Below are 62,138 nucleotides of genomic sequence, written 5' to 3'. Positions count from 1 at the left end.
TTCAGTGCACCCAAAGGACCCAAGCCACCACAGCTTATAGACATGCCAATATTAATTAAACAAGCTTAATATTCATGCGTCTTATGAACATTACAACTAAAAATATTCTGCACAATGTAAACAGCTGTTGTGACATCTTAAAATCAATACTTTCTTTTAAAAGATATAGCAGCTGTACAGTAGTAACTGCTTTACTACAAAATAAAAGCTTCTCAGCACCATCATATGACAGACAATATGAAATAAAATCTATTTGATTTCTTTCCGTCCTCTGAAGCACAACTGACCCTTCCTATATTCAACATTATATGTCTGATCTTAAATGTGCGCAGCAAGATAACAGCCTCGCGTGATTTACCTGTATGGCACCTGTGATTTAAATGAATAAACTTTTCCTGTTTGTCAACAGTGGCATGTGTCTGACATGACTAAGCAACCTCTTATGCAAAGCAAGGGTGCTGAATGCCGGATTAACGGGCATCAACATCAAGCAAAGACTGTAATAGGATAAAGCCTGAGAGGAAAGAGCACAAATAGACTTGACTTGACGGCTACTGTCCACTCAGAGAGCACTTTGTTTACTTCTGCCACTGGAGAAGCACCTCCAGTAACCTCCTGGTAAGTGTCTTTGTTTTGATGTCGCTTTGTGCATTTTTATGGTCATTTTTGATTTGTCGCAACCTCAGATTTTGATTTAACCTTCATCCTAATTTTATGTTTTACTAGAATCATTATCTATATGTATTCTGGGATAGGATGTTATGATAGTGAACATCCTTTTAACAAATTCACATTTTGAAAAGTCATTATTGGAACTGTTTATGTTTATTATGTTTGCTTGCTACTTTAACACATTTTTTGTTACTGCGACATCAGTTTTAATCAATTTGTACCTCTTTATATTTATCTATAATTCATAATTATACATTTATAATAATTACAGATTATATAGCAGTTTGAAACAACAGTTAGATATGTAATGAGTAGGATATAATACAGCTGATGGTACCTGTGACTTAAACCCATAATGGAATAAGTCAAGAGAGTACATCCTCATTTACTGTAAATCCCTGATGGATGTGAACTTGTGTAACTCCTCTGAGCAAGGCCTCGCTAGGTGAGGCAGGTGACTTTATCTTGTTCCCAAATTAGCATGTAAACACATGTTATGATATCAGAAGCGTGTCAAGGTTTCTTGTATGCTTCTGTGACTTGACGGTGCCTGACCTCCTGCACACAGCAGATGGTTCAGACATAAACAAGTTCTCAAGCTGAGGTGAGCCCCATGTAGTATCTTATTAGGTGTCTCACACCCCCTACTGCTGACCTCTTAAAAGCCAGGCTGTTATCATTCAGTCTAATGAGAAACAGACTGCACACATGCTCACAGAAGTAAGGAAAAGAGAAATATCCTGCAGTGTTTGTGGAGTTCTAATTTTGCAGTCAAAGCAACACAAACTATAATATGAAGTACTCAGATTTAGCTGCACATGGAAGAAACTGTCAATTTGATTTCCTTCCAAAGCTCGGTCCTCGATAGACGCTAATGACTTAAACCTTTATACCTTTATTTACCCATATTCAGCAGGTTTCAGAGGCAAAATATCTTGAATTTCTATAAGATTTCCATCTAAAAGTGTGTTAAAATATACAATTATACTTATCAGAGATTGCTTTCCATTTAATGTAGCAAATAGTTTCATGCACTCTATGATCTTTTCACATTTAAGTAACCTCTTGTTCACAGGCAGCATCTATAACAACCGAGCATGTTATGATGAAAATCCTCGACAGGAAGCCAATAAGATCGCATTTATTTATTTATTTAATGTTTATTTAACATCGCTGCCAAGTTCTTAAGAAATAAAATGTCCAGTTTTGGTCATACTTTTAAACTCATCTATAAATGCTTACATAATCAGGCTCCTCAGGTGCTCAGAGACCTTGTGGCTCCACTGTACTCAGGGTCAGTAACACAAGGAGCATCCAACAGGAAGTGTTAGGTGCTGTTATGTAAATCCTCATTTGAAAAACAGCTTTTTCTCTTCGGGGGAATCAACATGTGGAATTCTGTACCTGCAGAACTCAAACTGGTCCTGACTGAGATCATTAAAACTGAAACAGTTTCTGAAGAGCGATCAGTCGTATTGCCATGAATGATCTGTTTTTTTCTATTTCTGTGTACATATATTTTGTTGCGTTTCTGCTTGTATTGTCTCTTGTGTATTTGGTGTTGAGTTTGATGTATTTTAAAGGCCCATCTAGGGACTGGCAGTGCACTTTATCTCAGGCTATAAATGCTGTGCTGCATCAGTTTATGCTACATACTCACACAAACTAAATAATCTGTGAGTAAATGCTTCAGCTGTCTACATTTTCCACTGGTGGAAAGTAGCTAAATACATTTACACGTGTATGGTATAATGATATCAGAATTATAATTACTAATAATAACTAATATTAATAATATTAATAAGACATACACATGTTTTGCATTAAACTATAGGTGATAACTTTAAATGTATTACCTTTATAAACAGAAATAGAGATGTAGGCTACGTGCTTGTATACGACACTATAAATCCAATGTAGATAACAAATAATACTTCTTCTGCCACTGACATCTTCACCTCAGACTCCCCTGACACCACAGGAACTTGTTTTAATCCTCTGATCTCTGAGCAGTTTCCTGGATTTTTTTTCTTCTTTTACTCACTGTGGACTCATTTTTCACAGCAGCATATAACATAAGTCCTGCACCTGTATGGAAACAGCACAATCGTGGCTAAAAGCAGGGAGAACTCAAAACTGTTTTTGTGCAGCGTCACACAGCTCACAGATCTTATATTATCTTCAGTATTATTGCACATACACTATTAAATGTCTTATTGAAACAGCTCTTTGTAGTTTAACTAACTAAAACTAACTGTCCCTGGTCCAGTTGCTGGTATGTGGGACAAACGGTGATAGTTTTATAGAGCCAGACAAATGTGTAGCACCACCTTGTGGCAGACCTACTTATGTCTGTGTACAGTATTGTTGATGTTTAATCATGCTCAAGCTCAAATCCTATTAGCTCTCTGGATCAGACTAGAAAGCACCTGTTCTGTTGTTTTAGTCTCCCTATTTAAAAACATTCAGTGTATGCGTGGACTCTGTATTGTATCGGTGCTTCAGTGTGATCATAAGGTAAATGTGTTCAATCCGACAGTGTGCGAATGGGATTCTGTACCGGTCATAACCACACTTGTCACATCCTTTCAGACTGAGTTTGGCCTTCCGAGACACACACTGAGCCTCAGAATGAAGCTCCTGCTCGGTTTGGCCATCCTGGTGGTGACGCTGGGGGTCCTTCATTCTGCCACTGAGGACCAGACCACAGAAATCCCAGAGGACACCCTGAAACGTGAGTCAGCATGTTGTTTTGTACCAGAGTTAGTTAAAATTTGGCCAGCCAATGTCTCTACAGTGCAATCAGTATCAACACCTGGCCTGGTCTTCTGATATATACATTAAATAAAGTGTCATACAATCACTAATTTTTTAGACTTGATACAGCTGTTGATTGTTTCATTTAAATAGTTGTAGATATTCTTAATTTAGTTCATTTCTGTTCAGTGCCACACAAATCACAGTGCAGTGTTTATGAGTGGATATCGTTGGCTACATTTCCTGTTTCGACTGTGAAAACTGTGTTAATCTAAGTGTTTATAAAACATCTCACCCAGCCAGTTCTCTCCTTCTCTCTCTCTCTCTCTCTCAGAGTTGTCTGAGAATGGCGAGAAACTGGTGGATGAGGAGGTGAGGAGAGCTCTGCACGGGGTGAAGCAGATGAAGGAGGTGATGTGGAGGAACGAGCAGAAGCATGAACACCTCATGAAGTCCCTCCAACGCAGCAGTGACAAGAAGAAGGTGAGACAAGACAATCATCAACAGTTCCTGTGGAGGAGAGAGAACAGAGCAGCCAAATGATAAATGTGTCCCTTTCTGCCACCAGGGGGCGGCCCAACTGGCGAAGGAGGTGACTGAGAAGCTGGAGGAGGCAGAGGAGCAGTGTAAAGACTCCCTGCAGTCTGAGTGGGAGGAGTGCAGGCCCTGTCTGGAGGATGCATGTAAGACCTTCTACACCTCCACCTGCCGCAGGGGATTTGCCACTTTCCACACCAAGGTATTAAAAACTGCAGCTCCAATCTCTGCCTTTCTTACTCTGACCTCCAAACTCTTAAAGCAGCACTGCCAACAATAACAAATTGTACCAATGCCAGCCGAAACCTTCGTTTGGACTCAGTTAGTTTCATGTTCTCCTGTTTATCCTGTCAAACACATATAACAACATATCAGATCGTCAAATGATCCGGTTACTATGACTCTGTGATTAGTTCGGTAACATTTTACAGGTCCAGAAATCTCATGGTCAGTAAGTGGTAGTTACAAAACAACATGTTTGAAATGCCTTTGAATTCCACCAGATGTTAGCTATAAACTAGTTGGAAATTAGACCGCAACAGCTCACTTCAATTCAGTGGCGTATTAAGTTAAACAGAAACCAGCTGCAAATGTCCTGGAAATGCATTAAAGGCAGAAGAAGAAGAAATTCAAACTCAGAATTTTAATATTTACAATAGTAATGAGGTAATTATACAATCCTCGGAAATATTCATTAATAAACAAGCTGTTCTCAGAGGAAAACAAGGTCCCCAGAACACTGTTTGAAGCTAGAAAGAAGGCAGGGTCCGCCACATATAAACAACCCTTAATGTGAAGCAATGTCTCATTAATATTTTTAATAATCTTGCGAGGCTCAGGTTAGTAACCACAGCCTTAGATCATAGTAAAATAAACGTCCCTCCATCATGTTTCATACTGTAGGTGGAGAACTTGTTCCGCAGAGTGTCCAGGCGCTTTGGCCCCCGAGAGCCTTCAATCGAGGCAGGGGACATCCTGGTGAACCAGGGCCCCGACAGCCCCGACACTGAGGTTGCGCGCATCGAGGATTCCTTCAACCGCCTCATCAGCAAGGTGGGCGCGCTGGTGGAGCGCAGCGTCACCCTGGTCTCCAGGATAAGCACCAGGCTCGACAAAGCCCTCCAGAAAGCCTTCCTGAACGACACTGACATCCTGATGGAGGAGAGCACCACTGATCCCTACAACCCCAGCCGAGACTCTGGCTTCCTGCAGGGTGTGGGGTTGGACGAGGTGCTGGACTCCTTCTTTGACTTTGGAAAGAGCGTGTTGGACGAGTTTGGAGCGGTGGTGACCCAGGTGTTTGATGACATCCATGAGGCAGTGGAGGAAGAGAAGAAGAAAGGTAGCAATACAATAACACTAAACATCTTAAAGCAATGCTAAACAATAAAAAAACACTGGACTAACTGTGAAACATTTTTCTGTTTGGTGCAGCGAGGGCAACTTTCCCCCGTTTCCTGCAGAACAGGAAGTTGTGCCGAGACCTTCGCAAACAGACCTCAGAGTGCTGGCAGCTGCAGAGCCAGTGTGAGGCCTGCCAGGGAACCTTGCTCACAGGTGAAGCGCCAGCACCCTCACAGCTTGTGTTTACTTCATCATTACACACATCTGACCGCTCCTCCTCCTGTCTCCAGAGTGCCCCAGTGTCCGAGATCTGCACGTGGAGCTGGATGAGGTATCCCAGCTGCTGGACGTGTCCAAAGAGCAGTACGATGAGATCTTGTCTATTGTCCAGCGCCACACTGATGAGACCGTCAACTGGCTGAGCAACATGGCGGCTGAATTCAGCTGGGTGGGTCAGGCTGTGAGCAACATCAGCGTCCCTGAGAACATCTTCCGTATCACGAAGGTGAGACAGAGTGAAGGAATTGAATGAAAAGAGGAAGTAATCCCTTGCATTGTGGGTAATGTAGCCACCGGGTTTTCAGTCACTTAGCCAGTGAGTGACATCACTGGAAGCAATTTATCAGATTACATTCAGTTTATTCAGGAGCCACGACAACCTTTATACTACTTTTTTCACATATGCAGTAGTACCCTCCCCCCAAGATCCGTTACCACACTTTAATGTGTAAAATTGGTGGACTTACCCTTTAATATTTGGCTTAAGACGTCTGAATTAGACAAATCAAGAGGAAATCTTCCATAGTTACTCTCTCTTTAGTACCGAGATCACTGTACTACCACAAAAAGGACATTTTCTCCTAAAAGAACACATTTTGGAAAGAAAGTATTACTTCTCATATTAACTTCAGATAACTAAAGAATGCATTTTATTAGGAATTAGAAAGTGATCTCATATGAAAAGAAGGAAATAATACAGCAAAGAAAACCTGTTTTGGTGTATATATGGGCACTGAACTATTGAAAAAAAATGTGAACTGGTCCTTTTATGTTATCATTTGGTCCCACTAATAGATTAAACTTGTGAACCTTCACAATTTCCAACTAATATACATATCAAACACCAACTGGAGAGAAATGTATCGTTGGGATTTTTTAGATATACTTTAATTACATTTTCCACCCTAATAATAAAAATGTATCAACAGTTGGTGTAAAACATAATGGCTCCTCTCACTCTCTAGGTGGCGCCACAGAGCCACGATGAACACAATTTCTCTGTGACTGAGACCAAGGTGGAGGTAAACATCCTGAACTCCCCCCCACTCATCCTCTCTGTTCCTGGGGAGCTGGAGCTGCAGGACCCAGCCTTCATCCAGTATGTGACCAAGGAGGCTCTGAATAAGTTCAAGGAGATAGTCAGGTGAGAGACACCAGTGGTATTTCACCAATTATCTGTCTCCATTCCCTTTTTTTGTCCTGCTACTTTCTATTTCTTTGATTGCAATGTTTTATTCTAATATATTACTTACTTCTCTCAAATTCTCACATAAACACACTCTTTCTTTACAGGTACGAGGAGGAGTGAAACTACAGTCTCCTTTCCTGAGCCTCAATCAGCCCTTTCTTTATGAACAGAACTAGATTGTGTTCCTGTGTAGTTGTCAAATCTTGTTGAACATGTAAATATACTAAAGTTGAACCATGTCAATCATTGCTATTTATTAAATATATAAAGAAAATGTACCTCATATCTCACCTGTTGTCAACTGGTGTAAATAAATAAAAAACAAATAAAACACAACGTGCGACTTCATTCACTGCAAAAACTCAAAATCTTATTATATTTTGTCTTATTTCGAGTTGTGATATCTCATTTATATAAGACACAATCACCTTTAAAGCAGCATTTAAGATTGATATAGGACACTAATAGACGATTTCCATTTGTTCGGGATCCTGCAGTCTTGGACTACCTTAAGAAGCTTTAAAAAGATTCTCAGACTCGTCTTATTAGAGGAATCTTGAATGATGTGTAATGTTTCACTAGTCGTCCACATTCGATTGTAACTTTGACGCTTTGAATCTGAACGAGCATCAGCGTTGTTTGTCAAGGACCAGAGTGAAAGCAAACATTTGAGTAAAACTTTTATTTTTTCTGTACAAAACCATATTAGTTACCATTATCAGTAATTTCATTATCATCTCCCCACTAGCTCAAGAACAATCACGTTAGGTTCTCGTGAGGGACAAACACAGAGATAGAAAAACAATGTTCACATCTTTGTCCAATCCTAAAGCTTACTTATTGAATGAGAAGATGCTTTTACATCTTTCCAAAGTTCCCATCACATACCGCAGGACAGTTGGAAGTACCACTAAGAACTTGTTATTGGACTAAAAGCACTAAAACCCCGGGGCCTCATTTATAAAAATGTGGTGCGCTAATGTCCCATTCATTAGAGCTGCTGAGCGTAAAAGACCTTACTGAAGCCAGGTTCCAAGAATCCCATTTGTAACTCAGGCACGTGATCTATAAATCCAGATCAAACTTACAAGGTCCACTTGATAAGAAAGTTGATTTTTGAGTCTCATTCCCAACTTGTCAAATACTCACGCTTTAGATTAGAGGATTAGAGGTCCGGAAGGTCACCATCCCAAAGCGTACTCAAAAAGAATCAACCTTCTCACAAAGATGACCTTTAAAATGACCAGTACCAGCTTTGAAATCTCTCCTTATATAACGCCAGCACAAGTGAGGGTTTCAGTCCAGAATAGCCACGGACCAAAACATAACAACAAAGTTTTTGGAAGACGAGATCACGTGATGGTAGAAGAGATAGAAGCCTGCCAACACATACTATTCAGTGGGTTGACAAACACGCAGCTCGGGAGTGCGTCGCCGCTGCACATTGTTCATATGGCTCATGCAAAGTTCACTGCAGACTGCTAAGGTCAAAATTGATCACAAGTCTGTTTCTATAAATGAGGCCCCTGATGTGACCATAGTGTGTGCAAGGTGTTCGTTTTGTCCAGGAGTCATCCATCATCTCTACAACTGGGAAATAAGAAAACAATAAGGGGAGCTTGACGCAGGCAAACACCATTTGAGACTTTTCATCCTATAAAACATCACCGGTTGACTTTGCATAGCTGCATTCACAAATCAAGAGATTCTTTTTGTGTTGTCGGCTTTGGATGAAACTTTCCCTCCAGCAGACACAGAACTGAGGACATTGAAGGCGCTTTTAGTCATTGGGATTTTACTGAGAAGAAAAGAAATACTACAGCGGCATGAATGACTTACATGATGATGTGAATTTAGTAGACTGAACAGTTTCCTGGTCCTTTTCTGCTGCAAAATCAAACTGTGTAGAGTCTTTTACAGCAATCAAGAGTTGTGCACCGAACAAAAGACAAGATGCTAATTTCTGACAAACTCAATCGTACTTAAATTTCACAGCTGAGAGTCCATTTCAAGACATTTATAAAATGTTAAACATGAAAAGTGTTTTTGTATATTATCAAAATACCTCTTTAAGATTTCAAGTCCCCGTTTAAATAAAGAAAGAAAGCATAATAAATCCACGTGATTTGCCATTCAGGTGACCGTGTTAAAAAGAATCATACAAATCGCTCCTCGTGCTCGCATTCATCCACCTGATCACACCTGCTAAAAAAACATCTCTTCGCACATACTGTATATGTACATCTGCTCTGATCTCTCGGTACATTCTCGCATCCTTTTCATTTACTCCACCTCGCCTTTACTTCTCCGTCAAAGCTTTACAGTCACAGCACATACTTGACAATTCAACCACAGTTGTTGGTCACTTAAAAAAAAAACGTACGCATCAACCTACATATTCAAACCAAACTCATGTACATGTAAAAGATTTTGCCTCTAATATCAAATTGTGAAAAAAAAAAAAAAAAAAGGGAGGATAGGGGGAAATTTATCATTTAAAAAAGTTTTTTTTTTTATTAAAAAAAGAAAGCATCTGCAAGTATTCTTAAATTTGAAATTAGGAAAAAAAATCCCTCTTTTTTTTGATCACAGTGTTGTGGCCCGTCCATATGGATTATTCTGATTAGCAGGGTTCCCAGAGCTTAACGTACCAGCACCAATCTGCACAGTTGGACATTTCCCCAAACACTTGGTCCCCGGGTACACAAGGGACAAACCTCTACTTCAGAAAACATTTTCCTCTTGCACTTGCAGATATACCACTGTGGTTGTGGACTAGTTTATAACATTATAACCTCTTTACTCCGCCGCCTCATCAAGGCTTCTCCCATTTTGTTGAAGTTCTTTGTCGTCCCGAGCTTTGATTTCCACTGATGTACCTCTGCGTGATGCCAGAGTTCTCGCCCTAAAACTCCCACACTAGAGGTTGTCCCCTGGCTGGTACTGTGGCTCTGTGGCTGTGAAGTAGTCCTCCAAGAAGGACTGGATGTATTCGAAGGTCGGTCTCTCATCTGGATCCTTCTTCCAGCACTGCCTCATCATCTCGTGTAGGGACTCGGGACAGCCCTGTGGGCAGGGCATGCGGTAACCTCGTTCTACCTGCTCAAGTACCTCTCGATTCACCATACCTGGCAGAAACACAAAGGAATATCATGTCATATCATGAGCGTCTCTAGTCAATACTGGCAACAAGTTAGGTTTAATACATTTTTGTGTTTGTAAGGATTTTGAGTGTATTTGTTTGTATTACATGAGCTAGCTAGCTTTGTGTTGCTATTAGCCAAGTAACACAATGGAGATACGACCAGACAAAGTTGAAACAATCAATTATTTTCCTGCCTTTGGTGGCAACTTATACTACCAAACATTTATTTTATTCAGTTATAGAAAAAATAAATATTTGTGTGTGTATTATTACCTCATTCATATTCTGAGACTGATTTTCTTCTCTAAAACTACATAGTGCCTTTTTAATGTAAGTCAGAAAGGAGCGGGGACAGAGATTTTGAGGAACATGGCTTTGAAATGCATTAAAATGAATACAAGCCCCCAAATGGTGAATTTCTTTTGCTATGTTGTCAAATCATGTCAATGCCACCGTTTCATCTGTGGGTGAACAAACCCATACCAAGTTTTCTGGTCAAGAAAAGGAAAACGGCAGGTTTTGATTAGGAAACAGCCCATTTGCAGCATGTAGCAGCAGAAAATGTTGGCACCATGTAGCTGACAGTAGGATACAAATGCCCACGCAAACCACTGTGCTAAAGAAAAAGGATGATGGTTCATTATTTCCAGTAACGCGTGTTGTCAACTTCAAGGTTAAATGATAGAAATTCAAATGAAACAGTTCTGCTCCATGTTTTGCTTCTTCCCGCCCTCGTAGAGCACCCGAGTCAGGGACTCCTTCCCAAGACAGGAAGACAGTGATCCTGAACCCTGTGACACGGCGCAGAAACAGCTCCATGGGGAGCTCAACTTCAGCTAAAAGAGGTTATGACACAGAGTCAGTGGCATGGTCGCAGCCGCATCCTCCTCCGCCCCCTCCCTCTCTCTCTCTCTGTGGGAGAGTGGGGATCAGGTTATCTCACACTGGGAGAGAGGAAAGGCCCAGAGCAACTGCTGAAACCAGGATATGGTGGCGGAGGCATGTCGGATACTGAGGTGTTAGCGTGATTTATGTCTTGGATCTGAAACCGTCAGCTCTAATAACATGCCTGCCGTATATCTGTGCGAGTACATGTATCTATATGTACGCGGACGGACTGAAATAGAAGAAAGATGATGCGTTCCGATGCAGACGCTTGGTATACCTGCCTCATACTGCTTCTATGAATAGAGCTGCAACCAAAAAGACTGCAGCACAGCAGGACAAGAGCCACAAATGTCCAGTGAGTCATACCACAGTTTGATGAAGGGAAAAGAGGAGGTTCAGCCCCCAGAATCTGCGGCTCTGAGGTGAGTTAATTAGACCAAACGGTTCGCGCTGGAACCAAAAAGGCCACAGGAGCCAGATGGCCCTCTACAAGAGACGGTGGTTAAGTCTGCCATATGGCCCGCTCTGTAATCAGTGCCAGTCGAACACCATCAACGGCAGAGGCACTGCTGCAGTACAGCTGTCAGGCAGCAGGGGTCAGAAACGAGGCAGCAGACGTCAGGAAGAGGGAGATGGTGCATCAGAGAGGAAGGGGTACTTTCCCATGTACTTATAAGTCATTAGACATCTGCGCTGACTCTGTTCTATATTCATCTGCATGTGTGAGAAAATACTATTAAAAGCTTCAGATGACTGAGTCTGAGAATAGCCTGTTTGAATCATCAAGAGGCAAAAATGAATGAATTTTTCCTGAAACTCGAAACTCATTCATGTTCTTTGGGAGGAAACGTATTCAATATAATGAGCACAAGGAGCAAATAAAGACATAAAGACAGTCTTGTCCCTACCTGGGTATGGTACTCTGCCCTTGGTGACCAGTTCCGTCAGTAGTATACCAAACGACCAGCCGTCTGATTTGATCGTGAAGCGGCCGTACAGAGCAGCTTCGGGGGCCGTCCACTTGATCGGAAATTTAGCACCTGGAATAAAGAATAAAAGGGTCAAACTCGAGGAATTGGTGATTACAGTTGCCACTAACTATTATTTTCATCATTGATTGATCTGCCGCCTTTATTTAAAATTAATTAATGCATAGTTTAGTCTTTAAAATAGTGAAAGAGCAGCAAACTTTTGTAATAAAGACCAAAATAAACAATTGATTATCAGAATAATCAGCAATTAACTTCCCTTGATAGAGTAATTGATTGGTCAATACATGAGTAAAACATATAAGATGAAGAAAATCTTTGTCAGAATGCTCTTGGCAATTAACAAACAACATTTATGTTTACATGCTTTTATTTTCAAAGAACACACAATATTTCTTATACTGTTGCTGCTGCACCTCTTATTTACCCTCTGTCTAAACGCTCAATTTCTACAATATGGGGTATTAAATGATTTGTTCCTCCCAAATGCAGAAACACGAACCCACTTGGTGTCTCTGTGCAACAACTCTACTGAATTCTTAACACACAAACCTTGTCTGGCGGTGTACTCGTTGTCCTCGATGAGCCGAGCCAGGCCAAAGTCAGCGATCTTGCACACCAAGTTATCAGCCACCAGAATGTTGGCGGCTCTCAGGTCCCTGTGGATATAGTTCATCCTCTCGATGAAGGCCATGCCGTCTGCGATCTGGGACGGGATCAGACAAGAGAAACAGATACATGTATATTAGGTTAATATTCCTGCCGGTGTCCTTGACCGAGACACCAGCCTGGAGTGAGTTGTCATTTCAGGAAATACACACTTCACTGATCTAGTATTTGACCCAGATATCAATGCAGGCTGAACAACGGGAATCAAAAAAGAGCTCATCTGCAACTGTGACAACAAATCTTTAACACAACTATCCAACATCCCCTCACTCCGGCTGTCAACTCCCTCGGAGGCGTCTCAAGGTTTCAACCTGGCTCGTTCTCATTCTCAAACACTTTTCCACTCCGCTGAGTGAGGAGAAGAGGGAGCCTGGGAGCGTGCAGAGTGGCGAATTAAGAGCAGATCACAGTAGGTGACTGAACCAGCGAGCTCAAGTGGTCTCTGATGAGCAGCGTTTAAGTGCTACAGGCAGTTAAGTGGCGGGGAACGAGGGGAGGCACATACAGTGTGGAGGAGGAGAGGGAGGGGAGGGGATGGGGAGAGATGTCAGGTAGGATATTAAATAATTATGACAGCCAGATGGAGAACAAACTGAAACGCTTATTCACAAGGACTGAACATATGACTCACACATGGCTGAGAACTTGCCCACACGCAGCTCCCTTAAGTTTTAACTGATGCATGAAAATCCCTGTCACACACAGAGTTAAAACAGCAGGTAAGAGGCAGAGGGAGCGTTTGTATTTTGATTCCTACCTGTGCAGCCATGTCCACCAGCTGGGGCAGCTTCAGATATCTACCATCTCCCTCCTTCAGGAAGTCCAGTAAACTACCTGTGGAGAGTTAAGAAGGCTGCAGTCAAGCAGAATCAATACGACTGTGTGAGCATCGTGTGAACACAATGTCAAAAGTAAATGAAGCATCATAAATCCGAATACAGCATGGATACCCAACACTCGGGGGCTAACAAGTTCGGGTCAGGTTTGGTCAGTAGGACTAACTTAAGAGGCTCATTTTCGACTAGTTAAGGACATTGATGCATAAATACATCTCCATCCATCTCCGTTCAAGCAGTGCTAGAACGTCCTTCAGTCAGCGTTGAGTTTGAAAGAGAGCGTGAAGTAAAAGATATCAGCGCTCGATTGGTACTCTGCATGTGCACGTCTCAACAGAGGTTACAAAGAAGCGAGATGGGTCACTCTTTTGCTAATTCCATCATCAGCTCTCCAATTCAGAATGTTTTTAATGAAGACTTTTTAAAAACAAGGTCTATGTCTTCTCCATGCAATCTGATGAGGAATATGATCTGCTGCTTTCTACTTTTTCCCCATCTTCTGCTGCGTTTGTGACGTCCAACATGACACAGCAGAAAAAATACAAAAAGCAAGACTCATTTATTGGCAATGAGAAAGGAGTCAATTTTAGCAGGTTTTACCCACTTTTAAAAAGCATGTATGCAACTACGATATGAGAGTTAAAATCCAGTTCAACACTCATACTAATGCACATTTCTGTATGAGTCCTGAACAACTGTATGTAAAAGCTTAGTATGAGGCTGGAAATATACTTCAAAATTAAATGTGATCGATTGTCAAAAGCGGATACAGTGCTGTGAGCAGGTGACATCATTTTGTTTTGAGGTCCGTTTCTTCAATGTGTTCAGATGTAGTTCAGCCTGGAGGCGGCCCTGAACGTGGGCATTTGGGTTGAATCTGCAGGTGAATAAACACTAATGTCCACCTGTCCTTACCTTTGCCCATGAACTCTGTCACGATGTAGATGGGCTCCTCGGACACCACGGCATAGAGAGGCACCAGTTTGTCATGTCGGAGTTTCTTCATGATCTGAGCCTCCTGTAGGAAAGCCTCTGGGGACATGGTGCCCGGCTTCAGGGTCTTAATAGCCACCTTCGTGGTGCCGTTCCATGTGCCTGAATAAAAACAAAAGCAAAATCATCACTCATGTTTGAAAGCAACAATAAACTTTTGAAGCATTTGTGCAGCTTGAAAGGCAATTTTTTCCAATTTATTAAGTGACACACTGCAGAACTGAAAGATGCAGAAGGTACATTAAGGACTTTTTGACCCCTTTTAAGTGATTGGAAAAGTCAATCCTAAAATCAGCCATCATGCCAGTGATCTCTGGCAGTGTTCCCATGTGTGAAGAGCAGCTCGGGGGAGAAAGAACACGACAGCTTAAATAATCAGCCACTTCCTGGTTGAGAGCCACTTACTCACGCCCTGCTTACATACAATGAGCTCCACTGCTTCCGTCATGAGGCTGACCTTCATGAATGAATCACTCTGAACAAACTGCGCGCACACACACACACACACACACACACACACACGCACACACACGCACGCACGCAGAAGGACAAAGTGGGGCAATGAGAACGTCAAATAATAATACGAGGTTGCGAGAACGCAATGGAGGACGTCTCGCACAGCATGATGCATTTCAAAAAGTAAATGTCGAGCATAAAGAGGAGAGGGAGCTTCAGTAACAATAAGTTGCAGCAGAGCAGAAAGAGCAAAGAGTTGCAGGAAGAGACGGAGAGGGATTCCTGGGATTGCACAGCGGAGGTTTGCAGGTCGAGGCTTGCTGCAGGCCAGGCTTAATGAAAGACTGAGTGATGAAAGAAGAGAGTCGTGCTCACTGAAAGGCCCCCGTCTCACATGCAGGCCCGGGAACTGAAGCGTAGGAGGTGACCTGTGATTACTGAGCTCTGTCTGTGTGTGTGCGCGCGCGTGTGTGTGTGCGTAAACCCACAGCAATCAGTAATCAGCGTTTACATCAGTATGTGGGCCAGTGCGGCAGCAAGACAAGCTCTTTACTGAGGTCAGTCCCACTCAGCTTCAGGCTAATATGAATCATTTCTTTAAACTAACTCTGTTTGTACGTGGCTGCTGCTTCTTCTGACTTTTACATTAAATTTACATCGGTTATAAATAATGTAGAGTTGTTGTCTTGTGTCCGTATGTAAGCCCTAATGGCTGTGTTAGTATATGTCCATGCGGTTGTTTATGTTCTTTACTAATTAATGATCAATGTCAGCATCAAAACATCAATACTACAGTGTTTATGCATCAGTGTGCTGTTGACAGGAAGAACATGCACTAATCTCAGCGTATCCTGGAACTAGTCAACCTTCAACAGCTTCTGAGTGACGTACGTGTTTCTAACTAAATCTGCAACATCTGGCAAGTTCTCTTGACAGATTTCACACAGATATTGTTTACAGTTTCATGCGCAGAGTAATTACCCGTATTGCATTTTCTTGTCTTATTGAATATTTAAATAAAAGATAAAGAATAAGAAAATAAAAATGATTCAACCTGCATCCTCTACATGCAAGTGAATTTCAATGCAAAATCTTCTCTCTTTCATTTCTTCTCATTTTATGCTTCCTTGGAATAAAAAAAAGAACTAAAAAAAACCTGTAAGTCAGGTCACATTAGCATGTGTATAAGCAAACATGTGAGTGAAATCAATTTATTTCAAATCAATCAGGAAATCCAGGAATGTGAGAGGGTGTTTATCACCAAAACGACACAAAATAAAGTCATGTTGTCTGCGTTTTTCTCCATTGTGCTGCTGCCGTGCTACGACGTGATGACGTACGTGATGATGTACAAGAGGTAGCCGTGCCAGCGAGGGACTGGGAAGGAGGGACAATCGTGCTTCGGCACGGTACAGAGCAACTGGGGCAAGTGTGAGTGCGCCCTTAGACATAAAGCCAAAGATGAATCCATTTCCATCTTCTCAAAACTAATATTTGTTGGCTTCCTTTGCTTTCTATGACATTAAACTGAAAATCTTGGGGCTTTGCAATTTTCAGCCCAACGTACAGTATATATCATATTACCAGTGTCCCACCTTCCAATTTAATCTAGTCCAGCTCTACTAGAATGCAAAAGGATCTATAACAAAGATGCAGCCTGGATCAACAAAGGTGCAGCCTAGTTTGCAGTCAGCCATTAGACACGAGAGAATGGTTCACATACCGTCCCATCCCCTCAGTTCACTGCACTGAAATATCCAGTTAGCTTCAGAGAGCACAAGTAGTCTTTATGCCACCAAGCTTACAGCACCACTTATTTCTAATTTCTTTTCAGGAGTAGGTTCGGTGGACTAAAGGTTCATTTGTAAATCACTTTACAACACAATATGCACAACAGATATACATCTATGTGTGTTTCTGTGTGCTCGCTCTACCACAACAGTAAAGTCTCACTCACCCATCCAAACTTCACCGAAGCAGCCCTGTCCCAGTTTGACCTCCAGTCGGAGAGACTCCCGTGGGATTTCCCAGGCATCCTTAGCTAGTCCCTGAGTCTGAGGCTTCACGGTGGGACACACGGTGGTCAGCCTGTAGCACAGACCATCTGAATGTTCTGGACACACAGGGAGGAAAAGAAACAGAAAAAGAACAAGCTTTAAGTTCGAGCTGGTTAGTGATCAGCTAATTCACAATCACTGAGGCCTCGTCCACAAGGGTATTTTTTGAAACCACAACGATCTCCATCCAGACGAGTGTTTTAGCACAATTTCAGATATAATCTCTGAATACACATATCACATGGCTGTCGTGTACACTGGGCATGTATCTGTGAGTGTAAACATGAGGCAGAATGTATACTCTGTGGCCGGTCGCTTAGTTACAGAAAAAAACATGAATAAGCAAGTAAACGTGTCTTAAATAAACATGATCCATACAGTGAAATGGCCCAATTAGGAAGCAAATGTAGGCGTCTGCGTCATGTTTCCAAAAATCTCTGTTTCTGCCCGCCCACATGTAAACACTGCATTTCTGAATATCTTAACCTTGGAAGACGTTTCCCAAAAGGTCAGTTTTCAGTGACCTAAAACGCTGTTTACTTGTGTATTAAAAGGCCAAAACTTATTGAAAAAGGCTATGTTTTAAGATTTACCTGTGTCTGTGTGGACTGGGCCTGATGAGTGTTAAGTACATACACAATCTTAGCAGTAAGCTGAGCCATGCTACAGTGAATAGACTGTCAATGTGTGATGACTAAAATATCACATTTGCTAAGTACAATCGCACCACAACGGAGCGAATGCACATTTCCTCGTCTTTCCCTTCCAGACATAATCAAATTTGATGGTACTTTCATCATAATGACTTGAACCGTGTTGACCTCAATTTAATTTCAATTTCAGTAAGAAAGCAAAAACATCAAGCGTCTGTTTTTGCCATACAGGCCTCTTAGACAGAGCAGCAGCGGCACTAACCACCATGTGAAATATCCCATTTGAATTCTGCACAGTGAAACATCATCTACATCATTACATTCAAGCCACTGAACAGGTAAGATGTTACAAACCGTTTCTGCATGACTTCTCACTTATTACTGACTTCCGTCTGGAGCTTAAAGGCTACACTTACAGGAATGTAAATGAGCGCCGAGCTTTGAGTTTACCAGTCATCCATTATAAAGAGAGCTGCAGTTAGCGGGGCAGGGTCAACAACACAAGACTTCAAATGTTAAGGACTCGCATCACAAACATCCTCTTTCACTGTATGCTTTCTAAGTTTTCGTGTGTGTGTACGTCATCCAGATGCTTTCTTGTTACCGTCCGATGGGGATTTTTAGGAACAACTGCTTATCAACGTTGTGCAGACTACAGCAGGCTTAAGACTGTTTTTTATATTCGGGACTCTTTTTGGCTTAAGTCTTGCATGGTTTTGCTTTATTGGGACTTTGTTGCGATTACTGATCCACAACTGTGTCAGTGAAAGCACCGCTGGAGAATCACCAAAAAAAGCCTCTGTAAAACATATTCAACACACATCCCAGCAGCAGAGCTGCAGCTGAATAATGCATTTTCTACAGCAAGCACTGAATTCTCAGGCTGAAATATCAAATGAAACAACAGCAGAGGCTACTTTCTACTGCAAAAACACTTTAAAAAGACAACCACCACGTGTATAAATGACTGCAATAAACACTGGAATGTTTGTTCAGATAACTCCCAACACGAGTGTGAAAGATGTCCAGTTGTAAACAACAATTTCTCTGCAGGCTGCATACCTGTGTAGTGTTTCACCAGCTTCTGTAGCGTCTCAAACTGGGCGCGGGTGGTGATGTAATAACCGCCGTTGTCCAGCTTACGGATCTTGTAATGTTTGACGTTGTCTCCCTTCATCTCATCCCAGTCGCGGATAGACAGAGAGTAGGCACCTTTAAAAACCACAGAAACTCAGTTAGCTTGTGGTAGCGGAAACTCTCACAAATCTGCTATGCATCTCTGGCTTTTAACATAGCAGACAAATGTAAAAACACATTTAAAAGGTCCCATAATGAAGAAAGTTAGATTTCCTTTCTTTTTTGATTATACAGCAAGTCTAGGTCTAGTGGAGAACTCATTGTTTAAAAGAGACAGGCGCTAAAACAGAGGATGAACAGAGGTGCTGAACGATGGACAGTATGAGAAAAATGACATGTGTTTTATTGTTGTTTTTTTTACATTAAAGCATGTCAATTATTTCAATTGGAGCAGAATATGGGACCTTTAAATTCAAACCCACATCAAAAAAATTTTTTTTTTCCCAGTATAGCTTCTGGCTGCAATAAAAGTCCACAGCTCGCACAAGCACGAATAAGAAAGCTAGGCTTTAATCACTGGCATTATATACTAAAACAGCAGCATTGTCGTGGCAGTCTTGCTTCTAAATCCTCGTACCTTTGGTCGTCTCGCTCTCTCGTGCCAAGAAAGTGCCCCGCTGGTTCCCTGGAAGCAATAAGAGACGCTCTGCGTCTTTGCGGCCCATTTTACCAAAGTACCATCTGCCAAAAATAGAGAAAGTCCGATAGTCAGGTCACAGGAAGAGCTCTCAATGTGGCATCTGCACAACAAGCAGTCGTAGTTTTCATTCATGCAATAAAAATATTGCACCAGCTTTGAGTAATTTAGAGGTGAAGAGATTTGGAAATTCTCTGGCTGTATATGAATACTGAACACTGTGATATGATCAAGTTAAACATCAAGAACACATGAACAGGAAAATGAAATACATGAGGTCGAAATCAGATATCCGGAATTGATTTGCGTTTCATTTGTAGTTACACGCACAGAGGCAACTGTGTAGCTTGAAATCTCATTTTAGTCAAAATAATTTCAACCATACTACTAAAATTCTAGCTTATTATTAACTTTGCTCCATCTATACATTGTTAGATATGAATACATAAGTAAAACGTTAGCTCACAGTTAACTTAAAAATCAACCTTTTTTTCCCTCTTCTTCTTTTACAGAGCACGCCGTCTATTTAAAGACATCATTACCAGTTCAGTCATGTTGAATTATCTCACCTCACAGGCATAGTTGTTTCCAGACTAAAATGAGAAGGAACTAAAAATCCTGAACGCTGTCAGTCACTTGTACTCAAAGGCGGATTTAACTGGCTGTTTTACCCAGAGGTGTTTTTTAATGAGTTGCCTAAACATCTAGTATTAGTTAAATGGCCGTCAGCCATGAGAAACCAGGCCAAAACTAAAAGCAGCAGAGTCACTCAATGTTTCTGTCACACCGGATGAACAGCAATGGGAATGCCACCGGCTCACAGCGACAATACAGGACTCCATTGTTTAGACTCTCTGCCATGTTGGTGCACAACGGGTGAGTCACAATGTGAGATCGCCCAGCCGCATTGCATCGTCTTAATCAGAGGAGAACTGAGAGAGCAAGGTGAGTTATATGAAAGGAAAGTGGAGCTGGAGAAAATAAAAATGAAAGAAAGAGACAGGATGGAAAAAGTGTTAGAAAAAGTAATAAGCTCTCACTCTTCAGCTTGTATGGAGTCGGCTGGAGCCACGTAGTTACTGGGGATGTAACCTTTCTGTCCGGTGTTGATGGAACGAGCCTCCCACCAGTCGCCTTCCCTGAAGAAAGAAGGAGATTAGAAATGAGAAACACACGATACAGACACAAAAGGCATGAAGAGAAAAATACACCTACTCTAAAAAAAAGAATGAAAAAAGACGACTGCAGGTATAAAAGTGAGCAAGGACAAGGTCGGACTGTGCGTCATTTCAAACACGTCAGCTATACAAGTCACCAGATTGTGGATCAGGTTATAAAATGTGATGGATGAAGTTTTTAGAGCCTTTACTCACGTAAAAGTAGCAATATTACAATGTAAAAACACTGTATGACTGCTGCAGTGCACTGGAATCATTTTGGACAATAAGGGTTATTAAATTGTAAAATAGCCCGCGTCCATTAAGATAATTATGTGTGATATATTTCCACTGCTTCAAACTTTCAAAAAACACTAGGCCTACATAAAAAAGCAAAACTTCATCAAAGGCTACAGAATATAACATACAGCCTTTATAGGATCCACACACGCAGCCAAAGCTCCTGGTATGTTGAACAGCAGCTTTGCTCGTTTAAATTCAAAGAGGAGGAACTGAGCTGTTGAGAAAATCTGCTGGCATTTTTGAAAAACTTAGCAAATCTGCCTTCCTCCGACCTCTTCTCTGAAAGCAGATGGCCGTCTCATCGCCGCAAACGCGACGCGCTCATGGACTGTGGTTGAAAACGCGTGTGATGAAAATGTGGAGCACTTGGAGCTCTGCCCATTTTTCACACCTGTGCACACCAGGGAAAAAGATGCTGCGGCAGTAGGTTCAGAGGAACGAGCGGAGAGGAATTTCTCTTTTCATTACGATTAGTTTTATTTCCTTTGATTTTATTATGATCTAGTTTTGAAATTTAGTTCTGGAATTAAAAGACATCAGTAACAAAAATCAAACATTAATGATATTTTTGATTTTTGCAATAACTTTTAAAATGCAATTTAATTTGTTATACGTGTATTTAATATCTAGTTAAATTAAGAGAATGAGAAATGGTGTAAAAACTGACTCCATAATATTCTAATAAGTTTGACCTTCAGGCAGATTTTCAGAGCATCTGTTGGTGTTATATTATATATTATATTCATATTAGTGCTATGAATGTTAGTGAAACATTTATCCATTTTATTATCTGCATTTCTTGTATTTTTCAAAATGAATGAAGAGTGGTGTGTTGTAGGCCAACACTGTAAAACCTTACACTGGAGGAATGATCTGAAAAGCGACGGGGAGTAAACAGATGGCCCATTAGAGGAACCCATTAACCCAGACAGATTTCAGCCTTAATATCAGACCTGAATACAATGAGGGATTAAACACACAGCCAACACACACTCGCATATCCACGCAGCAGGAGTTTTGTCAGAGTCAAAAGCAAATGCACTCACGTGTTGTTGATAATCTGGAAGCGATCCCCTTTTGTGAACGACAGATCATCCGACGTCCTCGCTTCATAGTCGTACAGCGCTACGAAAAACGTTACTCCACCTAAAAAACACATTTTTAAGTTTATTAAGTTTTTTTTTTTCTCAATGTCGAACAATAAATGAAAACTTCAACCTCTAACAATCACGCCAACACAATCTTTTTTCACAAAAAAATTTTAAACTCGGCAGCGTCACTCAAATTGATGTCTCTTAATCTCTTGTATATAATGAAAAGAGTTGATTCGTCTGTGGAGTGAAGTGACAGAGTGCAGTGAGACAACGGGACTCTGATGTGTTTATCTTGAGGAGGAAATTGAACGGGCAGGATTAGATCTCCAGCAGCAGCCCCTCAAGCCAGATTATCCTCCTCAAGAGAGCTAGACAGGGACAAAATGATGTGCGTGTGTGTGTAAGAGAGAATGTGTGTGTGTGCGTGTGTGTGTGTGTGTGTGTGTGTTTTAAGAGGAAACATTATTCTTGTTGTGTACATTTACTGCACAAGTTACCTTTACGGTCATTTTCCTATTACTTTTCCTGTCACGAAGAATCATTTCATTACCGACAACTTCTTAATCAAAAAGTTATTCAAAGTCAAACTCTTGTTGAAAATATAAACTTATAATGTGCATGACTAAAACTATTGAACTCAGTGCATGTAATTGTTTTCTTTGGCTCCGGAGAGGCCATGCCTGCTGCGCTGCTTCCCATATTACAGACCTATTTCGGGCTTCTCTTTGGCCTTGATGTTGTGCCTGACTCATTTTAAACGTCTCATTTGCATAACATCTGCTGCTCATACCGTCCTGTGCATGACAAACGTTCAGCAGGGTTTATTCTAAAGTTGTACACTGGTTAACAAAGTGATGACAACAGAATGCAAAGTTAGAAAATGGCAGAGGAAAATGTGGTTGTACTTCGTTTTTGCAAATTAGTAGAGTTCATTTATATCCTATTTTAAAGCTGCATAAATTTTACATTTCCATTTCTCCTCTGAAGGGGCTCCGGGACCCAAAGTTATATTAACTATTAATTAATTTGAATATTAAAGAACATTTCATTCATGTCGAGAAACGTCCAATGCCTTTTTTCCCCATGTTCCTGGTCCCATGTGTCTCCCTGTGAAACCTTAAATGGGACCTATTTTCAACCAGCTTTGTATCTTTGCAATGTTGGTAAGTATATGAAAATGAAGAATAGTAATGGCACCAATTTCAAAAATATTTGCTTTTTCTACCGCATAGACAACACAGTTTTATGCAAGCGCCATGTGTCCAGGCGTGAAAAACTTTTTACAATCATCTCCACAAACTGACCTGTGATGACACCGGGGAAGGGACTGCTCACAGCCACCGAGGTGAAGGAGGTGGAGGCCCCGCCGAAGGGCGTCATGATTGACGACGCCCCACCAAAGGGTGTGAGGGCAGCGGCGTGGCTGTTGTAGCTGTTGTTGTGTGTCTTCATAGCTGGCGAATGACCCATCAGGGTGGGGTCGGGCCCATAGTGACCCAGGTGAGCGGCGTTGACCGGCGTGGCATTTGGGTTATCGGGTCGGTACTTCAGGGCCGGGCCCTTGTCCTCTTTACTCCTGACGCAACCCATCGTCAAGCCTGCAGGGAGGAGAAGGAAAAGGAAGATTTCATTAAGGATGAGTTTGGCTGCATTTATGGAGGATTACATATTTGTAGCGTTTACATACATCTTAGCTTTTTGCTGCATTACATCTGCTGCTAATTACCTAAAGGGTAACTCCACCAATTTTAAACATTAAAGTGTGTTTACAGGTCTTGGGGAGTACTACTGCATATGTGAAAAAAGTAGTGTAAAGCGTTTTGTGGCATCAGAGGAAGCTGCATATAATTAATTTCTTGCAGTGATGTCATTGCAGTGATGGCACTCAGTAGCTCAAGTTGCATTGGGTAATGTAGGCACCAGGTTTTGAATAACCGCTGGTCTAGCATTGCACTCCTGACAAAATGGGACAAAACTGCATAAAACCAAACTGTAAAAGGAACCAAAGACATAACATTTATTCTCTGGAGGTGATTAGATGTACAGTCTCTATAAATGGAAAAATTGGTTTCCCATTTCCATGCAAGATTTAGTTATTAAATCAGCTAAGTGAGATTTAGGTACAAACCGAACATAAAATGCAAAAGATCCTATTGTACAGGTGGGAACAGAATATTAAAAACCTGGAACGTATAAACCTCCAACACCATGTCCACCAACATACACAGATTTCTTTAGTCTTTAACAATGACTTCAGCACACTGAACAACAGGTAGACCATGATTAGAGCTGTGTTACTGAGTAGCCTGCAAAATCCTGTAGGAACAGAAATTTTAGCGGTATCAGGTTTCTTTGTAACAGAAATTAAATTACTTGCCGACAGAAACTGATGATTTACTAATTTATTCTGAATGGAAAGGGCGGAGAAATGGAGGTAAAGTTTACATGAGATTTATGGAGATCCATGGGCAGTAAACTCTGCTAAGAGAGCTGGAGGTGCATGAACTGCACAAGAGTGACCACATCGTTTTACTGTTTGTTCTCCATATTGGTCCAGTTTTGTTTAAATCATTATTTCTCCTGCTACGTGACCAACCAACACCAACCGGCCCAGACTGGAATAGACACTGTCCAACTTCACTATAATCGTCCCAGAACACATAATGCAGGTCCCAGCCTTATAAGGTTGTCAACGACTCTTGAAATAAATAGGTGTCCAAAACTCAAAGAAGTGTTTTGGTGTGTAAATTAGCAACAGGACCTCAAAAGCTTGAGCTCATGCTTTGTCATGGGGCTGAAAAGTAATTATGATATTTAGCCTGGAGCTATTTGGGGGGTCTTGGCATGACTCTGCCACCCATAAAACAAAGACTGCAAGCCAACGAATGACCTCATATGACTTCACAAGTCCCAACAAAAGGCTGTCAGGCCAGCCCAGCTCGAAACTAGATCCTATTACAGCCTATGGCCATTTCAACTCTCCCCTGTGATCCCACTATCACTGACACAGATTTGTGAGGGGCAACAAGCCCCTCGGTGTTAAGAGTCACTGCTGAGCTTACTGATATATGAGAGCCTCTCTCTCTCTGTGTGTGTGTGTGTGTGTGTGTGTTTGCTGTACTTCAAGGACTAAGATAAATTACTTAACAGACAGAAAGATGAAGAGAAAATGCCTCTGAAGTAATATTTTTGCTCAGTTTGTGGGAAAGATGTTTAAAGTTTTGTTATTTTCTTATAAGAACAGAGAAATAAAGAAAGAAAGGGTATCTGATGATATATGAATGCATGTCAGTTTATGTGTATACGCTTGTGTGTTGTCATGAGTTGACAGCATTGTCTATAGGTCCTGCTCTGTTAACTCATTTTTCTGTCACCTTTGGCCTCTTTGTCAAGTTTGTCTGTGTGTTTTTCAAACTGTACACAATAAAACAAGCTGCCACTGTAAGACAGTTTACCACTCAACTCCTAGACTTATCTACTTGCAATGACTCATCCTGGCATCATAAAAATGTTACAGCATAGTCTCAAATGACCATTAGTGACTGGTCACTCTTGTATTTGTAACGGCATAACAGAGGTGTGCCCCAGCAGGTGATCGATCTGCCAATGCAGGTGAAGTCTTCGACTGACGAGCCAAGTTAATTCACAGCCTAGACAATACCAATTCTGTGCTTTCAAGGTGATGAGTTTAAAAACAACATGATGTGCTTCAAAGTTTAAAATGGTAGATTTGGATACTGCTCACTACTCTCCACTCAATCGAGTTAACAGCTAATCACTGAGCAGATTGAGCGTATCCTTTCTGTAGCTGAAGAGTCACACTATGGTCTTCATTTTTCTCTTCATTCATCAAAATCATAAACAATATTTCTAACTCAAGGAAATCATCCTTCTTGGTGAAGGTAAATGCTGCAGAAGGCTGAAAGGAGAAAGCATATTAACAAGACAACAGCCAAGCGTTTGCATTTTGCAGTTGGCCTGACTGTTTACCAGAATAGTAATCAGTTGTTTTTAAAGCCCTGAGCTGTTGCCACTTAAATAAATTTTTGAGTTTTCAACAGTTTTACACGACGTTAATGGTTGAAGTCATAATTAAAACTGCAGATCTTCATTCAGTCTCCATGTTGAGACTAAAGCGATTAATTCTTGAGCCCTCATTAGTTACAGCATTGTTGTGTCCATGGAAACACAATCAAATGCAACGACATGATTACTTACAGCTTCCACTGTTATCTTGTGCAGGGCATTGTTAGGTTTCTATTCCTATTTACATTGTTTGGGTTTCAATCCTCACTTCTGTGATAGTCCTGTCACTTCACTGTAATTTAACCCGTCTTCACCACAAACATTTGATCTGTGACTCCTCCACAAGTAGAATAAGGTCATGCTTCACCAGAAAAAAATTTAATTTGTAATAGATATAGCAAATTGGACGTTTGTTGTTCTATCAAAATGGATCCAAGACCAAATCCTCTGGTGAACAAATCATTTAGTCTCTTCTGAGAGCACAGGCTTGGTTTGTGAAGGGCTGTGCTACAACTAAACCTAATGAGGGTCAACAATCAATCTATGGATATACTTATTCGAGTAGATGGTGTATTGACTTCCTACAATGAAAAAATGGTATTGACCGAAAGCCAATGCTGAGGCAGGAAAAATACAGCGAGTGGGATGAATGATGGGGTAAGAAGGTCGGATGGAGGTGAATTTTTAATCAAGGAAACGGGGGAAATTTAAAGAGCATGATTTAAAGAGGTATGATTTAAGACGATTTGAGAGGCGGATTGGAGTCATAGTTTTATCGATAAAGAAAGAGGAGTGGATGACGATAAGATTATATTTTTAACAAATCAAAGTACAACAGTCCATTATATTAACATCATGGTGATTGGCCGGCTAACTGGTCCACTCAGACATATTATTGCCCTTCCGGAAACCAGACATCCTCCACAGGATTGTTATCACAGACAGGATATCCAGTAACAGCTGGTGATGACAGCATGCGATCTGTGAGAGCATGGCAGCACTACTTGTTCTGGCAATTTGTTCAATCTGGTTAATATGCAATGCAACAACAAACATGTCTCTAGTTTTGTAAGGCTCTGGCCGCTGAGAAGAGCAATGTAACCGGTGTTAATTATCATATCATTAGTTCGATTTCTCTCCTCATCTTAAGCACACATTATTTTTGGTTAGTAACATTTTTCAAGTATGAGAGATACAATTAGGAGGGTTTGTGTGTCAGTGAAGCCTGAAATACACATTTGCATGTTTGTATCTGCAAACATGCACACATGCTTTCCACGGATGACCCTACAAGCACGCAAGATTTATATAAGCTCTGCAGAAAAGTGTCACATCGAACGTTGAATGTTAAGGAAAGAAAGAATAAACACCAATGATGAATGTTCTTCTTTGCTCAAACCATTGGCTCTTGGTTCAAATTTAGTTAATTTTTATTTTAGTACAATACTTTTTTTTTTAAAAGAGGAAAAAAAAAACAAGGAAGGAAATATCTTCAAGGGGAAGCAGATGACAGTTAAGACTCTTTTTCCTTAAAAGAAATGTCAAAGTAGTTTACCAACTTCTAAAATGTGGACTGAATTGAGAAGACAAACAGAAAATCTATTTTTTGTTTTGAGTGATTTTTCAAGCTAAGAATACCAAAGATTCCTTAGTTGCAGCTACTCAGTGGAGATTTGTAGATTTCATCTGTTTTATGTGACAGTAAACAAAATATTTTGGGGGGTCTGAAATGCCGGTCAGACAAAACAAGTAATTTGAGGAAGCTACTTACAGAAATTGTCAAGGGCCCATTCTTCACTATTTTTGACATTTGACAGACCCAACACATAATCCAGAAAATACTCGTCTGAGAAATCGATCACAAAAATAATTCTTTGTTGTAACCCAGGTCAGGAGCTTTGAACTTCCTGGTGCTCGCTGTATTGTGTAATATCTTGAAGTGGGCCTAACTAAACCATAAATAACTGTTTTCCACAACCTCTGGGGCTCACAAAACCATAATAGAACTGACATCAGAGCAGACGCCAACATAAACATGAGCACCACCTTTGACCTTAACCTGTCGCACATGTCAACCATGACATGTTTCCAAATGTCCAAGATGCTTAGTGCTTCACCCTTCAGCGAACACTAAAGCAAACAAATGGTGACTTGAAAGAAGGCATACTGGAGGAGTGTCAGTGTTTCAAAGAGGGAACCAGTGGCTCAAATCCTCTGTTCTGTCATGGAATCAGATTCTTTAAGCTGGGGCTAATCCTGATGAAACCACAGATGATTATGACGAATGCAAACACACAGATTGGTAATACTATGTGGATTATCCGTTTTAAAATGAAGACAACTATCAGGTTTAATAGCTACAATGATGCGGCTCAAAGCGTCATTGTAGCTGTTAAACCTGACTTGATTTGGACCATATTAAAACTCTTCCTGTGTGGATGAGCAGAGGTACTTAACACCTTTCATCACTTACCATTAGTTTCACTTTCTTATTTCAAGAAGCTTTTGATTAACGTTCCCTAATTCTGTCATGTAATTAGAGGCTGAATGTTATGTTAAAAACTCCCCTTTCCTTAATGATGGGCAGTCTCTCCCAGTTTCACCATTACGCACCCAGAGGACTCGTTCCTAAAATGGCCATGAATAGATCACAAGCCTGAGCGAGCCCACAGGGTTGGCGCATGATCTGGCGTGTCAAACTGGTTCAACGCCCACAAGTTTCACTTTGGATCCCTTCCTTGTTGGCTCAAATACAAGACATGGCCTACAGTGAAATCCAGAATCAATCTAGGGATAGGATATTAAAATTGTGAATTATTAAAGATGCAAAACGGATGTAGTTAATAAAAGCAATAAGAAGGTCTTGTGGCTCTTGTTGCTACAGAGATTCTTGAGGGATAACTAGGGAGCATATAGGGGAGATTATTAGGAATAGTGAATTACATTGTGCTGCTTTCTATGCCTGATCCAAAAATTGGTCCATTTCCAATCTTTAAATAACCAAATTACCCAAAACCTACACCTAGAAGAAGTAATATCCTGATCTATTTAATCGCAATCATGATCCAATATTATTTCTGATATTTTTTCCTCAATTTTGAAATGCCTGACTTGAAATAGCATATAAACCTATCCATTTGATCCTTTAAAACTCAATGTTGCATTAAGGGTAGTTCTTCTCTTGGACAAGCCACCCATCAGCTAGCTATAAATCATTCTCCATTATTTACAACACGTCAAGTAAGGGCCAAAATGAACCAAACTGGCATCAAAGAAAAAGTGGCAATGAAGGGGGACTGCTGCGTCTCCTCAAGCTGCCTGTTTCTCAGCCAAAAAGCTGCACTTCAACACACCACAAAGGCTACAGCCAACGGCCAACTTGCTCATACAATCTGCACATACATTAGGGTGAAATACCTCTTGAATCCACAAGGCAGCAGTAGTCTGTATACCGTCATTCAAAAAGGCAAACTGCAAAGACTTAGGAAGACAGATATACAAACCGTTGTTATGATAAAGTAGCGTCTTATGACACCACTGCCACTTCAAAACGAGAATGTCTGATGGTGAAGAGAACTGAACAGCCAATCACAGTAATTCCCCTGTGATTGGCTCCACCCACCAATTCTACACGCTCAATCAGCAAAAGTCACTAGTGCCAACAACAAGGTCCACAGACGCTCACTGATGGTTGACCATCGGTGTGGTGCATCAAGGCCCTAAAAGCCAAGGGAAGTAATTCGTCCTATCAGAATAGACATCTTTTACGCCACATTTCTCTATTGTTATGTCATGAAGCAAAGCTCAGTTAATCAATGAGGCTAGTTGAAGTTTGGAAATAGGTGTAAAAGAGCATTAAATACAGTGATCTGTACCATTTGACTAAAAAAGTAGATTGTGGACGCCTTCAAGATCCATCAGGATCTTTAACCGTCAGATCACCCACCCCTGAATGTATCAAATAGCTTTTGAACCACCTACAGAGAATTAGGCTCTGAGAAGAACAGAAAAGACCACCTCTCCCTGTTTAGCACCCCAGAGAAAGGCTTTCAATGTATTCTTTTGTTAGTCCCATCTACCTTTTGTTATGTCCAGAGAAAGTACCTTGTGGTGCTCCCCCACCGAGCGCAGCACACTAACAATCCCATGGACCCATACACATGCTAACACTGAGCAGCACAAATGGTAATTGGGGCTCAGACACACTGTCCTTACAGTGGTGGAGCCAAATAGCTCAACAGCAATCAATCAAACTAACAGCTCCAATTAAATATTCAAAACAACCAGATGCTTCCACAGACAGGAACAGATTTACAACCATAGCTCTTATGGACAATTTTATTGTTGCAGCAAACATAATAAAATAATTGTAGGACCTAACATAGGCGGTTTTATAGATCATTTTATCCAAACACACATTTTTAGTATGGAATTTCTCAGTGGGTATCCTCCATCCCCCAGTCCTGGTCTACCCACTAAGGGATGGAGGATTTCATTTGAGTCCTGCTGGGGGGGAAAAAGAACGTCCATGAAAAACATTAAACTGGGAAATTAGAGTATTTGTGGTGAAGAGAATCACTATTCTTTTGTGACAAATTTACCAAAACTAATGACGACTTGAACAGACTTCACAGAAAATCTAATTACAGGCAGATCATTGTATCCTCTCTCAGATGGTTTCCTAAATGAGGCTGTTATATACACAATGAGATTAGCGGGAAGAAATGTGTCATTCTTTTGGTGGCTCAGAGGGAACACTGTAAATACCGCCTCAAGCCTCTCACTGAGATGTGGGTCATGGATCCCACTTAAATGAACAAATGTAAATAGCTTATTAGCATGTGTTAGCACTTAACATATTTACAAAAACAGAAATGTATCTCAACCCCCTTCGGATGCGTTCAAGCACCCACATTTACTTTACCACTCGAGACATAATGTATTCAGAAATTTCAAACAAGCCGCATTGAATATGACACAAGATGGAAGTAAATACATGCCCATGCTTCCACACACATTTGTGAAGAGCTTCACTCCCAGCCATACTGTACAAGAGCACACAAAAGGCAGCGGTATGTGTTTAAACAAATGCTGGAGCCAGACCCCATCCAAGGACATGTGACATGCGAGGCTGAGCTCCAGACTGCCAGTGATGCCGTGTCAGATTAAGGAGACACAGGCTGCTGCTTCCCACAAGGCTGAACACAACAATGCTGGAGAGCTGCAGGAGGGAAGCTTTTGCTGTAGCTGGCATGCAGGCAACATTCAGGAGAACAAAATCCCAGTGCTACACGTAACCAGGCCAAACTGTCAGCCTTAAGGGGCCAGTATACTCTGTCAAAACTGCATGCACGAAGGTCGAATATCTTTGGAAAGTCTCTCTCATTTCACCTTTCCAACATTGGATTTGTTGGGCTGTGTCCAATTTTAGCAGCCAGTGATCCTGAGGTAAATTTACACTAGTGCTGCACAATATATCGTTTCAGCATCGACATTGCAACCTGTGCAATAGTCACATTCCAGGATGAGCAATGTCAAGTAAGGCAAATTAATTCAAATAACTTTAACAAAACATTTTCATTGATCATACAGGTGCGCCTGACATTCAGAAGGTCAGATGAAAAACATTTAATAAAATATTTTTTAACAAACAAAATTACCAAAAACAAAGCAAATCCAAAAATGCTTCCACAAGTACTAGACCTTTAGCCAGTACCCCAGTAAGACAGGGGAAACACTACAGTTGTAAAACTAAACTTAAACTTTTGACTTTATTTCTTCGAGTTTGTAACACACTTTCAACATCAGCACTTGAAAATGACAACAAATGAGCTCATTGCGATTTATTGTTTGTGTGTGCTGTGATTTAAATGAAGAAAAACATTTATCTGCACCTTTATTCCCGTTTAAAATCATTTACACAATGTTTTAAGAAATTATTGGGTGCACATAAATGATGTGCCAGTGCACCAGCGCAATTTTTTTCGGCGTGATACAAAAGGAAAACTCACACGGGGCTCATTTTCCATAACTGATGCACAAGAGAAGCCTGTCTGATATTACATCATTTTGTCCAATTGAAGGGTTTTCGGATATACGAGATGTTGTTGCTTGTGAGTGACATGCAGAGCAGATCACCATTCACAATCATTCTTCTCTCTTAGAGTCAAGTTTATTTGTATAATCCGGTTATACAGTTACACTTAGTTACAGGTCTGCACTGCATGATTGACACTTCCCTCTTGAGAGAAAATGTGGGAAGAAATTGATTAAACTGCCATTCCAAGAGAAATAACGGGTGCAAAACAGGAAAAGGGTGACAGAATTAATGAAAAGTTTGAAAGATGTCATAGAATAGCATGGTATTAGCAAAGAAAATATATAAATACAAAAAAAAACCAAGATACACTTGGACTTTCATATTCGAAGTATAGCTCTGATAACAAAGGTATTCATACATGAGGTGTCTTTGTCCAGCATGAATTCTTTGTAACGCACACAACGAGAACGAGCATGTCACAGCTCTCAACTCTTGTTTCCGTTCTGACTAATCAGATAAGATGCAACTCTGGAGAGTTCTGGGAGAGGCCCTTCGACCTTTGAGCTCCTGTCTTGTGTAACCTCTACAGTCACTTGGGACAAAAATGACGCACTCGTCCAGGCTGTATATTCAGCTGTAACTAGAGTTCCTGAATTGAAAGATTCTTCTTGGTCCAGTTAGACTTAAGCAGAAATAAGACGTGCATCAAACTGCTTTCTTACCTTTTTGGTACAGACTATAACCAGACAGCAAGCATTTTCTTTAATAATTCTCTGATCAGATAGTTCTTGTTTCTATATCAACATTTTGCAGTGTTTAACAATTATATTAAGGCAAATTCTTTTGGTTGCATAGCTGCACTCGCCTCTTTGAATTGAATTTTAAGTGGGCGTCCAGACCGAAGGAGGCTGCTTTTGTGGGGGTGTTTTGTTGATACCTACGAGACATTAAATAGGATCCAGAAAGTTCAGTTTTAGAAATAGATGTGTGTTCAAATGATTGTCAGACTCACAAACACTGGACAATGGTTTGCAAAACTCACAGACAGTATTCTAATACCAAAGCAGCAACCGTTCGATGTTTTGTCGTGATAATCACAATGTCTAAAGTAGAAATATGGTGTTTGTGTTACAAAGTAATTCACCTGGAACGCACACCTGCAAGTATTTGTTTGACCATCGTCGCATCATCCGGGATGTTACATTGTGTTGCCAAGTTAAACTTTCATGCGGGAAGCCTGGCCAGACTTTTGCTGAAGTGCAATAAGACGTGTTTCACAAACGCACCTGACCAATCAGATATAGCAGCACACCACTTGTTTACGTCACAATCTGTCCAACAAAAAAAAAAAATCTAAAATGTGATATCTTTACAAACCTGTGAAATCATGTCTCATTGTTCCGTTTGTTTCAAATGCATTAACCTGTCTGTGCAACTGGATGTCCTGCACTATGTTCACTGCCTCACAGCTACCTGAAGCAACATGCCCCATCCATCCCAGTGCCTAAAATAAGTTAAACGCAGGGATATTTTCAGCCTCAATGCCCGCAGAGTCTGTTGAACATCTGACCAGACTGAGCATCACAGCTGGGAGATCTAGTTAAGCACCTTTTCGGCACATCATCGGTGTTGATACTCTGATCCTATATGAAAACTGGTATCCAAGCTTGTCTAATGATACAAAACCTTATTAATGAAATACACATAAATGCTATGGCTGTGAAGCGCAAGAAAATAATGAGAGCAAGTAGGATTTTAACATTTCTTGTGTTGTCAAACAGAGCAAACCAAAATCCAAAAGTTCCGGTCCAGGCAGATGGCCGCCCACAACTGAGTCTGGTTCTGCTCGAGGTTCCTGATTGGTAAAAGGTGTTTTTTACTTGCCACTGTTGCTGCGTGATTGCTTAACTAAGGGTATGGTGTAGACCTACTCAAGTTGGAAAGTGTCATGAGAAAACTTTTGTTGTGAATTATGGACAATTATCGGGGGATGAAATTCAACATTTTCCGATTATTGTGTCAGTGATTTTTGTCATATTGCCGATAAAATAAACCAATTTATGTGCTACTTTTTGCTACTTAGTGAGTCTCCTTGATTTCTAATGACCAGTATCAGTCCTGAAAAGGCCATATCATCAACCGCTAATTTGAACCGGTGAATCGCAGCAAATCCACACACGTGAGTAGATGAAACCGGTGAATGTTTGGCATTTTTGCTTGACAGATTACTTCAACGATTCACTGATCACCACCACGTTGTTGATTTGTTTTTCATTGATCATTTCCACACTACAAGACAGGCCATCAGGCTACTATTGAGCATCTGCATCACCATGTTTAAAACGGCAGCATGTGAAGCCTGCAACCCGAGTAGTCGCTTGTGCTGAGAAAGATGAATCAAGATCAGAAGCCTCGAGCGGGGCTGACCAACTTGCTCCGTAAACACTGGCCACAATCACAGCGAGATGAGAAGGTACCCGGGGCTGCAAACCATTACTGAAGCATAACTCTGTAATTTCCCTGGCACACTCTCTGAGGCACAGCTCGGCGTTATCTTCGGGGCAGCGTGCCACCTCTGCCAATCACAGTGAGTGGAGGGGGTCGGCGGGGGGCTGAGAGAGAGGAACTTCCTTCCGAATCCATTCATGCCACTGAGGCCACCTGCTGTGACTGTCAAAGGCTAGAGTGAGTCTGGGAGAAGCTACAAAATAGAAGAGCTTTTCTTGTTCTCGGTGCCCACATCGAAAATCTGAGGATTCTCCTTTTTCTCGCCAGGGATCCAAACATTTATTCAGTTTGCTGACATGCGAGCGTGTCCAATGTGAGTTTTTGACCTCGCCGCTGTGGCACAAGAGATTTCAAGCTTCTAATCTGCAAACTCTAGCGACTGTAGAGTCTCCTTCGTGTCGTGAGGACACTCGAGCGGTTTTGCGAGGATCCTTCATGTCTCCAGTTAAAACTTGAGTCCCTGAACCCCGGCCAACGCCACCTGTTAGCTCTCCTCACTCTTCTGCCAACAGCCCTCGCCATTCCAGCTGTGTGTGTGTCTGTGTGTGTGAGGCAGGGAGACACGACTGTCCAGCCAACTGGGTCTGTACTAACAGAGGGATTACCATGGAGGAGGATTACTGTGGCACCACAGTATATAAGCAACAGACACATGCAGCATCAGGGACAGTGAATATATGCGCACACACGCAGCAAACACAACATTAACAGCATTCCTGTGTGTGCTTTTTATCATCTTACACACATGAATTTTGTTGAGTGTGCAATTCTGTTGAGTATGGTAGCCCCGCCACAATAAAAGCATGCAAGAACAGAGTTGGAAACAACAGGAAAAGGCTCAAATTAAAGAGGTTTGGACATTTTTGGGAGTTCTGTGTGCTTTTGCAATACAGGCCTTTAACAGCTGAGGCCTTTAACAGCAGCTGATTGTGTGTGTGTGGAGGGAGACAGAGAGGTTGGGTGAGGCAGAGGGAAAAGGGTAGGTAGTTGGACTTCATGTGAAAGGAATTAACAGTGGGTATAAATTACAGATTTTGTTATTCTGTTTGTTTCATGACTAAAAGTGTGGAAAAAGCAGCAATATTAATCATCAAGCCTTAGTCCAGGATCATTTTGGGAGTCTTTCCTCATTGTTTTCTCTCCAAAATCGACTGATACAAGCAAACAATCCCACATCCTCGAGTCCTGGTTCAGGTTTAAACACGACACTGACTTTTTGTTAACAATGTAAACATCGAGGAAACTCTCCTGGATGCGTTTTCCCAACTTTCTCCAAGTGTCACAGCAGCACTACAAGGCCCCTGCTCACTCACTTCCGAGACAAAATGTGACTTTTCCAGCGAGCGTTTCTTACCTTAAAAGCGAGCTGTGCACTGTTGTTCTTCGGCTACATGCGTCCTGTGGTCTCCTCTTCCCCACGTTTTTCTTTTATTTCACGTCGACAGTCCCAAAGAAGTGGAAACACGGGCAGCCTCTGAACGTGGAATCTCAGTCTTCCGTCTGTCCCATACCGATTAACTACTTCACCAGCCCAAAGTCCTCCGCTGGGATCCTTTATATTCCGTAAAAAGCGAGGACACACCGGCAGCTGACAAAGACTGCTTAATATGGCGGGGTGAGAGCTAAGCAAAACAGTTAAAATATCCACAAATCACCGCCTGCTGATAGGTCAGAGCTGCCCTGAAAGACACACAACAATAGCCGGACTAGCACCGAGGAGCCGACGAGGCCAAAGAAGGAATAATGCCGCGTTCAGGGACTCAGATTAGACTCGTACATCCGGTCTTCGCGGTTTGAATTGGTCATAAAACACAAATCTCAACACTTTTGGGTTGTAAAAGACTTTGTGTTGAAAAGTTGTGGAGACACAAGGGCTCACATGATAACCTATGTTAGTCAACATTTCCTAGCTTAAGTTTTGTTTTTATATAGCACATGTGACTAATTATGCTTTTTTTTAAAAAGTCATGGGGACAAAATTCCCATTTTCAAAGTGGTGGGGTCATGTGTGAATGACACCTCAACTGTAAGCCCTTAAAACACAGTAACGTCAATTTATGAAACCAGTTCAACCAAAACACTGATTTATTATAATTAAGTTTAAAACCATCCTGCTGTGCTTCACAATAAGCAAAGATTGCAAGTAGGGGTTGAAATTAATTAACATAGTTCTGTGTAGCAGAAAACAATTTGCTTCTCATTGCTTTCTTATTTTATTAATAATCTCTTGACCCCCTTAGATTTAATTTCCAGAAACCACAACATAACATGTAGGCCTGTCATCCTAACTACCTTTTATTGATGCTGAAAAAATTGAGCTGCGAATAACGTTTTAGTCTATCAGCTGATTCCCTTTTCAATTAATAATTTCATCTATAAAATGTGAAAGAAAAACTGAAAAAATAGATATTAAAAGATAAGAGAAAAACAGCAAATGATCACATTTGTAGAGGATATGTGAAGGAATGGATAGCAGTCCTACATGCTTTAACTGATGTTTTGAAACGAATGATGATTTACCACAATATTTCAGCAACACTTCACAAACAACATCATCAGAGCTCTGATGTCTGAGGATGTCGATCTTCCTGCTCCACTGCTTCGTTTTAGGTTCACGCCGGTGAGTTCTACTATTTCCGATGACACTTGAACGTCACATCATCTCCCATTGAATGGTTTTCCCTTGTGCCCAATATGGCCGACATCACAGGCTGAGGCTGAGGAGAAAACACACCATCTGGCTCAGCACCAGCTGGATAAAGCTGCTCTCGTTTTTATCACTCAATCAAGTCTTGTGAAAAATATATTTTTAAATTTAACGATTTAGACACAAATAGCGACTTTGCATCGTGCAGCTTAACCTTTGAACCTCACACACAATGAGAAGGAATCTGGCGCCCTCTATATAAAACATGCATGAGTCTGTATATTGACTTGTATTACCTGCTGTTTATACATGGTGCATGAAAGCCTATTTGACTTCCTGTGGTATCAGTCTTGTAACATTTCTAAGAGGGAATAATGGGTCATATATGTAATAAATGGACAGTTAATGATTAATAAAAATGTCTGTTTTTAAGAGAGTAGGGTCAGGCAGAGGAGGCATCCTACATGTTGTTTTTTGATTAAAAAAATAATTAAATTAAAAACAAACAAACAAACAAAAAAAGACCAACAACTTTAACTACAATGTTATTACACTGCAGGTTCAATATGTATAAGACCTTGCACTGAGATTTCTTTACAGTGATTTGCTGACCCCTACTGACATTGATTGCACTGTGCTGCAAGTTTCCCCTGGGGGACATCTCTCTCTCTCTCTCTCTCTCACACACACACACACACACACACACACACACACACACACACACACACACACACGCACACACACTGAGAGAGAGAGAGAGAGAGAGAGAGAGAGAGAGAGAGAAATGTAATACCTTTTTAGTGATGATATCAATATAATTTCCATTTATTTGCCATAAACGGCTGCTGTTGTGTTTCCATATCTTTCTGAAGCTTTATACAGTACATCTGTGATAAAATACTCTAGACTCAATGTTTTTCCACAGGTTATGACTGCATTTCAGTGAATTGTATATTTCTTTATCATAGATCTGTATTTGTATTAGATTAAGAACAAACATGAATGCTCAAATATAACATTGTGTGTGCCTGTAGTTCATAGGAAATAAAACATAAACAGACTACAGTTGGTTGAGAGTTTATTATGAGAGTATTTGAAATCCTTTGAGGGGTACTGAAGCGAGTACAGCTGTAGCCTGCCTCAGGTTTATCCTTCACAAGATCAATCTGAGGGGTCACAGGTTTATGGAAGATTTAAAATGCTAAAAATAAAAAAACAAATAAATAATAAATTCAAATACAATACACATTGTTATCAGAATCTTCTTGCTATGTGTGCCATTTCTGTGACATAACATTGTAAATACACGTGTCTAAAAAACAAGTTTACATTTAAAATCACATTCATTCAAATCGTTTTCTATCATTTAGGCATCTCAAATCTCCCATACAGGATGATAAGTGGGACTAGAAAGAATAAAATAAACAATTATTGCTTTTTTCTTGTGAAGTACTCATAGTGTTCCCACTCTATGAAACAATCTGAGATATTAAGAGAGGGAAAATCCCTCTGGCCTTTTGTGGCCCCAGAGGAAGCTGCATTTTATTGATGACTTGCCAGCAGTGATGTCACTCAGTGGCTAAGTTGCATTGTGGGTAATGTAGGCACCATTTTTGCTTGTTACATCCTTTTTTCACAAATTGCCTGCTACATTTCTTTCATTATATTCTTTTCAGTAATCTTGCTTTAGATTATTTATAATTATCAAGTCGATCTTTGTGCTGCACGTTGGTTCTGACATTTTCTTGTCTAGTGTGGTTTTCTTTGGGTTTTTTTATCAATCAATGCTGTTTTATTTCACTTTTTATTGAAAAAAACAAAGCAAACACCCACATGTATCTGGACAATTATATATATTTTGTTCTAAGTTCTTAAGTTTATGGTTTAAACATCGTTATTTGAGGTCATAATCTTTATGGATTTTAAGATTTGTTTGTGCAGTTTCCCAGAAGTAAGATGCTTAGCATTTCACAGAGTCATGCAGTGACTGAATCATCCTTCAGCTCTCCATGGGTTTTTGTTTTAGTCCACCAGGCTCTTGGCTGAGAATACTGATGGCATCTCTTTTAAAAGTAGAGCACGTCTACAGTTTTACCCATTGAAAGACATGGCTGTAAACTTAACCATTCACAATCAGCTTATTTATCCAACTAATAAATGTTTCAGATTTTTAGAAATTCCTGATCAAAGCAAATGATGTGACCCTATAGCGTCAGTATCACTGCTTATATGAAATAAAGTGCAAAATGTGAATATACAGAGGAAGAAACTTTATTTTTACAGCAGAACCAGAGATATCACTTTTTTATATTTCATGCATTCTTCTTCTCTCTCAAAACCTGGTGCCCACATCACCCACATACAACTTAGATACTGAGTGACATCACTGGAGGCAAAAATCAGATTACATGCATCTTCCTCTGGAGCCACAAAGTGAGCTTTGTGCTACTTTTTAGTACTCCACAAGACCTGTAAACACACTATAATGTGTCAAATCGGTGGAGTTACCCTTTAAATAAACGTTAAACTAAAATTGTGTAGTATTTGCAAAGCAATCCAATTAATATATCTTGTTGTCTGGATGACAGCGGTACACAGAAAGCATTTATTAGTCCTGCTGTGAAAGGTCTGCTGGTCGTGGTTGTCAGCCTCAGTATGTACTCATCTCTTCTCTCCTGTAGCTCTGCTGCTGCTGCTGCTGCTGCTGATGATGATGACGATGATGAATGATCCGCATGTTCCTCCTCTTGCCTCATGATGGCGCCCTTCGCCCAGGCTACTGTGCTGCGTCTATACCTGCCGTAAGAGGCCTAACTCCAGCAGCCTGCTCCAGCTGACACATATGGGCTTTAAGTTGTAGCCTTCACAGGAATCACGCCCCGCCTGGGAGAAGTTGTGGATAGGCCCCCTCTCCCGGTGACTGGCTCTGTTCGTCACATTGCGTCAGAGTAAACAAAACGCTGACGTGAGTCTGTCTCCTCCTTGGCAAAGTTTTCAATTGGTCGGTGAGCTATAGATCTGATTCAGTGGTGGTACAGTGCGGAATCAAGAAGGTGCGCTGACCTCGAGCTGGTGATGAGAGCGGGAGGACAGAATTAGATCTGTGGGCCTGCGCAGCCCTCCAAATTAAAAGTCTCATTACTCTGAGGCAGCTGATCCAACAATGTTATACATCATGGATATTAAGTTGATTTTATGTAACTGCATTATTAGAGAGAGTGCACAGAGGTCGCCAATAATCATTAAAGAACAGTAAAGATGTTCAATTAAAGCCAAATTAAAGCTCATCAGCCGGTCAGAATTAGGCCTCATTGCTCTTTGGTTCATTTCCATATTTAGAACAACGAGGCTACGAGCATTTCCTTTTTTTTCTTTTTTTCGTTTAATCGTATTAATCCGCGCATTATAGCGACATAGACAGTTTCAGAACTATGATGGGGGAAACGGGCGGATCGTTCATAAAGCCACGTAGGCTGACGGCTCTCTGAAGCGGCATCCTGCGTCACCAGCCGGCGTGCTGAAATCACATTACGTGTCTCGTTTATTCCAACAATCAAACGGTCAGGCCGAGGCCTTCAGTGGGAGCGCTGTCATCGCTAACCATTAAGACGCCGGCCCCCCCCCTCCGTATACAGACGGTAATGATTGGAAATGATTAAGAAAAATGAAAAAAATAAAAAGTTACTGTAAATACAGAAAGCCGCAATCTGAGATGAGTCGTTTCAGCACCGGACAGCTCCGGACTCCCCAGAGGCCTTGAACTTGGTCAGCGGAAGCCTGATCCTCCTCCTCCTCCTCCTCTTTCCATCAAGTCATGCGAAACCACCACCACCACCATCATCACCGCCATCACCACCACCAGAGATCACTTCCCAGCTCAGTCATAATCATAAAAGCCTAATTTGACTTATTGATGACGCGTGGGGGAGAAATCCGTCGCGGTCGGGGTGAAATTGATTCCTACCGGTCGTCACATGGTCCGGCGAGAAAGTTCATGAATTCGTGTGTGCATTCACAACATTTCTTTCTTTTCTCTTTTTTTTTTTTTAAAAAAGAAGAAAGTTTGGAAGTAAACTTCCATCTTAGGGGGGAGGTGGGGGAGGGGGGGGTGAGTCTGACGGATGCATCGATGAGGAAGGAACTGTACTTTTATATTCCGGGAGGCAGACTTGATGACGTCTATAGCATCCTTAATGTGACTTATTGGAGGGAGGAGGGAGCGAGAGAGAGAGGGAGGAGGGGAGGAGGGGGGGGCAAGGCTTACGATACATGGATAAAAATCCAAGGCAATCACAGCACAGGACAAAAGTTTAGAGCAGCGATATGTAGACGAACAGACAGCGCACTTTTCCCACCGAGTTTTTTGTTTGGCCGTGCGACCCGTCGAGTCCTTTTAATTGTGCATAAAAGTGAGATAGGCTGTTCTGAGGGGAACATAAGGAGGCGACGGAGGCGCTTCAGCCAGGAAAGAAGTGCCGTGAGAAAGAAACCGTCTCTCTCTCTCTCTCTCTCTCTCTCTCCCTCACACACACACACGACCACAGCCGCGCCCGGATCACATCCTACAGCACAGCGCTCTCCCTGCTTCCCTGCTATAGGTATGTGCTTTATCTGCGGATTGTGAGAGATTCATTGATGGAGAGCGAGATAAAGTAATGGAAACTATTCTTTTTTTTCTTTTTCTGCACTGCATGGAGACCTGCTGTTTTTAATGACTTTGCAGAGGATTCGGCGCGAATGCCACAGTTAAACTTTTACGGAATGGGATGAATTAAAACAGACAGGGATGTTTTTCTTTTTCTTTTTTTTTTTCTCTTTTTGTTGCTTTGAGCAAAGTGGACTCTTTGTTTATTCCAGTTAATGCAAACAGGCTTGTGCTCGATCCGGCGGTGTAGTTTGTGTTGAGAGAAGTAGAACCGCATGTGAAGCTGAGAGAACAAAGAGGAGCATGTTTGTTTCTATATAGTGACTAACCTGTCTCATGTTCCGTGTGTGTGTGTGTGTGTGTGTGTGTGTGTGTGTGTGTGTGTGTGTGTGTGTGTGTGTGTGTGTGTGTGTTTCTTTTTCTAACAGCATGGCCAGTTCGAGTAAAGCGACTTTAATCTTGCTCATCTACGGAATCTTAATGCACTACAGCGTCTTCTGCACACATATCGGACTAAATTACCCTAAGATTAGGTAGGTATGCGCTTCATGCACCTTCACAACCTTTCTATTATAATGGTATTTGTTAAATTCATCCATGTGAAATGCTCCAGATCACTATTTTTTGTTCAATGTCTTCAAGTCTTATTTGCGTATTTGGATTTGGGCACTTCCGTTGTGCGTAATTGCGCACAAACTCATCCTGAATCACTGGAAAACAAAAGGAAATGCAGTGATTTCTGTCACACACAAATGCAAGTCCTGAGTGGAAAATTGCAATGGAAATTGCGTAGAGGTATCTGTCCGGTGGGACGGTTCACAGAACTCCCCTTATTAAAAATGAGAGTGCAGTCAATGCGATGGAGAGCCCTGCGGGATGACGGTGGACTGGCGTCACCAAGGAGACGCGAGGCGAAACGAATAGGAGAGCTTCATCCGTTTAAGATTTATTCTTTTTTTTTTCCTGTGAAAAGCATATCCATAATTTTGGGCGTGGTTCGTATTGATTCTAAATTCCTCGCTAATTTCAGCGTTGTTTGAATAAGAAAATTTGGCCGCACGCCTACAAACAAACGCGAGCATCTTCACACCCATTGTTTCGATTTTTTTCTTTCTTTTTTTTTTTTAATAATTAACGAGGCTGGAGCATCTGTTAAGAGCAGCAGCATCAAGTTGGAATTAAAAACACATCATTTCCCGATGGAGAGAAAAAAAAAACCCATTTAAAGGCAGAAAAACATAATTAAAACATTTTTAAACACATTATTTCTTTTTGGATCACATTTAAATAATTCGTTTTCTGGTTTTTATTTTAAACACCTTCAGACACTTTCCTGCGCATCTCTCGCGCATTTAAACCTCCCACTGCTTTGAGGAGCGCATGCAGACATTTTGGCATTCTTTCACTCCACGCGTCCCACTTGTGCACGGATCAAATTTGTGATGAATGCCCCCCTCTCTCTCCCTCCCTCTCACCCTCCCTCTCCCTCTCTCTCTCTCCCCTTTCCTCAGACTTGACAACGACGCCTTCGATGAGGAAGGGAATTCTTTATCCGACATGGGTTTTGATAGCGAACAGATTGCTATACGAAGCCCACCATCCTTAAACGACGACGCGTACGCCCTCTTCTTCCCACCAGAGAAGAGGTAAACGTGCTCTCACACCGCAGCTTTATGAAGGAGCCTCGGGGCTGGAGTCCATTTTTAATGACTTTTTTTTTTTGTTGCTGTTTGCGATAATGTTTGCTTGCTTTGTTTTACTCTCAGAGTTTCTCATATTATTTGTTCATATGTTCATACCAAGTGGCCTAAAATGTTGCTTCCAAATACTGTTAATCAATAATAATAAAACATGATGGTTGATCATTTTGTCTGCGCTTTTTATTAGTCACTGATGATCTATGTGTTTTGGCGTTTCATCATCTCAGAACAGAAAGGCCTGCTGAGGAGGAATTAGACAGAGCCTTGAGGGAGATCCTGGGTCAGTTAACAGCGAGACATTATCTGCATTCTCTGATGACAACTCGTGCAAGGTAAGGGCATTTCTTATACCTGCAGTCATCACCCTCTCTGTGTGTCCGCGCTGCTGCATCCCTGTTTACCATTTTATGTGTTACATTCATTATTATTGATTCTAATTTCACGTTATCTCTCTCTCTATATAAAAACAAAATAAAACACCTAGACATGTTCAAGACATCCTTTTCGTTTCTGTTGTATCGCGGCGTGGCACTGCGCTCACGCTCGGTCCCCCTCCCTTCAGACTGGAGGGCCAGTGTGTTGTTGAATGTGAGCTACGCTCCGATTTTATGTGCGATCAATCCATAGATTGATTTTTTTGTTTGCCCCTAATGAAAAAAAAAAAAACAACATGCGTCAGAATATGCAATGGGCTGCAGATGAATAATTTATAACGCCTGTAAAACGCTTAAATCGCCATTTCTTTCACACTGTCTTGCTTGCCGCCTTTTATTTTCAAACGATAAAGAAAAAAAAACAGGATAAAAGGCCCGTGAATGCATTATTAATGGTTGTAGGATAAGTTTGCATCGTGGTGACGTAAAAAAAAAAGATTTTTTAAATTTAAATACACAGCAGGAGGCGAGACTCTGCAGCTTTAACTCATATTTTTGCGTCTTGTCGTTGCTGTTTCTCTCTTTTTACAGTGAAGACGACAGCATGGAGGAAGAGTCAGAGCCCCTATCCAAAAGACATTCAGATGGGATCTTCACCGACAGCTACAGTCGCTATAGAAAGCAGAAGGCCGTGAAGAAATACCTGGCAGCGGTCCTGGGAAGAAGGTACAGAGTTAGGAACAAAGGACGTCGAGTTGCCAATTTGTAGCGTTGTTGAAGCGCCCAAGCTGCCCTCCTGTGTATATACATCCAGTCGTTAAATCAAAGTCATTCAGATATATCTGACCAACCAGTGGATTGCGCCTGTGTTCTTTCAACATGTATTTATGTATGAAGTAAAGCCATTAAAATGAATATTTTAATAATAATATCGTTTTTTTTTTCTTTTTGTACAAAAGCACTTGATACCGCACAGTTATACTTTGTGGACCAATATTTTATTTTCATGTTGAGATGTTGAAAACGAAAGAAAATGACTCAAAAAAAAAAAAAAAGAAGAAGAAGAAGAAGAAATCAGAAAAAAAAAGATAATTGTGCACCTTCAACGTTATGCGCTTGAAATCTTTAAAGGTCATCTACATATGCAGAAAATAAATAGATTTTAAAAAGACAATCAAAGTATTGAATGTTATACTTATTTTTGTAACCAACGTTCTATTTTTTTAGTGTTGTTTGTTTTCCAAACAGGCCCAAAGAAGCAGTGAGCATGCTATGTGAGGCATATCCGGCTTATCCTAAATGATAGACGTTGCCCTTGTCCACCCTCCTCCTCGCCCCCTTAACGGGAGCTCTGTGGGTTTGTACAGCTTGCTGCCCCCTCCAGGGGCATTCAGATGGCTTCTGTCTTACAGCCTCTCATTTGATGGATACCTGATTGACTCACACAGTCATTCATGGAACTGGTGGTAAAAAAAAGAAAAAAAGAAAAGGAAAAAAAAAAAAATCCAACCCTCTTTTAAACAAACAAACAAACAAAATAATTGCAGGCTTTTGCAAGGGCATTACTGCCTTTACTAAGGATAAAGGAAGCACTCAACAGTATGCGGCAAACACTGCTTGCTCACTTGCCTCAAAGTCATTTACTGCAGGAGATAAATCATGCTCCATAGGACTGTGTAAAGAATGTCCCACATGTGTGTTATTATGTACAGTATAGAAATGACGCAGTGCACATACTCATCTCAATGTTGTCAGTCAACAGAGTGACTTTGGAGGAATGCGCTTCAGCTGTTGATTGTATTTGGTACGGCGCTGCAAACATCCTGAGAGGACCCAGAACATGTAGGATGCAGGACATGAAGCACAGGTGGAGAGGGGAAGGTAGCACCTGAGTTACAGTTGGGAATATTTATCTCGTCTCTTATTTATTGGTGCATGCGGAAACGGACACCTTGCTAATTATGCTCAGAGAAAACTGCATGCCATCGTGCTTTTTTTTTTTTTTTGGGATTGTGCTATTTGGGAGGTGGGCTGTGCTTAGAGCCCATTTCAGCACCACTCCCCCTCTCAGATGTGTTGGGAATGTGAACAAGGAGGGCTAGAGGTGGTGGAAACTGGTACTGCACTGACTTGTTGATTGCCTTTTTATTTTATTTTTTATTTTTTTGTTACCTCCCCTGCTGCTGTCATTGTGGATATCATAAGTCAAGACACTGGACCCCCCCCCTCTTTTGGCTGATAGTCTTTTTGTCCTGGTAGAGATTTTATAGAGATTATTTTACTTCTAGATCGTGCTGAATAGTTGATATGACAGTGCTGTGGTTCATCGTTGAGCTGATCTGTGTTCATGTGCAGTGAGGGTGTGCTTAGATATAGAGATGAGGAGAGTGTGCAGGAGCTGGAGACAAAGACAGATCGTGTGTGCGTGCGTGTGTGTGTGTGTGAGAGAGAGAGAGAGAGAGTGTGTGTGTGTGAGAGAGAGAGAGAGAGAGGAAAGTTACGTAAGAGACAGGTTACAGCACCTACGAGCTGAGACAGGTTGTCGCACCTGGATGTTGAAACAAAACAAGCCTGCCAGAGTGAGATCAGGGTCAATGAGTCTGATAGAGAATATCAGATGTTGAATTCCCTCCGCTTTGGTATCAGCAGACGGATTAAGAGTGAGCAAAGCCGGACGAGGCCGCTCTGAGTTCCCCCTCCTCCAGCAGGGGGATCTTCCCACTGACTTTTATCAGAGAGATATCCTGCGTATTTATTCAATCTTATGCAAATGCAGCTTTATGCGCCCCTGCAATCCAATCAGTGGCCTGCGTCCCCCCCCCCAACCACCACCATGCACCCGTCATAGAAAAACACTCTTTCTTCAATTCGGCTTCATCCTACAGGCTTTGTGTGAATGCGTGCGGGTGCAGATGTTTGCATATCAGTGTGCAGTTGTGTTTATGCACTAGTGTGTGTGTGTGTGTGTGTATGCGTGTGTGTTTTGATGAGAGGCTGAGTGAACGCGCGTGTGGAGGTGGAAACAGCTTTTGGCTTTGGTGCCTTGCTTCGACGTGAGAAAAAAAACAAACATTTAAATATATGAAAATTCGCCACAAGTGACAGATGGCAATTTTAGTGGCCCTACAATGCTGCAGTCCATTAGCTTACACTGAAACTTCCTTTTACTCTGTTTTAATCGCTCGGCTATAGTCTGCCCCAAGAGTAGTAGAATTAGGCTTTCTTTTTAAAGCATGGCCAATGATCCATTGAGTGGAAAACATTATAAATACTAAAAAAAAAAAAAAAAAAAAAAAAAGAATAGATTGTATATGTTGATGGAGCAGGCAATGTGTGTGTGTATGTGTGCGTGTGCATGAGTTTTGGGGTGTTCAGTGTCTGTGAGAGTTGTGAACAATGACCAGTGTTTGTTACTGTTGATTATGAGGTGTTGTTGATTATTTTGATATTGGTCAGTAGTTTATTAACCAGAAAAAAGAGCCCCGACATCTTATTTACGACTATGTGCATCACTATCTAGACTAAAAGGGTTTCAGAACATGACAGAGATGTTGTTCAGATCATAGAAACTTGCCTGTTGTTGATATTTCTGAAAGCGCCAAACGCCTTACTTCAATGTTTAATCTCTTATCTATCTGAAGACATTGTGTTTTAAAAGTGAACCTTAGTACAAGTGACATCATTATACACACAGGAGTCCTTATATGGGGTTTTACGTTTCTCAATGTTATGGAAGTGTTGTAAGATTTGTATGAATAAATTTTTGTAAACAACATTTTCTAATCAATGTCTAATCTTTGAAACACACTATTTCCTCTAAGATGATTCACGAACCAAGAAAGAGGAGAGCTATAGTATGAGCCTTGTCGCACATTTTTGACTACAGTCTTCTGTTTGCAACTTACATTACAATCTACTTTTGAAAACTTAGTTGACATGGTCACCAAGGGCCACACATTTGTCTGAGACAAACACATTACACACGGCAAAGCGAAACATCCTCCAACAAACATGGCATTGACCACCGGGTTCTGTCAATTTATCTTTCCAAAGCCAGATCAACAGAGATGAAACACAAAATCTGAGAATCTCAAAGCCTTGGTGCACGGTGCAGAGCTGCTCTAACCGATCAGCAAGAGGAATAAACATCGCATGATGCCGCAGAAAGTGTCTTTTATTGATCAACCTTCACCACATAATGACATTCAAGGTGGTTTTCAGACTTTCAAGCTCCAGTTTATAAAATGAAAATGGGGGTTGCACACATCAGCAATGAGTAAATGCGCCCGTGGTTCAGAGAATCTGAAGAAGCATCCAGCATCTCCAAGGAGATCATCGAGATAAGCTCCGACCCTGGACTGAGCAGCCTCCCTCCTCCAGGAACAACAACAACCTCGTCTTTCTCCTCACTCCATCCTCGGCCTTGGAAGTGCAGCTGTGTCCTGTGGGAGAAGGAGGATGGGTGTGGCAAAGGAGTGTGTGTGTGATCTGATCCTCATCAGCCAGCAGTGTGTGTGTGTGTGTGTGTGTGTGTGTGAGTACACAAGCACCAGAGCTCAACTAACCCAATCAGAGAAATGTTGCATGGCAACGGTCCACAAAGGGACACGGTTATGTATACGCATGTGTCAAGTGTGGTTGTATGTGCGGAGAGGGAGTGAGATACGGAGATTGTGTGTGTGTGTGTTTGTGTGTCTGAGTGTGTTTTGCGTGCTATACACTGGCAGACCTTCAGCAGGCTCTGCATTATGTTTGTGAGAGCAGAGAAAGCACAGACACACTGTATGTCTCCCACTGACCAACAGTCGCTGGCACAGGTGGTGAATCTGATGAATGAAATTTAACTAAATATTAAAGGGGCACTATGTAGTTTTGGGATAAGAAATTCAAACCCAGAATTTCAATATTTACAATATTAATAAGATAATATTGCAAACACAGAAATGTGTTTTTCCAAAACTGAATAAACAAGCTGTTCTCAGAGGAAAATGAGCTAGAAAAGTGGCAGGGTCCGCCAAATATAAACAAAACAGTATGAAATTGTCTTTTGAGGTCAGTTTGTTTATTCAGTTTATTCAGTCATGAAAACAAAGATCTTTCTCTCTCATTATCATGTCTTTTCCCCAAACTACGTAGTGCACCTTTAACCACAAGAAACTGCCACACACACACTCTGAGACACGTCTTTATTCCCTCGAGGACCTTGAATCGTGGGAGTTGCCCCGTTGCTATGAAAAAGTTGACAGATTGTCGATTGTCGGAGGTTTGAGGTACCTGTGTGATATATACGTCTTCATTCTTTATTTACCCCCCTACTCCTCCCCGTCTTCCTCTTCAGCTGTCAGGAAGAAAAGCAGGCTTAGTCCTCTTGACAAGCGCAGAGTCTCAGATTTCTCCTGTGACATTTACTTTAAAAGAAAAAAAAAAAAAAAAAGATGGAGCAAGTGAGCCGGAAGAAATGAAAAAAAAAAAATGTATTCATAAATAAATTGAATTTGATATTCACGCCCTGATATGTGGGTATTGAGACAAATTCTCCAATGTGTTTGCCTCACACGAGGAGCCACCCTCCACCAATTTGTACAGAATGTACAGTAATGCCTGAATCAATAAAAAGATCCTTCCTCCCTCCTGGCCTCGCATCATTGCTGCTCTGTGGCATGAATCGCTCCACCTCTTATCTTCCCATTACGTGTCTACAGCTGATCCTAATTTTTCAACTGGCTTGTTTTTGTTGGCTGGTTCCTGGGGGGAAAAATGGGAAGATCTCCCAAAATTACATCCTGGCTCACACTGAGTTTGGACTCATACGCAGCTTTTAATAATCCTCCCTCTGCCCTCCAATGCCTCTAGACACGTCTTAATTATGTATAAGGTGTTCGAGGGGGAAGGGGAGGTTGTGTTCAGGGCTTTTCCACTGGGGATACCCATGCTGCAACCCCCCCAAAGCGTCACAGCCACACCCAGCTTTCTTTGTCATGTAATACTGATTCATTGCTTGTATGATTAACATTTCTGCCTTTCCTCCAGTCATGTGTGTGTGTGCTTATTTACCTGCCCCCTCCCTCTCCCCCGTCATCTCTCTTGCGTGTCAGGGTTAAGAATACAGCACTCACCAGAGAGGCCCAGACACAGCAATGATGCAATCAAACACACCTCATCCCCAGCTCCCTCCACTTGCACTTCACCTCATGAATCATTCAGTGGTCAGGTTTGGGGGGGGACGGTCCGGTCATGCCTGCAATGAAACCCGTGACTCCGGCAGCCCTTAAGCCCCCTCTCCCTTAAATCCCATCTTGTGGTGGGTTCTGTCACATCTACCATTAAGCGGGAGGCACTCTGCGGTGAACAGCAGCCCCTCTGGGAGCTGCGAGAGGGCTAGAGAGGCGACAGGGAGGGAGAAAATAGGAGATGTGTGTGCGAGGGCTTGCAGACATGGACCACTGATCAAGAGTTGCTCATGGCATAGAGGGAAACACTTTACCTGTGCTGCTTGAGTAATCATGGGTAACCACAACGATCCATCATTTATCATGAGGTTATATGGCCATGAAGGAAAATGACCATCTCAAGTGTCATTTTCTCAGCTACTGTACTTGTGTGTCTCCAAGCTGAGCTGGAGTATGATGGGTACCTTGGAATAAAACCCCGACACTTTGCCTGTACAAAAGATGCTCAAGATATCACGTGTTCTTTCATTCGTTCTTCACAAAGGACATTTTGTGCCAATAATGCTCGGTACACTTAGTTAATCAAGTGTATACTTACACAGTAAATGAAAATGTTCATATATATAGTAAAGTTGGAATAGCACCAATGGCGCCAAGGCTCAACAGTCCCTTTTTGTACTCACTCATAGATACCAGCCCCCTAAATACTCTTGGTTCTTTTCTTTAAGATCCATGCATTATTCCCTGAGAAATTAAAAAAAGTCCTGGATCTGGATCCAAAACAAAAGGTAATGGGGCCTATTCTGAGCCCAGACCCATCCTCCATCCCCAAGGTTCGGGGAAATCCGTTCTGCAGTTTTTGTGTAATCCTGCTCACGAACCAACAAACAAACAGACGCAGGTGAAAACATAACCTCCCTGGCAGAGTTAATACAGTACAGTTAACAGTAAAAACAGCATTTGCTAAAAATTAAGATAAAATGCTTCAGAGAGGGTTCGTCAAGTCACGACCCAACAAGTCACTGCAGTCTTACCTGCAGTATCGGATCTTTAGAAAGTACAACTACAGTGACGTTAATATATAAATAGCGTCACTGTAGTTGAAGTCTTTCCTCTCTGCTTCGTCTGTCATGCAGTGACGTTACATACTTGGGTTAAATTGAGTAGGTGCAGGCTTGCTTCTCAAGACAATAACATTTCTATTTAAATAAATGTCAATGACAGCTCTGTCACCATGTCCGAGGTGAATCCTACGCATCTACATGCAAGTATTAAGTGCGACGTTTTACAAAAATACAGTGAAGACCCAAATGCAGAAACACTCTCAGGAGGCAGGCAGGATGAGGAGCAAAACACAAGCTTTAATCCCAGAAATCCAGAAAGTAAAATCCAAAAACCAAGAAGTGTGAATACCAAAATTAGCAAAACAACAGCTAAACAAAGTACAACAAAAAACAAAGTACCAACTAGTAAAAACTCAAGGAACAAAAAAACAGAAACATACCACAGAGGGACACAAGGTGACACGAGGAGACACTGGAAGACACAGGAACAGGCTCAGGGAACACAACAGGTGGATCACACAGGTGACTGACACATGATTACACAGGAGAGTAACACAATACGAACTGACAAGGACATGAGGGAGCACACAGACTGTACACACACACACACACACACACACACACACACAAGGACTGATTGCAGACAAGACGCAGGTGGACACAGAAAAAGGGCAGGAAGTCAAACAATAAGAGAAAATGAAAAGTAAAAACATGACACATGACGGTAAAACTTCAAAATAAAACAGGAAACCACAGAAGCACAAACAGAATCATGTCAATTAAGAGTAGTTTGCAGATATGATAATAGTATTTGAAGGACTTCCCTCCTCTAACCCTAACCCCATGTAAGTCAGTTATGACTGCAGATGCCGGTTCAAGCTCTAATTTGTCAGCATACATTTTTAACATGCTTATCCTCAGAACTCTCGTTCCCAGTAGTCAGTGCTACTTAACTGAAAAACATTCCCAGAGCTTGTGGCTCTGTGTTTTTTAACATCAAACAAATTTCTTTAAAGCTTTCTTCTCCCAGTGTGGTTCTCCAAAAGACACGAACGGAGAACTGTTGTGTCCCATGTGCTTTCTCGAAATGTCTGTCGATAACAATGTCAGTGGGGGTGTGCCGCAGCAGGTGGGCTCGCCGGCTTTTGAACTTACTCGAGTGTGGTGACTCGACGTCAATAGAAGTTATGTTTGTTGCAGGAACCTCCATAAGTCTTCTTTGGCTCCTCAATGCAATGTTTCCTTAAAAATGCGGTCATGCACGACAGCATCCAAACCCTCACACATGCTGACCTTCAGAGTTCAGTGTGAGGTGAACAAACAGACACCTTGAAGCTTCTTTGTGTCTGTTATTTTGCCTGTAGCTCATACACTCGCACAGCTTATTCTAGTCTGGGCGAGGCTGTGCAAACACTGAATAATGTATCATTGCTGGAGCAGTTAGGTGTGAAAACTCAGTGTGAGATTAGTGAGAAGAAAACGTGTTCATGCTCTTTTTATTCTCCTCCCCGTCTCTCTCACTTGGCTCCAAATGAAGGAGAAAGACACCCTATTACTCCTTCCCCCTGCATATATCCACTGTTGCGTCTCTTTCCACATCATTCACCCTCACTTCTCTGAAGTTGTGACAGATTTCCTGAATGAGAGGAGTGTTAATGAATGGAGAACAGTTGAGGGCAGAGAGAGACGCGAGACGCTTGTCGGTTTCAGGCTTCATGGCTTATGTGCACATGAGAGTCAAATTTTCACGCTGACACACAGCTTGTGGTTATGTTACCTTTTTTCTTTCCTTTTAATGAACGCGATATGAGCGAATGTGAGTGTGTCTGTGTGTGGGGTGGGGAACGCTTTAAAATGTCGACAAAATATTGGCAAAGACTGGATAATACGGGATATAACAGTGGTTTCTAAAGGCACAGCTCCAGATGTTAGAAATTCTGTGGGCAATGAAACACAAGTGTTTGAAGAAAAAGTTGCAGGAGAATAGAAAAAGCTGCAAAGTCCTTTTCCTCTGGTGCACATGAAGATATTGACGTTTTCCCGCAACATCCTTTATTCATAATGGGAGCAGTTTCTTGTTTTAACACTCTCGCATCACCTTTGTAAAATGCATCTTCTCCATTCCTACAAACTTCTGGCGCTTGAAAGCGTTCCCACACAGAGATCCTAGAGACTGCTTCATCCCGACCGCACATGTACGCCAAAAGGGTAAGCGTTCACTTTGAGAGGCGGAGGCACAAAGCAGGCACAGGCTTTTCCCGTCTTTTCACACGTACTCATGACAAAAGGAACTGCCTGTCACAGAGCAACACACAGCTCTTCGGAAACTGTCTGCGGCGGCTCTATAAAAAGTGATGCTGTGTGATAAGAAGAGAGGTGTGAGTGGGAAACCAACCAGGCTCTTCATTCACACCTGTGAGCGACATCCTGAGCTCCCTGGGTTACGGCATCCATGAAGGGAGACAGCCTCTACCTGCGTCTCCCACTATTTCCCTTTTGTCTCTCTTCTTTCTGTTCGAGGGCTCCCCTCCTACATGACTCTTCCCATCAGGGATCTTTTGTTACATTGATTTACACAGTGTTGAAACAATCTTGGGTGTGAAGCAGTAATCCCTGACATTTAAATCTTAGGTTTTGCAGTGCTGCAACTCACTCTGTAACTGACTGAGGGATTCAACCTACACTCTAGCCGTGTTTCCATCAACATGTTTTAATACAGCATATGGAAAAGGTTGACAGAAACAGCAGAATTCAAAAAAGGCACTTCCTCAGTTTCACACAAAAGATTTTACACTCACTTGAGATGGTAGACACAGATCTGATGTAACCTTCCTCACATTAACACGTGAGACAAACAGAAATGTCCAAACGGTCCTCATCAGGAAAACAACCATATACTGCATGTCCACGATGAAAGCATCTTATTAAAAACCCATATTTATGTATCTTTTTAGGCATGACCTCTAGTGGTTGCAGTAATTATTACGGTTTCAAAGGAGGAAGCGACGAGAAGTAGTCTGAGGAGCGAAAAGTGTGCATAGGGAGCAGGCCGGGGACTTTCATTCAGAAGACTGTTTATGTCCAGTCTAAAACTGGACTAACATAAAGTAACATAATGTACATACCTTAACATAAGTTACTTGCGTAATGTAGGTACTCTTTAAATCTAGAGAAAAACATTGGCCAATATGTTGCTGTAAAAGTACAGTTTATATGTGAAACTACAGTATTTTAATGTAGTGTACGTCCTGTAAATTTACAGGAATTAATTGGCTACTGAGTTGCCGTAAGAATAGTGTAACAATCAAATCACAAGTAAATACTGTGTAATAGAATATTGTAGTTTTACAGTACTGTTGTGGTTAAATAATTAAAGATGATTAGTACAGTATGAGATTGTAATTTAAGATCATAATACTGTATTTACTGTATCGCCAATGAACCAATCTGAAAATTAAAAACCAAAAACTGAATTAATGAGAAGAACCAATTCAGTCATTTTGATGTCAGGATATTTCCATTGCATATTCTACACTGTTTTGGGGTCTGGCTCACAGTGTCTTAAAAATGAGAAGTCCAGTCTTTTTGAAGTCAGTCCTGACTTCCTCCCTATACACGGACTTTGTTGCTTTATAATAGTGTCACCTGACTTCCTCCTTTGCTCCCATAATAATAATCCGACGGCCGCTAGAGGGCTTTGTTGCTCGAACGAAAACATGTCATTTTAGGGCACACTGGTCACTTACTTCTCTATTTTAACATCAGCTGTACCATCGAACTGCTCGCGACAAGCAGACACTGCAGTATTTTGGCATTCCTCCACTGTGTTGGTGTGATGGATTTGTTGAATCTTGCTTGGAATTTTTCCTGCTTAATTATTTTCTGCATTTAAACTTTCACCTCAATCACTCAGACCGTACCCCTGTTCCTCCTCTCTTCACATTTTACTTTAATGGAAAGAGAAACAAAGTCTTTGTATTTGGGCTTTTTTATATAAACAAAATGAAAGTTTGCTTTGCGTTTTCATTTTGCATTAAACCAAGAATGAGAGGTACAGATTATTAGATGCAAATCAGTGCTGTTTTTATGGACTGATAGTCTCTCTGGCTGCCTTTGATCACAGTCTAGACTGAGTGCATTTATTGTATTGGATCAGCAACAACATCACATTACAGCTTGTCATATCTATTTCAGAATACTCATATAGGCATAGTCTTTTTCTGTAAGCACACACTGTCACTATAGCTGTCAGGCGGCCTATTTTCCTGCAATGAACTATAATAAATGAGTGAAATATGATAAATCTACATCTATTTCCCATCATAGCGCAGATATTCTTGTCTCTTTAGATGTGGTCACTGTGTTAATTTCTGCGTTCTGTTATTTGTAGTCCCAGAAGAAAAGCTCATGCCTGTTTGTTTTGGGGTTTAGCAGCTGCTGTCAGTCCAATGACATCACGGTACTGACACAGTGATCACTGAGGAATGCAGTGAACACAACATGGCAATAATTGCTGAGCATCAAAGATGTCTTCAAATAAAAACAAACACATTGCAGATGATAATTTAAGCTAATTTTATTGACTGATATTAAGCTTCAAGAGAGGGACACATCCCGAAGATGATCTAAACACTGGTTTCGTACACTGTAATGACAAGAAAGGAAACCTCAGTTAGGGCGGCGTAAACATACAGATAATAACCATAAGACAAGGTTAGCAATCAAGTCAACCTTGCGTAAGCCCTGTGCAGATTGATCACATATTAATAGGCACTAATCACACAACAGTTAAAGATAAGTCATATATTAAAACAGGTCTTCTTCAAGTGTTACAAATGCATTTGTGACTGACAGACTATAAATTCATAATAGTGTTTATCTGGTGTAAAAACTATGTGCAATTGGACGGATAAGAATCAGTGCAAATGTTGTGCTCAGTGAAGCCATTTAACAAAATACAGAAGCTTTCCAAGCTTTATACCTTTGAGAGGCCCTGTCAAGTTAATGGCTCAATTCACAGCTTTTCTTGAAAGTGGGAACAGAGTTGAAAAAAAGAAAAACGTTAAGTAAAGGAAAGGAAGAAAATAGAGGAGAAAGAGAGGAAAAATGTATTTACTGATAAAAGAGTCCACTGAAAACGATACTTTTGTCCACACTAAAATGAATGTATTAGTTCGACAGATTCCAATCATTAATACATTTCTCACATTCTCTGTCATTCACCTTTTAAATTTAAATAAGCTGATATACCGTATATACTGGACCACAAACGGCAATGTTAGACGTTTGACAAAACTGACACGCCACTTTCGTTAGGATAAAGGTTTTGAGTTCTTTAAGAACATAAAGCAAGTAGAGGAAATAGGGAACAATGAAAATGTAACAATAAAGATGGAAAAAGTCACTTAAATGTGTCATTTCTAAGAAATAGCCGGAATTTGAAGGTACCTCCAAAACTAAAGGGGGCAGCATAACAGCTTAGTGCTGCTCACTATACTCTTTGCCGTAACCATCTTTGGCTGTAGCGACGAGCTGCCTTTAGCAAGTAGCTCAGTTAGCCACAGAGCTAACTGGCTCAACAAGGCTAAAAAAAGGCCAGTTTGAAGACGGGGAATACAGTATGGAGGTGATTTACAGCGGCTCTGACCGGGACTATGACTCCAGGGACGAGAAGACACAGCAGGTGCGGAGAGAAAGGCACAAAGCGGCAGAAGAGAGAGTGAGACCCAGAATATTTTCAGATTTTACTCTGTGAATGGAGGATTTATTTCGACCAAACCAGAGGTGATTGTGGAAAGATTGACCAAGACTGTTTCGGGGTGTTTTATGTAATTTATGTCGAGATTGACTGAAGTGCATTTTACGATGAGTTAACGAAGCAATACATTCAGAAGGCTTACTGTTTTATTTTTCTGTTGGGGAAGAAAATTAGGTGTAAAATGTTTCCTTTATAGTTTACTCGCCGCTTTTACATCCGCCAGCTGAAACTGCAGGGGCCATCACACTATGCCTCTTGATATACAAGCTAGCTTGTTAGCATGCTAACTTCAGTTGCCGTCTCTGCAATACACTACATTGACTTTTTTGACCTCACGTCAACACTGTAGTTTCTTCACACTCTGTTCACAATATAAGTTAATTTGTTGAATGTTGTAAACTAAAATTCTGGCCAAATTGCCTCTTAATGACCCAATTCAGCTCACTCTGTTTCAGACTGCATGTGGTCGTGAGTGTAAATCACTCCTACAGATTGTCTGCTGAGATGGTTCAGATGCTTTATTTCCTCAAGCTAAGTTAATTATAATTCATGCAGGTGAGAGACCTGCAGCCAACTTTCATAACAAATAAGCCCCACTTTTTAACATCTGCACAACATGATCGGGTGAATATCTTGGCAGAGAGCCTCCGTGCATTACTTTGTAGCTATGACTACAAACTGATTAGACTGCTTTGAAATGCCTTGTACAGCGTGTATTTCGAGAAATAATTATAAATTCACTGTTTCATTCAGCTGCGGAAAAACATGAGAGCGTAATGAGTTTATTTTTAGTGGTTGTACTTTGAATATCAATTAATCTCTTTAAAAAAAGGAAACTGCACCTTTCATATTAAAAAGCTTCATGCTTTTAAAAGACTTTGTTGTTTTAAGTGTTTACCTTAATTACCTCTCTGACCACGTCATTATCATTCAAATGATACACCAAAGGGTGGATGCTGATGACATCACATCTGTGATTAAGGTTTTCTTGCCAAACCTCCTGCCAATTCACCCTCCAGGTCATTTCCCTGATCCGCGGCTGATTGCACAGCAACTGGACACGTACTGAGAAACAGCTGTCACTCAGTGGAGTCTCAGAGGTATCACAATGGCTCGTGGATCCAGAATACTCACCATCTGCTGCTGTTTTGCTGGACGTGTAGCGTAGGCCCATATCACTTCCACTGTTTGGTGTAGGAGGCATCTAGTCACTGACTGACAGCAGCTTGTGAGCATGTTCGGAGCCATATGGGGAAAGACTGACTGTCGCATGTTGGCGCGAGGCGAAATCATCAGTGTTTAACTCTGACAGTGTAAAATGCCAGACAGATGCCGTCTATCTGTTTATTTAGGGCATCAATTCATAGTTTGAAGCAGACACTGCAGAAGCGAATCACTTTTGAGTACGTAACGTGTGTCCAATAGGGGTGTGTTTTCATTTAGTGAGTACATTTTTAGCAAACTTTTGAAATATCGCAAAAAAGAAACAAATAAAGAGAATGTGATTTAGGCGCATTTTATGAGATTGTCGTGGTTGTAGTGACCAAACAAGGGTACGAGGTTCACTTACTTATCATTTTACATACCAGTGTAGTGAGTTTGAGTCCCTTAATGCTGCATCACAGCATAAACTAAAGATAAAATTGGAAACTGAACCTAAAGAAACATAAAGCTGACGATTGGGTTGTGCATCCTCACTTGCAAATGTTCAAAAACGAATGTTTCCGAGGCAAAGTCCTGTCTGACTGTAGCTTCCATCGGCATAATTCCCAAGTAAGCTGACTCTGCAGGTGCTCCAGTCTTTCAGGAGTAAACTTTGTTACAGTCAAAACTACCGTCTCTTAAGTCAGGGCACGACCAGACCAGGAACAGGGTAAACAAAATGCAGTGCTCAGAAAAATGCCTTAGGCTTCAAACAGGGGGGCGAGTGAGTGTATCGATCTTTGGTTGCAACAACTTCCTCTGTCAGCAAAATTCTATTTCTGGATCCACCATATCTCAGGAAGCCAACAAGACCTGATTTGCGGTGAATGACATTACATTACCTTGTCTCTCCTCCAGTCCCGGTGATCTATTTCTATCCAGGCACTCTATTGTCATTTAAGTTAAATTTAGGTTAGACGGAGAGACTGAGGGAGGCAAACCCCCCTTGCCATATTGTTGTTGAGGCTGCTCTGCATGCCCATTAATTGCCTCGCCCCTTGGGCAAATCCACACTCCAAGCAGTTTTATCAACGCGTGTGTCACATTACTTATCTAGCGTGAATGAAAGCTCTAGGTAATGAGCAATACTTTTCCTCTTGTCAGCACACATTCATGAGCAGTCTGATAAAGCAGAAACCGGAACTGCACATCGAGACAATTTGGACTGCTTGCGCAAACACAGCTACAGCATGAAGTGTCAAAACGTTCCTTCCAGAGCTGGCGGCGCAGGATCGGAGACTCTCGGGGGCTTGTGTGCGGTGGCAGTGACAGGTAAGTCTCATGAGGGTAAGGGTCTCATGTTCATGCACTTGGATCCCATGTGCCGCACTTGGTGACGAGGTAATTTGGACAGCAAAACAAACAAGTCCTGCTCCACTGCTTTTACAACAACGCTCTATTAAACTCAAGTGTAAACATATTTGCCTACAACTGACACAGAGGGGGATGTTTTTACTCGGCCTCTCTCTGGAGAAAAAGCTCCGGACAATCAATGAATACTGATTAAATTGACACAGCAACGTTGGAGCCGCTGCAAATGAGTCGCTGCTGGTCCGCCTGGTGATGCAGTGTGATTCATGACAATCTTGAGAGTCATTCATCCCCCATCAGGCCGTCATCGTACCCAAACTCTGGGTCAGCCCCATAATAAATATAGATGTTGACACACAGATTCTACCAGTCACAGGAGCAGACAATTCATGTTGTGGGTGGACTGAATCTGGCCCCCGTGTCCGCACCTGACACCCTCCAATTAGATGTGACAGATGCTTGGCGCGTGCACACGCACATTAATACTCTGCGGCGCAGAATGAAATCTCCATATCTGACACTGGGCTTTTCTGCCCCCCTCCACCTCTTCCTTTTGTTCTCTGGGTGTATGTGACCAGATGTGGCCCTACTACAAATTTAATAAAGATGCGGAGATGCGACTTTCTGTTTGCCTGTGTGTGTGTGTGTGTGAAACTTGGCTCGAGTGTTTGAAAAACACTGCGTATATGAAACTATATGACTGTTGTGTGTGTGCATGTCTGGTGTGTGTTACATGTGCATGCACTGATCCTATGGATGGGGTCTCTGAACCGCCTTATTAGCAGGCTCCATGTGTCAGTGGTTAATCCCTCGGTCTCTCAAGGGACACCCTCCCGCTCCCTCCCTCCTCCTCCCCCTGGCCTCCTGTCACCCCCTCATCACCACCTCCACAGATGGGTCCTTTTATTTCCCCACAGAATACTAATAATGGCCATTGAAGGATTCCAAAGGGGCTGGTTCGCCCCCTTTACACCAGCACCGTGGCTGAATTGTGTGATGATGCAAGTGGTGGCCGAGGGAGGGAAAAGGGAGGATCTAACAAGCAAACAAACACAACTTATGCAAACAAAGATTTTCTCTGTGAACGTTTGAGTGCTTCTTTTTGAATTCATGAAGTGCCTCTATTCTGACAGAAAGCATCTGATGAAGCTGTGAGCAGGGATTGAGGAACTTAACCGTTCATCTATCAGCTTTATTACAGAAACACCATTCTCCCACAATCATGACGGAAATTAATGTGCTGTAATAAAACTGGGGATATTATGGCGTCTACTTATATGTCAGGTAGCCATATGGTGGGAAAATATAGCTCATCTCATCAAACAAGGGACATCGCCAGCAGCAACCTGAAAGGGGGGGAATGCGTGCGCTACTACAGCTTCTAATTATAGAAAAACATTATTGAATGTCTGAGTGATGCTGCAGTGTATAGCAAACACAGCCTGGAGTCAAGTCACTTTGTCTGTGAGGCAGGAAGAGAAGAAGAGGAAGAGGAGGAGGAGACAGACAGAGAGGGTGAGGGAGAGCTTAGGTGTCCCACTAAGCCAAAAATCGACTTCTACTAACTCTCAAAGCTATTTTCGTGATTTCTGTAACAACTCACAACACGAGCCAAAATTAAAAGACACATAAACTGTCCCAGGAGAACGCGAAAGAAACAAGTGAAAGTTGCACCGAGTAACTTTGCAGCACGTAGGCTGCTCCAGCTGGAAGCAATGAAGTTTAGTACTGAGAGGCTGCCAGCAGCTGCGCAAAATGTTGTTGAAATTGGGACAAACTGCTGTCGGAAGGCACAAGACGTGATTGTGTTTTTCTTCCACCACATATTTAAAAATCCACAGTTTAGTTTGAACGTGAAGAAAGTGACGACTAAAACTAATCTAGCCCAAACACAAACTATCCATAACAGCTGTACAAATACTTGCAGTTTAATTAAAAGACAAATATATCAGCAAATTGTTGTGTTTTTAAACTGTTTATAATTCAAAGTATAAGCCTCAGGGCTGGGCTATGCTTGTTTAGAACTGGTTCGTACAATGTGTTGTCTGATTATGTCCAAAATCACGGCCACAGGGGAAAAAAGACAGGCAATTAGAAAGACAGGGGAGACGTGACAAGCACTACTGACAAAGTATAGTGGTCCCTATTCCAGAAGGAAGGCTGGACCTGACCCAGATTTTATTGTCTGTTGCGTGGTTTGCTTGTTAGATAATCTGCATATTTGTTTGTATTGTACAATCAGTATAAAATATGGATCATAAATCATAATCTGATCAGAGCTGTGTTTGTGTCCTTTGAGTTCAGCATAGGAATTGATTTACAGTTCAGGGTCAGATTTTACTCAATGAAAGCATTTCTCTTATTATCAGACTGTATTCCTGTTTTGAACACACCAAAGTAACTGATTACATTCTTCCACTGGTCTCTTTTCTCTGCGTTAAATCTGAAGCATTGGCAAAAGTTCAATAAGGAAGATCTTTTATTCCTCTATTGGTCGATTTCAGGAAATTGTCTGTAATGGTCTGTAATTATGCAGAAAATAATATGTAAATAGATTACAGATGCATTCGGTAAAAAAATGTGATTACTTACAAGATTACTATTTTAAAATAAAGAATGTAAAACACTCAAATAAAGCTCTAGTGAGCATTCAGACAGGATGCTCAGTCCTTAGTTTGTTTCTCATACCATCCTTTCTTTCACTAATGCTCACTCATAATTGCCTGTCTGTATCTGGGACCGTCAGTTGATATCAGCTGCTCACATCAGCCGGACACATCTATCCAATAGCACAGCGACACACCTTCACTGTCAGCCTATCATATTGCTGCTGTCTTTTTAAATACGATTCTCTCCCTGCCTTTAGTTCAGTCACGCTGCTGTTTCGTGCGTGCCCACCA

General features: G+C 41.4%; 3 protein-coding genes across 3 annotated transcripts; 2 read left to right on the top strand and 1 right to left on the bottom strand.

Moving 5' to 3' along the window:
* Positions 1-3,279: 3,279 nt before the first annotated feature.
* clul1 (clusterin-like 1 (retinal)) lies at positions 3,280-6,952 on the top strand. Its single transcript, XM_084369002.1, has 8 exons — positions 3,280-3,406; positions 3,764-3,912; positions 3,998-4,168; positions 4,870-5,308; positions 5,401-5,523; positions 5,601-5,815; positions 6,555-6,733; positions 6,883-6,952. The coding sequence occupies exons 1-8, from the start codon at positions 3,304-3,306 to the stop codon at positions 6,896-6,898; spliced, it is 1,395 nt and encodes a 464-aa protein (XP_084225128.1). The 5' UTR covers positions 3,280-3,303; the 3' UTR covers positions 6,899-6,952.
* Positions 6,953-8,552: 1,600 nt separating this feature from the next.
* On the bottom strand, positions 8,553-36,085 carry yes1 (YES proto-oncogene 1, Src family tyrosine kinase). Its single transcript, XM_084368209.1, has 12 exons — positions 35,721-36,085; positions 23,097-23,390; positions 21,745-21,844; positions 20,279-20,377; positions 19,179-19,282; positions 18,527-18,676; positions 16,712-16,867; positions 14,221-14,400; positions 13,227-13,303; positions 12,353-12,506; positions 11,720-11,851; positions 8,553-9,906 (listed from the first exon to the last, which is right to left on the bottom strand). The coding sequence occupies exons 2-12, from the start codon at positions 23,380-23,382 to the stop codon at positions 9,698-9,700; spliced, it is 1,647 nt and encodes a 548-aa protein (XP_084224335.1). The 5' UTR covers positions 23,383-23,390; positions 35,721-36,085; the 3' UTR covers positions 8,553-9,697.
* Positions 36,086-41,308: 5,223 nt separating this feature from the next.
* Positions 41,309-47,507, top strand: adcyap1b (adenylate cyclase activating polypeptide 1b). Its single transcript, XM_084369988.1, has 5 exons — positions 41,309-41,611; positions 42,087-42,191; positions 43,170-43,304; positions 43,586-43,690; positions 44,324-47,507. The coding sequence occupies exons 2-5, from the start codon at positions 42,088-42,090 to the stop codon at positions 44,499-44,501; spliced, it is 522 nt and encodes a 173-aa protein (XP_084226114.1). The 5' UTR covers positions 41,309-41,611; position 42,087; the 3' UTR covers positions 44,502-47,507.
* The last annotated feature ends 14,631 nt before the right edge of the window (positions 47,508-62,138 follow it).

Source organism: Pagrus pagrus, assembly GCF_965226575.1.
Source record: "Pagrus pagrus genome assembly, chromosome: 12".
Taxonomy (NCBI): domain Eukaryota; kingdom Metazoa; phylum Chordata; class Actinopteri; order Spariformes; family Sparidae; genus Pagrus; species Pagrus pagrus.
The sequence above is the reverse complement of the archived record's forward strand: the minus strand, read 5'-3'. Positions and strand labels throughout refer to the sequence as shown.

What these genes read in the sequence shown, in the direction of transcription:
- clul1 (XM_084369002.1), top strand. Translation starts at nt 3,304, where the DNA reads ATGAAGCTCCTGCTCGGTTTGGCCATCCTGGTGGTGACGCTGGGGGTC. An exon ending in GCAGCAGTGACAAGAAGAAG is followed by an intron (nt 3,913 to 3,997) that starts GTGAGACAAGAC and finishes TTCTGCCACCAG; the next exon opens with GGGGCGGCCCAACTGGCGAA. An exon ending in CCAGGGAACCTTGCTCACAG is followed by an intron (nt 5,524 to 5,600) that starts GTGAAGCGCCAG and finishes TCCTGTCTCCAG; the next exon opens with AGTGCCCCAGTGTCCGAGAT.
- yes1 (XM_084368209.1), bottom strand. Translation starts at nt 23,382, where the DNA reads ATGGGTTGCGTCAGGAGTAAAGAGGACAAGGGCCCGGCCCTGAAGTAC. An exon ending in CTTCCCCGGTGTCATCACAG is followed by an intron (nt 21,845 to 23,096) that starts GTCAGTTTGTGG and finishes TGTGTTTTTTAG; the next exon opens with GTGGAGTAACGTTTTTCGTA. An exon ending in GACAGAGTTCATGGGCAAAG is followed by an intron (nt 13,304 to 14,220) that starts GTAAGGACAGGT and finishes AACTCTCCACAG; the next exon opens with GTAGTTTACTGGACTTCCTG.
- adcyap1b (XM_084369988.1), top strand. Translation starts at nt 42,088, where the DNA reads ATGGCCAGTTCGAGTAAAGCGACTTTAATCTTGCTCATCTACGGAATC. An exon ending in CTAAATTACCCTAAGATTAG is followed by an intron (nt 42,192 to 43,169) that starts GTAGGTATGCGC and finishes CCCTTTCCTCAG; the next exon opens with ACTTGACAACGACGCCTTCG. An exon ending in CTGATGACAACTCGTGCAAG is followed by an intron (nt 43,691 to 44,323) that starts GTAAGGGCATTT and finishes CTCTTTTTACAG; the next exon opens with TGAAGACGACAGCATGGAGG.